The sequence below is a fragment of the Argiope bruennichi genome, chromosome 10 (genome assembly GCF_947563725.1).
Source record: "Argiope bruennichi chromosome 10, qqArgBrue1.1, whole genome shotgun sequence".
Taxonomy (NCBI): domain Eukaryota; kingdom Metazoa; phylum Arthropoda; class Arachnida; order Araneae; family Araneidae; genus Argiope; species Argiope bruennichi.
This window is the reverse complement of record NC_079160.1, coordinates 107871982-107944070: the sequence shown is the minus strand read 5'-3', so window position 1 is coordinate 107944070 and position 72089 is coordinate 107871982. Positions and strand designations below refer to the sequence as shown.

The window sequence follows — 72089 nt, the reverse complement described above, 5'->3', positions numbered from 1 at the left end:
CGACAACTATATACAGCACAGAAGACGACAACTATATACAGCACAAAGACGACAACTATATACAGCACAGAAGACGATTATCTTCAGCTGAGACGTGCAGCAACAACAGCAGCATATAACAAGACAGACAGACAGCACGCACAGCTTAGTTCAGCACTAGCTTCACTCCGTCGCTGCTCCGCTTATCTCTGGAAGGCCAGTTTTTTTACTGTCGATTCCGACTACTCTCCGATCTGGTTCACGACTCACTTCACCACTGGTTCACAACTACGACGACTCCACTGGTACACAGCTACTCTCTCTGGAAGACTCGTTCTTCCCCGTCGATCCCGACGACTCTCGACTACTACTTAATTCACCTCCGGTTCACCACTCGACTCACCACTGCCCGGCAGCTGCGGGTGCTTCCTTTTATAGGTATCAGGAGGCGGGGCTAGAAGCCTTTCAACCAATCAGGAACGTTCGAGGCGTATCTTCGTTCCTACTGGACGGAACGGGAAAATTCTCGATGTTTCGGGTATAATCTATTTTGGCGCCAAAGTCACCAAATGGTCGCCAAGTTTGTCGCCAAGCTCTGGGACCTCCTACGGAACCAGCTATGCTGGGAAGCCGCATCACAGGTTCGTAACAATATTATTAATTTTTATTGAGCATGTTGAAACCTTCAACGGATTGAACATTTTGGAGTTCACCGGATTTTGGATTCTTAATTTTTTTTATGTATATTTCTTATGACCTAAAGTCTTAAATCGTGGATCATTATTCAATACTCGAAATGCTTTCTTCATACCCAAACAATATGGGTAGGTTATTTAATATTAGAAATCATTCTTTAGTAAAAAATGAATCTGATAGTAAAAGTTCTAGAATTTCCCTGAATAGCACTCAAGGTATTCAGCTTAAATTGACTTTTGATCAGCTATTATATCTTACGATAGCAATTATTACTTTCTCGTATGCAAAATATAGAGAAAACATAGTAACCGTTAGAAAATTCGAATTCGATATTTTGACAAATCTGCACGTTTTAGATTTCCCTGAGTTCAAAAAACACATTTTTGGGAAATGGCCGTCTGTCTGTCTGTGACAAAAATAGCTCACAAACGATTTGAGCTAGACAGCTGAAATTTGGTTTATGGTCTTTACAGAAAATTTCCAGATTACTTCCAAATTTTGAGTAAAATCTGTTCAGAGGAAATCTGTCTGTTCAGTTGTTCCAATATAAATTAACACGATAATTACAAAACGAAGAGAGCTAAATAGATAAAATTCGGTATGCAGATATAACATCCATACTGTAGACAACTTTCAAATTTTGAGCCAAATCCAACCAAGACTGTCTGTCAGTCTGTACTTTCAGAAACTAGTAAATGCATTAATTCAAAAACGCGATGATTTAAATATATGAAATTTGGTATGAGAATTTGTGATTAAAAGTGAAGCTTTATTTCAAATATTTGTTTCAATCGGTTAAGAAAAATGTATCTAAACGCAAATTCGATTTTGGATATTATTAAAACATGCTTGTGGTTAAGCGTTAAAGAACTCACTAAGTATCACATGATAGATTCAGTAAAAAGGCTAAATTCAGGCCAAAATTATTTTGTAACTATTGTACAATAGTGCCATGTAAGGCGTTCTACAGCATGACAAATTTATTAAAGACTATGCGAGAAAGTTTTGGGGAGACAACTCCAGTAACAGAGGTATAAAAACTATTTTCATCAAAACCCAATACGAATTTTCGATTATTTCTACAATGGATTTTAATGTATTCTGAAAATTCATCCGCTTCTCAACTTGAACTTAATCATCTAAAATATTTTGAAACGAAATTCATTAGAATTATCAAGCAGAAATATATACTTTTGCAGTGATAATTTTGCCACAGCATTAAATATTTTTACAAAATATAAAATTCTTCCATAAAATTAAAGAGCTTTATGTAGGATTGCTTCTGTTAGATGGAAACATTTTTTATTGATATGCAGAGTGGATATATATAAAGTGATATTACTCAGAATAATCCATGAAAAGAACTCTGCACGTAGATTTAAAAGAGATATTTCATTGAAACTTGGCATACACACTTTATTGATTAAGGCAAAAAGAAATCAGTAATAAAAGATCAATAATAATTCAAATGTTAATGACCAAAATAACAATAAAAAATCGAGTTTCATCGATCAAGTTGCTTCATTAGATCTGTAATTATAGTTTAGTCATCAATTGGGAATTTCGTTTTTGCACAATTATCTTTGAAATGATCCTTCTATCACATATTTTATTTATCTGATTTCCTATTCCAACATTCAGGTTCATGCTGAGTCATTTTAAGCACATATAGATATCATGCAGAGAAAAGATGCCGATTAGATTGATTAGAATGTTACTTTAATCTCTTGAATAATTTCCTGTATTTTCCATGTTGACAAGATATTTCACATGGCTTAATCATAGATCAGCAATGACCCTATTTCTTATAACTTGTCCCGGAGAAAACAATTCTATTTCGTTTGAGCCTGACTCAAGCTCGAGACAATGCAATTTAATGGTGCAGATAAAAAATATCTTCAATTCGCCTGTCGTTTATATTTATGAAATCGGTTGAAAGAAAACAAAACTAAACCAGCAGGATTATTCTCACTTCGACTTTCTCGTAAACTAACACTAGATGGCGCGCTTTGTATTTAATTTAGTTATATAGTGAAGACAATATTGAGTAGTTATTCTGGAATTTTCTTTGTTCGATTCTGCCCATCATTTGTTAGATATATTGGGTATATAAATAAGGCTTCGATTTTTTTTTTAAGTTTTAAAGTATGTATACTTATTTTTAATATAAATTATTGATAGATTTATTCAAAATATCCCCCCCCCAAAAAAACGACAACATTTAACTATTTTTCAGCTAAAAAAGAATTCCTCGAAGGAAAAATCCTGGTTGTTTAGATGTAGTGCAATTACCAAGTCAGTTTTTGAATCAGCGTGGGAACTGAATCTCTTTTCAGAAAGAGCAATCTGCATGCAGCGAAACAAGTAGTAGTGTGAAGGAGTAACATCTGGTGAAAATGGCGGGGGATCAACACATCCCAGTGAAGTGATTTTAAAATTTCTTTCATTGGTCTCAGAATATGTGAAAGAGTATTGTCGTACTGGGAAACAATCTTGTCGTATATTTCCCCGTATTGTAGACGTTTCTTCTTCAACATTTCTTTCAAATTGATCAACTGAATCTGAATCCATTAAAGATCCGTCGTCTATGCGGACCTACTTTACGTCACATCTGACGTCGTGAGTGAAACATCTTTCCATTGGTGTGGTGTAGAAGCCTAGAGAAGTGATGGGGGAGATTGCCATCTCAGTTGTCATCCTCGCCATCTGACCTGGGTTCAAAATCCCGAGATTCACCCCAAAAGAACTCTAGTATTCTTTCCAAACGGAGAGATAATATAATTCAACAAAAGCTAAATTATTCGATTCGCTAAGTATTTAATATCAACAACATAACGGTAAATTAAATCGTTTGGTAGGGTAGGAAATCGAATTGATCAGATTGTTTTGGCTAATTTACAAAAATATGACAGTTTTCAGCACCAACTTCTAATAATATTTAAAAATTTATTTTTATACTACCATTAAATTTAATGTGTGTGTGTGTGTGTGTGTGTGTGTGTGTAAAACTTGGATTGAAGAAGCTGTCGTTGAGTCTTTTTTAACACTTTTGATCCTTTAAAATTCTATGAATAAAATCCAATTTTTAGCTTTTATCAATATTTCTTTGCTCAAAGCCATGACGGAAATAGAACGGCAAGTGCAGGAGAAAGAATGAAAACGGGAGCTTGAAAATAACTGCCATCTTACATAGTTTTAGAAAGAATTTGCAAACTTCAGCGTTTTAATTTCATGGAAAAATTAAAATTCTGCGCGAATTTAATATCTATCGTGTAGGTATCTTTCAAAGTTTGAGCCTAATTCCAATGAGGAGTTTATCGGTCAGTCTGTACTTTCAAAAGCATGTAAATGCTATAACTCAAAAACACAATGACTTAAATAAATCAAATTTGGTATCAAATTTTGTGACTGCAGTTGTTATTCTGTATGAAATTTTGGTTCAGTCGTTCAAAAAAAAAAAAAAAAAAAAAAAAAAATCAATTTTCGGGTACCGCTAATGACTAAATGCCAGAAATAAATTGTCAAAAATTGCCAAAGATCGTATGATATATTGAGTAAACATGCTAAGTTCTCGCCAAAGATCAACATTTCGTAACTATTTTTGCCAGTTCCATACGAAGTATTCGCAGGCTTACCCAGGGTTCAAAATTTTTTACTGGCAGAGGGAGTTAATAACTTTGTTACAGAGTATGAGAGAAAGATTTTAGGACACCACTCCTGCTAATTTACATATAATAATATGAAAGTGTACTCCTGAATAACGTTTTAGAAAAGTATCCACGTACTTTTTTTCGAAAAGTTTGAGTTCTGTGCAAAATAACGGTCAATGAAATATCATTTTTCTTTTTTAAATATGCCGATAGAACGAAATCGAACTATCGGTAGGACTAAGAAAAATGAAGAACTCAATTTTCTACATTCCGAGTTGGAGTTGATCTGATTGCAGCTCTATCACCTCTGAAGACATCATTCAGGAGCATGCGCAGTGGTTTTTCATGAGCTACTCGCAAACCAGCCTCTCTCTTACTAGCTGATTCATTTCCTGAATTGTTTTCAAATCTTTATTGCTTTTATTTTCTGTTGTTAATAATCGTACTCATGGAGTAAACCACAGGAAGTAATCTCCCTGAAACTTTCTTGCATTCTCTTTAATGAAAATCTCATCCCTTCTTCCTTTCATGAAATTAGGAATTGGATGAAACCAAAAATACTTTGCATGACATTGAGGAGCGAATTTTGGCTTTAATTTAGGAGTTTTACGAATGTATCGCCAAAATGTGTATTTTGAAGGCCTTTTTTTACCAGCCGATGACATCAAAATTTGGCACAAAATTATAATTATAGTCACAAGACATAATATCGAATTCCATTTATTTAAGTCGTTTGCGTTTATCAATTATTGCGTTTATATTCATGACAAAGTACGTACTGATAGAGGACAATCATTTGACGGATTTAGTTCAAAATTTCCCAAATATCCAAATTTTTTATATCAGACATGTATACCAACTTTTATTGGCATAGCTCTTTGCGTTTTATTGTTTACTGGCCGCCTTCAGCGACCAACCGGTTCGCCAATCTTAATGCACGTTAAAATTTTAATAATTAAATATTTTATGGAACTCCCATTTTAATTGCTTCTTCATTAAAATATTTTAAAACCTTAAATTTTGATAGTCATATAATTCACTCACAATATTATAAAGGCCTTCATTCATAACGTAATCTGTATCTCTCTAATTTTCTGATAGCCCCCGTAGGATTTATGCTTTAAATTAAAGTGGAAATGATTAAACTGCAATTAATATAATAATATTTTTTTTTACTGAAACGAAGCATTTTTTTTAAATATGAGTACTGAAATCAGAGTCGCTGAGTATTTAAACCTTATGGGCACTAAAGAATATTTTTCTTAATTTATATAATATCTCAAGAAGTTTTCAACAAAATTTTCTCAGATTCATCATGAACAGATCGATTCATTAACAATGTTTTAAATGCATCAAACACTAAAAAAAAATAAACAGAATCGTTTGAAATAATCTGTCGAAAACATATTAAGCCTTCAAAACCAAGTCCGTATCCGTTGAAAATAGTTGTCAACAATCAGAACGTAATGCGCATGCGTGAATTTTCAACGCCAATTATGGTAACGCAAATGCGTGAATTTTTCTACGCCAGTTGGGGTAACGCTATGCAGATTAGAAATTTTTAATTTCCTTTATTCTGTTTTATTTACATTCAAAAATACTTCGGAAGGAATCTGAAAGATCGATTCATTAACAATGTTTAATTTTAAATGCATCAAACATTAAGAAAATAAACAGAATCCTTTGAAATAATTCGCCAAAAATTTCTTAAGCGTGTCCTCTTTAGCGTGGGAAAAAAAAACACTGAAGCCTTTCTCATTTGGCGGTGGGGAAGATGAAAAACATTTTTTGGTGGGAAATTAAGTTTTTAATGAATAATTAAAATTCTAATTAAAAATTCAGAAAAGGGACCCCAAGTGCACATTCCTGACCTCCAAGGTATGCATGTGCCAAATTTGGTAGCTGTAGTTCGAACGGTCTGGCCTGCAGAGCGCCAACACACACACACACGCACACACATTGAGTTTTATATAAGTATAGATTGAGCTCTCTTTAACGGCTATGCAGATAGACTTCCTATTTCATTCAAAATTTGATAGCAATCTATAAATTTGGTCGAAGTCGGTGGTACCAAATTTTATTCGTTTTCGAACTAGTGTGCTCATAGACAGACAGACATAATGCTAAAAACGTGTTTTTCGGACTTAGGGAGGTCTGAAATAAAGATTCATCAAAATTATGAGTTCAAATTTGTTGACTGTCTCAGTACTTCCTCTGGGCCCCGGTGGCCTGGTGGTAAGGTGTCGGCTTCAGAACTAGAGGGTTTCAGATTCGAGACCCGATTCCACAGAAGAACCGTCGCGTAAGCGGGTCTGGTGCACGCTGAAACCGTCCGGGCCAAATATCCTCCCGCTGGTGTGGTGTGGCGTGGAGAGGGGGGTGACAGTTCAGGTGTCGTCCTCGTCATCTGACCGCGGTTCAAAAGTACGAGGTCTGTACTTTTGAACCGCGACCTAATGTACTAATAGACCTAATGTTGCTTTAAAACGGGACGTTAATATATAACTAAACTTGAGACATAAGTCCCCTGGCAAAAATTTTCAACTTTTGATCATTTTTTAAAAATTTAATTAAAAATAATTGACATGTTGCCATTTTGCTTGAATAACTTCGTAGCATATTTCACCCAAGGACCCATTTTACACCACTTAAAATAGCGATGCCATTTTTATTTACGTATAACTAACTGTAAAAGATCTTTTAACAATAATTTTCAAAATTATAATTATCAGACTTATACTCAAGCACAATAATATTATAATTAATGATATTAAATATATTTTTGTTTATGTACGTGCCTCCGCTATTGAGATCTTTTGAGTTTTTAACTTGCCAAACTCAAGATAAAGCATTGCTATAAAAAATTGTTACATATTAAATTTAGTATCAGTTTCAATTTTTACAGTGAAATGACATTTACAAAATGGTCTCGTCAAGTTACCAGCTTCAAATCTTTCTCGTAAATACATTTTAACTAAGCAAAGACGGAAAATCAAATTCCTTCATAATTATTCAGAAGTATTAAGTCATATGTGTATATGTCTGTGCGTGCATTTAGGAATTTTTTTTACTTAACTCATTGAAAAAAATAGGCGTAGAGCAGCAGTTTCTCAGTGGTAACTTCCAAAAAGTCATTATATAAATTTTGTTTCTGTACGGTCCCAAAATTTAAAATTTCATCACTTAGAAATATTAGTTATATACTTTCCTTTCTTATTTTGTATGAATTTTTAAAACAATTAAAAAAAAAAAGACCCAAAGCAATACTTTTCAATGTCGATATGAAAGTCAACCCATTTTCAATTTAAATCGCATGAAACTTATCTATGAAGCATTAAAAAACTAACTTTATTTGGTGAATATTGATTTAAAAATGAACTAACCAATTCATAGCAGTAGTACGCTGTTTATATTTATTACAAATTTTTTCGATTATTTCTGAAATATAAATCGTAGTTTGCTTTCTTTTCTTATAATAAATGACAGCTCATTTCCTTTATTTTCCAATTTATTACTTAGTTCAAATATTTTTATTCAACATCTAAAATGAAAGATTGTAACTTTCACTAATTAATTTTTAATTCTCTTTGTACTGAAATCAGTTTTAAAAATTAGCTTTTTTCATTACTTTCGGTATTTCTACATTTCAGCTTCTTTCTTAAACTTATGATTTACCTAAGATAATTTTTTTCTAGAAATGAAGCTACTCAATTAAGTAATCAAGGTATAAATATTTTAAACTCGCTAGTAAACATGTATAATTACAATAAAAAAACCTCATATCTTCAACAGATTCATTCTGAAATATATATTAATAATCAACGAATATACCAATACGAAGAATTAACCTCTTTAAATACATAATATTCGATATATTTTTATTCTGTTAATGTATCAAAATTTAATTCAAATCTATAATAATAATAAAGATAAATGTGTGTATATATATCTGTTTAAGTATGTTGGTGCTCTATAGCCCAACTTTTTTTATCTAAAGCAAAGCTTGATACTTATTTACTTTATAGCTTGAGAATGTGCAGCTCAAAGAGATTTTATTAAAAATGTTAATTAGAATTTCGATTAATTAAAAACCTAGCAAAATGTTGCTGTTTTCAGTGTTAACGGGATATCTTATAATAAATTAAATAAGAATTCATCCAGAATTAATTAAATTAATTTGAAGGATTTTCATTAAATAGCTCATCAAATATTACATTTTGAAATATTTTAGGAGCTTTAATAAAAAAAAGAATGTAAATTTTATAAATCATTAATTGCAGAGCATTGACATCTTTTCATTCGGTTAATATATCAAAATTCAGTTAAAATTTTAGAACACAATTCTAATGTATTTTTTCTTCATTTCTAATTTTTTTTAAATTTTAAAGTTATTTATTTCATTTCTTTATTTATTATAATAACAAATGCTCTCAGCTTACAAAATTGGAATAATTTGCAAGTTTTAAAGGTGGTTACTACAAAGTAGCTAATGCTATTAATTTTTTGGATGAATCATGTGGCTGTTAGATTGATGTGTGATTAATAGAGGTAATGCGGGAAACCTATAAAATAAGGAAACAAATACGCATGTATGTGGTTGAAGCCGAAATTTTATTTTTTGAATGAACCAGCTATTGCAAATTTTGACTATTGTAAGAAAAAACTTATTAATCAAAACAGGGAATATATGTGCAGAATCCATCTTTTAATGTTCTATGAAACAAGTTCCAGAGATGCCGTCGCCAAGTCAGAAGATACTGAGAAGTAAGATTCAGTCTTGTATGTTCTTACAGAGCCACTAGATGTTCAACTAGAAGCCAGTGCCAGAGCCGTGCGCTACAATTTACGATATCAGTTCATTCAAAAAGTACTGATATCAGATGCTGGTCTTGGATATTTATTCCATCTTCAAATTAGATGTCCATAGTCAAAGTCCGGGATACTTCACTGAGGGAGAAGTCAAAATCGGGTAGGCCTTAAAGAGCAAGCCTAAATGTCATAGTCCTTGGTGCCTTCATAAGGCTTCATATAGTCACAATTAGAAAAATATCTTCACAATATCAGAAGAAATTATTTATCTTCATATAAAAAGAAAGTCCGCAGTGATAAAAAGTATATGTACAAAAAAATAATAAAAATAGAGTCCGCAGTGGTAATATATATACAACAAAATAATAAAAATAAACTTTATGTACAATATTTACACGAGTATTTACAAAATACTCAAGAAAAGACGAGGAGATATCTAAGTAGATTAACTTAAGGATATTTCATTGCTTCTTTTTTTCGGTATAGAGGAATTCTCAATATTCGGAGAATTCTTGATAAAACTATTGCACGAAGTGAGCAGAAATTATTGCATTTTATACCAAGATATTTTTCGGTGATTTTAATTGTAACTTCTCTTTGTAATGGAGTTTCAAATATATAAATGTGACAAAACGTTTATCTTGTGCGTGCCTTTCAGCTGAATAGAGGAAGAAAATGCAGAGGATTTCTAGCTATTTGTACAAAAGGCTGTTTTGTTTCAGTTCATTTGGAACATAAATCACAAGTATGGCACAGGTATTTGGCGGAAAATCATAACTGTTTCATTATCAGTGTTCAAACTAAGTGAGCAATTTGTTTACAAAACGCTTGACAAGAAGCAGTATACGTTCATGAACTTTCATTTCATCTCCGCTGATAAACAAATCAGTCGTTTGAGTGGACGCATCCTTCACAATTTCAATTTCCGCTTGCAAAGCTACATCTTGATGCCTTTTGCGTTTAGAGTCCAAATGGTTCAAAATCATGAAGAAAACCACATATGGGAAAATATTGAAACAGTGCCAAAAGTTAAAATTGCAGAATATTTCAAACAAACTCCACAACCAGGAGAGCAAAAGGCAAACAGTAACTACTATCTCTTTCGTCATTTTGAACTGCAGTTTCTAAAATCAAAAGTACTTTGAAAAATCAAACGTCGATTTTCAATCGAAGCAAAGCTCACCGTATCTCAAGAAAAACAAGCAAAGAATGAGTTCAACACATTATTATTCACACTGTTACACCTTTGCAATATTGTTACAACAGTTATTTATTATTTAGCTTTTGTTACATTTTAATGAAATACATAAACAGTATTCAATTATTACACATTGTTGTTCAAAGTAACAATTAAGGTCTGTCTTTAAGATCGTAAGAATTATTGAGATTGTAATATTATTATGACAGTTTTTTTATGCAAGTAAATTATAAAAAATATTTCTTTTTAAAAATTAAAACTTTTTGTGCTTTTTTTAAAAATAAATATATATAGTAAATCTTACAGAATGATTTTTATCTTTCTTAAACAAAATGCTTTCTTTCCGAACTTTTTGCACTTGGAATATCTGATTCTTCAGAAATAAAGATTTTCGAAGCTCTAGCTTTATGCGAAACAGTTTCTGGTGAGAAGCATGATATACAATGCAAATAAATCCTTGATATATAAAAAATAAATAAATGAACTTTAAATCTGTAGCAAAGCTTACATTCTCGATTTCATAACGTTTTACATTAAGTTTTCGCAACTTACTAGTCTGCTTAAACGGTCAACTCTTCGCCAATCATGTTAATAACAATAATTAATCCACTTATGTCAACTGACTTTAACAGCCTACTTTATCAGACCAAAAAATGTATTATTTTCTTAGTAAACATAAACTATTCTGATTAGTTAACAAATTCTTTAAAAGATATCTATATTTCCCTTTAATAAGTCTATACATGTCAAAGAATCTATATAAGAATATTATACTATAAAATCACCGGGAAAATATTTCGGTCTCTTACGCTTTTTAGCTCTTCTTTAATGTCATGGACTGACGTATCTCGTTGCTTCTTGCATGTACATAGATCATGCCTCCCGGGATGGAATAAATAGAAGTTTAAAATATTGAAAAGTTTCCTCTTCTCTCTTTGTCACGAAACTGTTTTAAAAATATGTTTATATATATAATATAATATAATATGACCATTTTAACGAGGGAAGTAAGATCTAAAAAGGAGTTTCGCTTAACGCGCGATATTTCGCAAAACTACAAGCAAGGAGACACCATGATGCCACTTACTGGTCAATTACCTTGTATAAAAAGAATCATTATATCTATATGGAAAAGTTTTTGATGGAAAGTATTGTCCAACGTGATTCCGAAAGACTAGAGCAAGTGCCTATAGAACCTGAATCGACGAGATTTCGTCTATGATAAAGGATTTGGGGCTAGAGGTGTATAACTACGACATACAAGAGCTGATAGAAAAACATAACGAGAACTATCGAAGAAGAGTTCATGAAGCTGCACTCATGAAGCTGCATTCTGTGTTATAGAGAAATATTGCAGAGGAGATTTAGTCAAGAAAGGAAGAAATAATAGAATAATAGAGGCAACAGCAGCTCAACAACTTTCCATTGAAATAAGAGAGATGCTGAAAGCATGGAAAATTATTGCATCGCATGTTGAGAAATAACACCTTGATAAGGTAGTAGCTATGCGTACTACAAATTCTTTTAATTGTAATACTCTGTATCATTTTCATTAAATTTTAAAATGTATCCAAAGACATGCATTAGGCAATTTTCTTGTAAAAAAAGCTAGTATTGTAAATAATAAATTATGTTATTATAAATTTGTTTGTATATTTTTTTCAGAATGGAATGCATTACCATATTTTATATGGATCTCCATGGAAAAAACTGCTTGACTTAACAAATGTTCGTACTATGAGTAATAAAATTTATTACTAATACAAGTTGTGACAGAAAAAGAGCAGCGTTCTGCTCATTGTTTCGTCAGGGTGTAACGGACCTCCATTGTCGCAGCTGTTTCTGATTATAACTGTACAGGACACACAGTATTCATAAATTGTTCTTGGGATATGCTTAATGTTTTTTTTAAGTGTACCACAGAGAAGATTTCGAAATGGGTGATAAACGAAAAATAGTTGTAATGACTATGGAGGAGAAAGTATGCTCTATACGACGATTAGACTCTGGTTTAACAGCAAAAAAATATAACTACGTAGTTAGGAGTTGCCAGTGCTGAATTGGAGAAAAAAATCGGGCAGAAATCGAAAAGTGGTGCGTTGCACAAGCTAGTGAAAGTGAAATAAAAGTAAGAAAAATCCTTCACATTCTAGTTGACTGGAGATGAATGGAGGGCTTTGGCTTCAGAACCGGAGGGTTTCAGATGCGAGACCCGATACCACAAAAGAACCGTCGTGTAAGCGGGTCTGGTGCACGCTGAAACCGTCCGGACAAAACATCCTCCCGCTGGTGTGGTGTGACGTGGAGAGGGAGGTGCCAGCTCAGGTGTCGTCCTCGTCATCTGACCGCGGTTCAAAATGACGAGGTCCGTCCCAAAATAGCCCTAGTGTTGCTTTGAAATGGGACGTTAATATAACTAAAACTAAAGACTAAAACAGTACTTTACTATATTTCGTATACGAGGAAATAAAAAGTAAACAAAGAGCTTTGAACTCTTCGGCTGAAAAAACAAATAAACTAGATGAGAAAACGAAACAGTTTCAGTTTTAAAAAATAATTTTAGGGAGTTTTGCAAATTTATGGAAGAATCGTCCCTGGTTTATAAATCGAAATTTACTTCATATACTAATATATTTAATATGTTTTATTTTTAAATATACATTTTCATATTGGTTTTTTATCCTCTATACAAACTAACGCTTTCAGCTTGACAAATATTATAGAATCTGCAAATTTTGAAGTTGATTGATTGCTACTATTTAATCAGTTCTATTAATATGATGGACGAAATAACTGATTGCAAAAATAGAGAGTTTTAAATATTTTCCATGCCTCTAGGTTTTATTTAGGGTCGGATTACAGATGTCTGCTTTAATTTTAAGACATGAAAGTAGATTATGCTTCCCGGAGATTTATAAAGAATTCATTTGTGTGCGTAATTCATATCACTTTTTGAATAAATTGGTTAAAAACTCACCAAGGAGTGAACCTACAACTGCCTTCCTCTGATTCATGTTCTTTAGCTATGCTGTGATATAATAATAAACCTACAAGAAATTTATGAACTTTTAGATAGTTCTCTTTTGACATCTAATGAATTATTATTAATATTATTTTGTTATTATTATTCGGCAAAATTTTTTGCAAGGAAAGTACTGAAACTATCGCTCTTAAAAGTAACCTACAATGATTTATTTTGTTACTTCAATTTTTAATAATATTTGTTATTTAAAAGCTGCTTTTACAGTTATAAATTTAAGAATGTTTGGATTTGAAAGTTTGGAGGGGGGGGGGGGAGATGATTCCGAAACTTGCATTGGTATACAGAACAGAACGCCATCTCATACTCCCCGTATCCGTAACCATTCTGGTCAGTGAACGGTTTAATGGGTAAGTTACGGAATTTTATTAAATACCAAAATATTTTTAAAGGAAAAAACAAAACAAAAATAACTATGTACAGAATTTGTATATATATATATATATATATATATATATATATATATAAGAAATGATAACAAAATGAAACCATCTACAAGAACTTTCTACTTTGAAACATTATAGAAAAATTATCTGGAATAATAATATGCAGAAAGATATTGAGCATGAAAAAAAAAATACATGAATTCTGTGTTCACTGTTATCATGACATCGTGGATGAAGATGCAGTTATAAAAATCGAATAACCAAATTACTTTTTATTCGATTTTTATAACTGCATCCTTTTTTCATACATAATATCTTTCTGCATATTATTATTCCAGATAATTTGGTTATTAGATTTTCATAACTGCATCCTCATCTACGATGTCATGATAAGAGTGAACACAGAATTCATGTATTTTTTTTTTTCATGCACAATATCTTTCTGCATATTATTATTCCAGATAATTTGTTTATTAGATTTTTATAACTGCATCCTCATCTACGATGTCATGATAACAAGTGAACACAGAATTCATGTATTTTTTTTTCATGCACAATATTTTTCTGCATATTATTATTCCAGATAATTTGTTTATTAGATTTTTATAACTGCATCCTCATCTACGATGTCATGATAACAAGTGAACACAGAATTCATGTATTTTTTTTTCATGCACAATATCTTTCTGCATATTATTATTCCGGATAATTTGTTTATTAGATTTTTATAACTGCATCCTCATCTACGATGTCATGATAACAAGTGAACACAGAATTCATGTATTTTTTTCATACATAATATTTATCTGCATGTTATTATTCCAGATAATTTTTCTATAACGCTTCAGAGTAGAAAATCCTTGTACACGGTTTCATTTTGTTATAATTTCTTATATATATACATACAAATTCTGTACATAGTTATTTTTGTTTGCAGGACTTAACTTGGGCATATTAAAGACTATTCTGTTTTTGTATATGATGTAATACATTGCCTTGATAAGGTATTGTTTGTATATCATTGCTTTGTTCATATGATCAGTTTAATAATAAACATTGAAAATCAATAAAAATATTATCAGTCATCGGCTGCTGAATAAATTAAGTCCAGTTACAAAAATGATCTTGAAAACAAAAATAAATAAATAAAATATTCGTCTGGTTCCTGACTTCCCATAATATTTGTATGACCTATTCAGGGTTCGCGACCCTTCTGTAGGAGCATCTGACTTCTGAAGAGATAAAAATAGAATTAAAAAAAAGGGTGACAGAACTTCATTTCCAACAACTCATACTTCAGGACGAAATATTTATTACGGGCAACACGGCATGTGGTGCTTTACTAAATTATTCGAACACCTATTTTGCCTCAATATTCCACATACCCTCATTGCGTTCTATTATTTATCGCCGTGCAAAAACGCACATTCTAGGAAACAGGAAATGCTTATGAACTAGTTTATTGGGAAAATAAATCAACCCCACATTCGAGATGCTTTGCTATAACCACTGAAAAACGCCGCCGAATTCGAAAACCTAAAACAAATCGCGTTCCACACTTTTGGCGAGAGCTTGGCACCAACCGGAAAGACGCCAATACCGGATTCCAGCAACCCTGCAAGCCGGCTGGCAAAAGAGACAGCATCGGATTTGAGCGTTCGGACAGCATTCTCTAAACCTGCTACGAATTCATCAGTTTTGTGTACTTGTCATAGACTCGCTACAGGATAGACCGGCTCTGTGTTGTTACTCTGCTAAAACGGTGAGTGAACTTCTGTTGTCTAGTTTTTTTGGAATTTTACATCTCGTGTTGTGATCGTCTGCTTTGTGGAACCCCCTCGGATGTCACCCCTCCGCGAATGGCATCACCCCCGTCTGACTAAAAACTAAAGAGGACGCCATTGCGTGGGGTGGATTTTCCCGACGCTCCTCAATGAAATCGTTTGGTTGTAGTCCCTCAATCGTCTGCCCTTTTTAACTAAGAGGAGGCTTTCTAAATAATAATTTATCATTGACAGTTGTAATAGTCAAGTGATAAATACTATTTGTGTTCATATAATTTATATAATACGTTTTACAATGTTTTTTTTTTCATTAAAATTTAATCATATATTTTACATTATAGTAAGTATGACTTGTATCAATTATAGGTGTTGCCCACATTATAAGATTATGATGGTGTTTACTACATTAGTGATGATTATTAAGCCATATGTTGGTTCATTCAATTGTCATAACGCTTTAAAGATTAGACATTTTATTCCTTAGTTAGTTTTGAAAAATTCAAGAACACTTTACTATTTAAATGGCAAACATTGAGAAATTAGTTTCCCAATTTATGGTTATTAATCTATTGTAGATTAGAACAAAGTTTTGTCACTTGAATTGATTATATGTTCTGTAAGCATGAAGACTAAACCTTCTGGTTCAATCTTTAGTTTGCATTTCCGGTAAAATTGGTGTTGATTAAGTCGACCATTTAAATTATATCTTAATAACTTTTATTAAAACCATTTATAAGATTCAAGTCTTAAATTGTTTAACATTTGAAAATTTTAAAGAGAATTTCTGATTTTAAAAAGATTCATATTTTCATATGAAAGATGTTTCTCATTAAAAATAACAAGTAAATTTTAAAAAAACTCAAAATTTGTTGAGAAAAATTTACCATTTACGCCTCCTTTCAATGTAATTCACAATTTTCTCAAGTATAGAGACGAACTGCAGCGATATATGTATCTAAAATTTGTTTAAATATTTTCTTATTACTGGGAATTTAATTCTTAACTAGAATTATGTTCTTAACGCCATATTTAATCGAAAAATTCGCTTTCGTCGAAAATTTGTAACCCCTTTCAGTTGCAGAATTTTCTACCTGGCATTTAATGGAAATGTCACTCAAAGGTTTTTCGTAAAATGGAATTCAGCGTCCAGTTAAGAAGATTATAGATGGATTAAAGATGTTTCCTGTCATTCAGGATTGCCGAAATCGTGTTCTTGTTGCTAAATTATCATAATTTGTATTGAATTCATTACAAAATTTATAGGATTAGGTTTGTTGTTGAAATAATATATAGTGTTTTATAGGATTAAAAAATAATTCATTCAATCCGGATCCGGATCCTGGAAAGATAAAGTAGGTCTTTAACTTTCAGAAACATCTAGGAAAGAAATTTTTCCGGCCGCATTTTGATAGAAAAAATTGTAAAAACGATTTTAAATTAACGAGGAAAAAAAGATTAATTATAAATTGTTTGAATTGAATTGAATTTAAAATATGTATTACAAAAACATGGTTTTATTATACTCGCCTATTTTTACTTATTAATATTCAAACAGGTTTATTAATGTTCATTTTTATTAATTTATTAATACATTATTTATACATTTAATACTTCTTATATTTTTGTACATAATTGTTTGTGAATTGGGAAGAAAGAATTTTAAAAGATTTTGGGTTTCAATCCACATTGTCTTATTTTAAAAAAAGATGGTGAAAATTTATTTTACTAAAAGTTGAAATACATCGATGCATTATAAATGAATATTTATTTTAAGATTTATGTTTCGCTAATTGCTAATAATCGAATTAAGAAGATGTCGTTACTTTTTAAGTGATGAAATCGTTTTGAGAAACTTATTAATCTTTTAGAAAATTATTTTCATGAGAAGGAAGATATTATAAATTCTTATTTCATACAAAATAAAGATTTATGAACTTTTTCCATTTCCGACCACTTCATCCTGTTTCTATGAGCCCCCCCCCCTTTTTTTTTGGTGGTGGTGGGGTGATAAAAAATAAAACAAGTCTAATAAATATAAATTAATTCAAAAGAATTAAATAGTATATTTTAATGAAATTTTTTGAGTCAACATTATTTTCTAAGCTACTTTTACAGAAAAATATTCAAGGATCTGAAAGATTGAATATCTGCTACCCCATTAGGGACCAGGTTGCAGCTTCCCAGACGTAGGAGGTGCCAACCTTTCTCTTTTTAGGGTAAAACCCGTGTGTAATTTCGATCTTATCAGTCATAGTTAGGTGACTGATTTCCAGGTGTATTCATTCACTCTTTACTCTGCGCACTGGTCTGTGTCCGTCCTCCTAACTACTCACGCGGTGAAAGTTGTTGCCAGTTGGAGATTCAAAAGTTGTCTTAAAATATTGAAGCGGTCAACTTAATCTAGTTTTGATTGAAACATTTGCAGGTAAACTTCTGAGTTTTAGTTATATCCCCCCCCTTTTTTTTTCTTTTATTTATTTAAATAATAAATAAAATAATATTCTTTTATTTATTATATTATTTTATTTATCTGTTAATGTTCTGTTACATAAATAAGGAATTAAACCCCATAAATTGAAGTGAATTAAACCCCATAAATGAATTTTTTATGTAATCATTTATCATTATCATTTTATGTAAATTCTACCAAGTTTATCCTTTAAATATTTGCCGTTGGAAGTTATTTACTATAGCTCAGTTGTAAAATTGGTTGATTTATTTTTTTAATTGAGCCAGAATATATTAGAAAGCAAGTTACTTTAAAGATTTATTTTCATTAGATTTTAATATGCACTCTGATATGTTCTAATGTGTTCTATTCCGATGTTCGTTTATTATTCTTTTTGACATGTATTGAAATGATGAATCACCACGGAAGGAAAACGCCATGATTTTCTAAAAATCTAGAAATTTTCAACAGTTAATATTCCAAACTTCATGAATTTTAACAATTCTTTTGTATTTAGGATATGTAAGAATGCTGTTTGTATTTGTTAAACGCTATATATTGCTGGATGATTTTTTTAAAATTATATACCACCGCCTTCAATATCCAGTTTTGGATTCGAGCCTGCAATTTATATTTTAATTCAAAATGTCAAACCATCATTCTGTGTTCGATGTTTAATCGAGGTATGAATGACTGAATCTAAGCAATTCCTCATCTTTATTAACACATTCATTTTAGCAATAAGCCGGGTTCAGTTATTGGAATTTAAACAAAGTTTTTAAAAGTACAGTTATCAAAATAGCACGCATAGTTTACTTTTATATCTATTTGGAGTTTAAATTCAAATTTCGCATGAGTAAATATACATTTGTGATGTCATCATCTGTATCTTGATACATTTCAGATCTTTGTTGATAACTAACATACCGTGAATGTTAATTCAGCTGTCACAGCAAATCATGGTATTTTTATTTATTTTGCGACACCTTTTATGAAAATATTTCAATTGTTGCCTATTCTGTTACTTTTCGATTAAAGCCACCGACTTCAAAATTATTTCTTGTCGAAGAATGGGTCGTTTTCTATGAAATTTATTCAACAAAAATTCCAGTTTTTGACAACCGATTTATTATTGTTAATAAAACAATGGCGTATAGAACAGAACGAGAGAGTTTTGATATCTGGTGACATACTTGAGAACGACTGAACAAATGAAGAAAAATAAATATTTGTGAAATTAATAATTTCAGAAAATTAAAATGTTATTTGATTGAAAGCATAAAGAGAAAAAAAATTAACTAATTCAATCAACTTAATTTTTTTATTATTCCTTATCGTTATATTTTTATGTGAATAAATAAAACAACATTTTTTAAATTAGAATTACCGATTATATTCAACGATGTAGTGAGGCATACAACTAACTCAATGTACTTCATTTGTAACAATTTCTGTATTAATTGCTAGCTGTGAAAATTATTTCCGCAACTGGAAAGTTTTTTTTTATACACACACGAGCAGCATTGGTATTAGCCCGCCTAAGTGATCTCGTATTTCTCAGTATCGATAAGATATTTAATAAAACTAATTCAGTGAATTAATTTATAAATTTGTAGAATAAATGCAAAACGACATTTTACCGAATTTATATCATTAAAATTATCTATCCCATTTATAGTTAAAATAAATCTATTTGCAATCCTTAAGGGATTTTAATTTTTGTATTTCCACGGAATACAATCGTTATATTTAAACAAAATTATAAAATTCTTACATAACTTGTTTCCTGTTAGCTGATTGGTGAGACTAAAATAAATAAAAATGTCCTTTACTCTCTTTAACCTTTCCTAGAATTGCCCCTGCGAAAATTCCAGCGCCAACAACTGGCCCGTCGTTCATGTTGGTTTCGAGTGCTGTTGCAAACAATGAAATAATTAGACGATGACGGCGACGAGATGATCGTCTGTTGTTTCACCCAGCGTTGACAGACCGTCCGTCTGTTGTCCCAACTGGGGTCAACTGTTTGACATCCGAGCGTGTGTTTAATCTGGTTCGCTTCCTTCAGCGGAAGCAGGACAGCTGGCGATGGTTAATCACTGTTCGAGTGACCTTGGCGATGATCGCGGACCTTAAAACGAATTCGTTTCGCCTGGTTTTTCTTTTCTCTCAGTCTCTCGGCTCTTTTTTGTAATGCAGAGATATTTCTCAGATTAAAAAAAGCGCCCGCATCCTTTTATGGAATGATTCATTTTGGGGTGATCTTTATCTTTGAATTCCATGCTGGCTTGCTTTTAAAAAAAGTTAATGGAAGTAAAGTATATTAGGGTATATTATGAATGGGGTGCTGCATTTTTGCTTTAAAGAATTTTTATCTATTTTTTTTATTTGTATGGGGTTAAATATGTTATTTTACTTGCAGTTAATTGTATAGACAGCTAAAATATGTAAGGAGACAGTGGACTTTGAAATAAGCGAAAATGGACGAAAACATAAAATTTTATTTTTATCGTTTCCAAAATATATGTTTATATTCAACTAAAATAGTATTTTAAAATGTGTTGTTTAATAAAATAAATATTGAATGAAGTGTTAAGAGGGGGGGAAAGTACGTCTTACTGCCTTTTCTCAACATATTGTAATTAGATTTAAATATCTTTAAAATGTTCCAGGCGTCTAATTTTTTGAAGAAATTAAATGAAATTGAATAATAAATGTTTTCAATTATTTATTAATTAATGTTTTGAAGAACATTGAAAGGAAATGAGATATGCATTTTATGTTTCGAGGTTTTTTTTTTTTTAATATTTATTGCTACTTAAGTCAAATTTAATTCAGGGAAACATAAAATTCCTATGAAAATTCAGTAAGTGTGCATAAAAACATTTCTAAAAAATTAGCATTTAATTGGAATTACAAAATCGTACGTAGTTTTGTTTCAAATAAATTTACATTGGGTAATGCGAAAAAAATTAAAAATTAAATCGCCCGGAATATTTTAAAATTTTTAAAAATTATATCTTTTAAATTTTAAAAAAATAATATATTTCGTTTAAAAATGTTTTTAAAGAAATTTGGCTTATTTATATTTTAATACAGATGCTTAAAAAATTTCATAACCCTAACTGAATTATTCCCAAAAGTGTCTAATAAGTCCACTGTCTCTTTAATTAATGAATACTGCCCATTTTTTTTTTTAATTCATGCTAAACATTGTTTAAGTATCTGAAAAAAAACTTTCTTTTTATAACATAATTATGTGTGTCGCTTATGTTGATCTTTTATTTTGATTGTAAAAACCATTATATAATCTTGGATTAACATAAACTTATGTTTAAATTTTTCTATAAATATACCTTTGCGATTTATTTTTATCACTTTTTATACTTATGATTGCTCATGGAGGTTTCAAAACATAAATAAGTCACTGGTTTAGATAGCAAAACTATAAAAGTTAGAAAGCTTATATTTAGAAAATACCCTTTTGGAATTGTCAGTAAGATTTTCAAGGTCATGACAGAATAGAATTCTGGAGTTAGGTAGATATATTTATCAGAATTTCCTTATTTGGCTCTTACTTTTCGAGGAAGCAATCCCAAAAGATTCAAGAATTTATCAACAAAACCAGATTCTTCATATTTCAGGTTCAGCTGACCTCAAGTCTTGAATCTATTTCGATTGCCTTCGGAGAAAAATAACAGTGATGTTAGAAACAGATAAAAATGAATCATATCTTAAATATTTCGAACTTCCTTGACTTTCAAATCTGGAAAAGGGTATTTTCGAAAGATAAGATTTAGCTTTTTGTAGTTCTGCGACGTAAACCAGTTATTTAATCACGTCAAGAAAGGAGGTAGCTCTCAGACTTTTGCTACCTTTTTTCCATTCCTTAATTCTATATTTATATTAATTTTCCATCTTCAAAAAGATTAAGAATTAATCGTACCGTTATAATTTGGAAGATTAAAATTTTCAAAATTATTCTTTTAAACCTAAATAGCTATGATGCGCTACACGCGCGAATTTTTCGATATTGAAAAAGCAAAAATTAAATAAATCAATCCTTTATAGAAAGGTACAAGTAACACAATTCCATTTAATTTTTCCATTCCCTATAAATAATCTAAATATTATTTTTATTAATTTTAGTCAAATAAAATAAATAAAACTGCTACGTTTCATGATTTTAGAGCTTTATGCGCTTGTGTAAACTGGTTAAATTAATTTTTAATCTTTCCCATAAATTTTATTAATGATACATTGCTGTTCCAAATTATGACGTGGAGTTGCTCATGATTACTTTGTCACGCTGCGAAACTCCGAAACATCATGATGTTGCTGTTGTGTTTCTGAATTTCCTTCGTATACTGAAATACCTGACTGCTAAATATGAAAAAAAAAAAAATTACTGAATTCTGGATGCTCGAACTTTTATTGAAATATCCAAGATAATATTTGATAGATTGGTTATTTGTTATTCGTAACTTAAGATTTTTATTAAGTTTCGCAACTCTATACAAAATCATGTTTCACTTCTCGCACCGGCAATTATTTCACCTATTCTCTGTGACAGCCCAAATTGAATGTTGAAACTGCTCATTGCCACTTCTCTTATTAAAGTATGTCTTTTTAACATCGAAAAGATGGATATCTGTTAAATTTTGAATAAAATCCATTAAAATGAAGCCTGCCTGTCGATTAGAATAAGAACTCAAAAGCACCATCTTGATACCAAGGTTTTATATCGGTACCAAATGTTGAACCCATTCATTTAAAAGCAAGAGATCAAAATACATATTCGATTTCCTTCACGTTATATTATATAATGACACGAAAGCCGAGAGGAGAGAGACCGAATCTTCAAAGAATAAAAGCATAATCAAGGAAAAATAAATGGCGAATTCTTGGCGCGCTTCTGTATTGGCGAGGCCCATATATTCTAAAGATGGGAGAGAATACTCCGTCTGTGTATCGAACGGATTCTTTGTCAATGGAGAAAGGATGTTAATGAACCTGAGTAGAAGGTGAAGGGCGCTTCTTCTCCGCCCCTGCGGAAGGGGGTCTTCGCCCCGCTCGATCGATAAGTGCAACGAACTGTTTCTGCGCCCCAAGGTCGGCGTTTCTCTCTCCCTGTCTCCCTCCCTTATACGTGCAGAATTGAGCCGGTTGCTTTTTTTCTTCTCCCTCTTAAAGAAGAGATTTACGGATTATATGTGTAAGAACTTTTGTTCCTCTTCAATTGGAAAATACGAGAGAGACTTGTTTGAATTTTTAATTAGGATTTTGCATAAATTGTTGGAGTTATAAGATTAGCCTGTAAATATTTGACTTTCACTTGTCTTTAATACCTGAAAAATGCGTAAATAATGACTTCGTTTATAGATAAACATTATTTTGCTTTCCAAAAGTGTTGTATTGAATGTTCTGGAGAACTTAAATTTCTAATACAAAGTTTAAAAAAAAATCGTTTGGCCATTTTTTCGAATTGCATTTAAATCTAAAATATTTTTTATATGTGAGATTCTGACTTCCGTTGCCTTGCGCTGTTTGCAATGAAATGGTTTATAAGTTCAATTTATCATTATATTTATTAAAGTTTGCTTATGAAAAAATTAAGTCACTAAAGAAATCTTGTTTTGGAAATTGGAAGGGTATTCTCTAAGCTTTTATTTAAGGTCCTCTAGTATAAATCCGTAAACATCTTAATCCGTTATAGCAGATTTAATTTTTACAGATATTTTTTTATGGAAAAACTGAACGGCTGTAGATGTCATGTGCTGTCTTTACTATATTCTGTACTTTAACAATAGTATTAGAACTGCCTCCTCTATCCTCAATTAACTATCCTCTATTAGAACTGCAGCCTCACACAAATAATAGGGCTATAAAAAAATCGAACTTGAAATACTGACGCATTTCTGATTTTTAAACATACCTGAGTTCGAAAAACACAGTATTGGCATTTTATCTGTCTGTGACAAACATAACTTGCTTTGAACTAAACGAATGAAATTTGGCGTACAGTCAATTTTGTACACCAAATTTATAGATTTCTATCAAAATTTGAAAAAAATCTGTTCAGAGGAAGTCTGCCAATCCGGCTGTTCGAATATAACGTTAATTGCAAAACGAAGAAAGTTAAATACATGAAAATCGATAATTAGATTTAATATCTATAATGTAAGCACCTATCAAACTTTGAGCCAAATCTAACAAGGGATTGACCGTCTGTCTATCAGTATTTTCAGAAACATATAAACGTGATAACTTCAATATATCAAATTGGTACAAAATTTTTTGACTACAAGTGTAGCTTTGTGTCATATTTGTTTCGATCGCTTTGGAAAAATGTGTCTAAAAACACAAAATCGATATTCGGAGGCTATTTACCCTATACCGGGATTAATCGCCAAAAAACTCGCCAAGGATGACTGGATCTATCCAGTAAAAATGCATAATTCATGTCAAAGGTTAAAATTTCATAACAACTGAACGCCAGTGCCATGCAAGGTGTTCTCTGGGACAAAACCTTTATTAGTATGCGATAATGTTTTGGAGGTATAACTTCCGCTAGCTTTATTGGTTGTTTATGAATTTCGACTTCGATATTTATTGCCTCGACAGAAACACGAGTGTTTTTATTGAATATTCATTTTCTTTTGTCACAGAATACTCTTTTAAAGTATAAATTGTTGGTTTAAAATGTTATTCAGATGAACATTTTAGGAATTTTTTTTTATCATCATTTATTACATGTAAAAAGGATCAAGACTGCGGATCATTTATTGCATCTTATTTGATATTTATTTTTAAGCAAGCATTATCGAGCTGACTCGGCGGAAATGTGTGTTTGGGATAAATTTTGTGATAATTTTATCTGCTGAGATTCCAGTTCAATATTCATACAATTTTCATGTGATAAAACTACAAGAAGTTTATATCGCTATGCCTAAAATGCAACAAATTTCAAATGTGGTTTTGAAATTAAAAATTATGCTGTTTATTGGTAAAGTAGTTTTCTTTTCTTTGAAAAGTGTATATCCTTTGATAAATATTTTGCTGCATTGCTAATTTCTGAACTGGCAAACCGCCATTGAAACCTCGATACAAAATCTCAGAGCACTTAAAGAAGCAAGATATATAATAGGAATTATTCGCTAAAATGTAATTAATAATTCAGGCTGAATATCCTCTAGAAGCAAATTTTCAATTTGAAGTAGTGATATATAATATAAAACACCATACGAATACCACCTTTTCTCGCATAAAGACATTACTACCCATTTCCACAAGAAATTGTGGACATTGGGTAAGACAGAGAAAAACTTGCATGTTATTGGCGTACAACAGTTATTAAATATTAATCTTTCGTGAATGTAGCATTTTTACTGAATCTATCATCTGATCTTTGGAGAGTTTTTTGGCGATTAATTCCAGGCATCTGGTTAATAGTATCTGTAAATCGAATTTGTGTTTCAGACGCGTTTTTACCAACTGCTTGAAAGCAAAATTTGACGCAATTACAATTATAGTCACAAAATCGCAGTCTGAATGATATCTATTCAGATCCAAGAGTATAAACCTTAAATGCTAAACCTGTGTATCAAATTTTATCTTACTTAGGTCTCCATGTTTTGTAGTGGATGAGTTCACTTGTACAAGAACAGCCAGCCAAACAAATCCATGAATAGATTTTCGTTCAAATTTGATCGAATCTACATATTTAGTCATAATTCCACAGACCGAATTTAATCCGTCTAGCTCAACGCGATTTTGAATTATCTGTGACAACAACTCATGAACGAGCTGATAGACTTAATGCCAAAAATGTGTTTTTCGAACTCGTTGAGATTGAAGTAAAGAGATTCGTCACAATCTCGAGTTCGAATTTTTTTAATGATTACAATAATTTCTTTGTACTTCGTACATGAAAAAGTAAAAAGGTAAAAACTAAGGGAAATTTTATTCAGAATAAAGATGAATCCACAACTTTTTCTCAAAGCTTGCTAAACTTTCTGACTTATGCTGGATGTTAGGCTATTTTTAGTAAAAAGTTTCGAACGAAAATCGTGACTTGTTTATTTTGATCTGGATTGTGGCATCTTGAAATTTTTTTCCTTTCGTGACCTCGTTTGCAAAGAAGTTTTTTTCTGAATCCAAGGCTGCTAGCACTTGGGAAATTAAGTAAATGGAATATTGATTGATGAAAACTGAATTTAATTTAGTTTACAAATCAGTCTTTTCATTTTCTATTCCTTTCTTGTCTGGTTTTGAAGATTCTTAATAGAAGCTCATGCTTGCCTAACTTTCGATGAATTTGAAATTCATTTGCATGACCCACCTAGAGTTGGAAAGTGGATTATTAAGGCATTTATTTATAAATTTTCCTACTAAATTTCAACATTTCTCTTAAACAAGTTCTTAAATTTTTGTTATTCGCATCGAAAATGCAGTTCCGTCAAATTAGGAAAAATGTCTTTGTATATGCAAATTTACGTATATTTTAGGGTGGGTGGGGGTGAAGTGATTTTCTTGTTGCTTTCTGCAATTCTAAATTCAACCTAAAATCCTAAAAAAATTCCTAATCCCATCTAAATTTTAAAAATATTCGGAATCCGTATTTGAATGGAAAATATTTTCAACATCCTAAGTATACGTATGAATAAGAAAATAATATTGTTAAATAAGGTATTAAAAACCAGAATTTTTTTTAAAAAATGCAAATCTAGTATTTTTATCAACCTGGTTTTCTGAATTCTTTTTTAAATTTTGCGTCACTGTATTTCATTGTCAGTGTTTCTACGACCCCGAAGTTAATATACAGTTCTTTCAAGTAGTTCAAACTAGCTAAATACCCCATAGTTTGAGGGGGGGGAAGAAAAAAAAACATTTAAAACTTTTCCACTTGAGTCCTCTTTTAAATAGGAAGAACGTGTGTGTGTCCTGTTTCGTCTGTAAAGTTTTATCGAGACCTTAAAATTTGCAAATTCAGTAATTAACTTTAATTAGCCACTTGCGCTTGAAAGATGTGCCATCCACGTCGAAACGCTTTTGTCACAAAATCGCAAACAATTTTGTCACAAACGCTTTTGTCACAAATCGCATGTTGTGTACTTCGACAGGCAATTACCACAGAAGTAAAAATGATGTTCGCGATTCTTCTACTGAAATTGTATGCCGAAACACAGTTTATTGGAATACAGATTTGAGATCAAAAATAAATTCATTTAGAAAATATGAATCTTTCTGATTTCTATAGGGTATTAGATATTTTCTGTGGCTTGGCTGTGAATGACAGTGGCTTATTTTGGTGTGTACACCTGTGAATTTCTTGCCACCGCAAATGGTTAGGAGTAAAATGAAAAGAAATGAATTTAAAAGTTATTATCGAGTATAACCTGGTATTAGTGTAATGTTTTATCTAATCCTGAGGATTTTCTTGAATGTTTTTTAATTGCAAATATCAAGTGCAAAATTTCCGCGATTCCGACATATAACTGAACACGACACCGCAGTTTTAGAATGTTTGGATTTAAAAACACTCAAAATATGAATACGGTATTATAGCATAGGTTAAAAATTTACCCTAAATCCCGGATATTTCCAAGGCGCAGTAAATTAACCCTTTGCACTAGGAAAAGTAATTCGATGCATAATTATTCACCTAATACAAAGACTTGTTTATTGCTTCGAAAAATAAATATATATAATTGTTTGAAATTTAATTCTCCCGTTTAATTAATTTGCATCTTCTTAATACTCTGCAGGTATTTTTAACAATCAAAATTAAATAAATAAAACCTCAATGATGCACCGTCTTGAAAGGCGAGCGTGAGCGTGACCTCCGAGAGATGAGTCACTTTATCAGTGCAAACGGTTAAAATCTGCAACCCTTGTCTCTAGAGAAAAGAAATGGGTAGATGATTAAGAGGAAAGGATACTCACCCAATTATTATGGATTCATAGTAATTATCGAAAGGCAAATGAAAAGATAAACTTCTTAATTCCATATTCTTCAATACAGGTTACAAATATTGCAGGACATAGAACAAAAAGATGATGTAAGTATTGAACCTAATAGCATGGGATCTCGACTCGCAGGCCTAGAAAATGAAACCATCGCTAACTAAATAACAATAGCTATCGTGTTGGATATGGAACTTTAACCCTGGTTTCCAGGCTATCTTATATTTTAGATTAAAATACATTGGGGAGAAAATGGCAAATGGCAGGAACCTCTGCCCCTAGAGACAAGAGGGGGTGGGTACGGAATGAAGGGCGAAGGAGCGTGGCACGCACTCTCTAATGATGAGCTCTTTTTAATTAAAATAATTAATGATTGTTCAGTCATTATTTATTCTCAACACTTACACAAGTACGCATATTAAGCACTTGCTGCAAAAATAAAATAACGTTGGTTGAATGTTCCATCGCTGAATTATTGTACGATAGAGAGAACACATGAGTAAATAAATAACACTGGAAAGTGAATTTTAATTGCCTTTTTTCATGTAATGGAAAGTTCATAATTTTAATTCTTAATATCTTCACCAATTCGACAGACACAGCGTATATTTTTACTTTCTTGCATACGAAGTATAAAAAGTTTTGTAATCGTTAAAAACTTTGAACTCAAGATTTTGCTATATCTCCATTTTTAGACCTCTTTGAATTCAAGAAACACATTTTTGGAAAATGTCTGTGACAAAGATAGCTCAAAAATGCTTTCAACTTGACAGATAAAATTTGATATACGGTATGTACACAAAATGTGTAGATTTCTATCGGATTTTGAGTGAACTCAGTTCAGAAGAAGTCTGTCTGCCCGGCTGTTTGAATGTAAGTTTATACAATAATTATAAAAAAAGAGCTAGATTGATAAAATTCAGTGCACATATTCAACATCTACAGTGCACATGCTTTTGAGATTTTTAGCCACATCCAATGAGGGGTTGACCGTCTATCTGTCTGTACATTCAGAAACATGTGAACAGGATAACTCAAAAACGTAATGACTTTAATATCTCAAATTCGGTTTGAAAATTTGTGACTATAAGTGCAGTTTTGTGTCAAATTTTTTGCTTCAATCTGTTGGGGAAAAAATGGTCTAAAACGCAAATTCTATTTTCGGACATTATTAATCGCATGCCAGGGATAATTCGCCCAAATAATAATTAAAAAAAAAACTCACCGAAGACCACACGATAAATTCAGTGGAAGTACTTAATTCATCCAAATGATTAATATTTCATTACTATAGTACTTCAATGCTTTGCAAAGCTTCCACTGAGATAACACTTTTGTTCGAGAATAAGCGAGATTTAGGAGCCTTCTGGTTCTATTTGGATGTTTTAGTCGATATCCTATATCCTTTGAGTTATTTTGATAATTACTTTGTTTCGCTGTCAGTGGCACTGTAAACCTGTATCAATAAATTCAACATAGTCACTTTACTATAGGTACATATTACTTCCCTGACTATACGATACGCCGTTTTGAATGTAAAGGATTTAAAAGGATTTTGCCAATCACCCTGTATAATATAATCGTAGTTAAATGGATTGCTATAGACAGGGCCCGACTTAGCCTAATTGGGCCCCGGGGCAAAAACTTCTTTGGAGGCCCCTCCTCTGCTTCACTATTTCAGTAATGAAAAACGTTCATTAAAGAAGGAAACGTAAAGTAAGCTTTCTATTCTATTTGGGGCCCCTCTGATGTGGGGGCCCGGAGCAACTGCCCCGTATGCCCCTGCTTTAGTCAGGCCCTGGCTATAGAATTTTTAAATTAATTGCAATCATTAAGTAAAAGTCATAGCTCCGTTTGTTAAACTTACTGGATTAAAAGGAAACTTAAGTCATGGCCATTGGTGGGAAACGCGCTGGTAAGAAATGAAGCAGTGAATATGTGAAAGAGCAAGTTTGTGAAGTTAAGTTTGCGTAAGCGACTCTCCGTTTTTTGGTTATGGTATTGAAATTAAAACTATAGGGTTACTTGGCCAACAATTTAGGGCAGTTAGGATTACCTTTATTACATATTGAGACTTGAGAAGTTCCTTGCAACTTAGAAATTAGTATTTTTACTGTCTCATTTACGTATAGTATAGAAAAAGTATAGTAATTGTCAAAAAATTCGAACTCGAGATTTAGGCAAATCTCCACGTTTTAGACCTTCCTAAGTTCAAAAGTCACATTTCTGGAAAATGTCCATCCATCTGTCTGTGATTAAGATTACTAAAACACGCTTTGAGTTAGACGGTTGAAATTTGGTATACGGTCTTTACACCAAATTTGCAGATTTTTATCAAATTTTGAGTAAAATATGTTCAGAGGAAGTTCATCTATCCGAATTCTGTTCGAATATAAATTAATACGATAACTATAGTTACTAAAAGAGTTAGATAAGAATTCGGTACATAAATTTAACACCTATAAGGCTGAGATGTATCAAAGTTTGAGTCAAATCCGACAAGGGGTTGACCGTCTGTCGGTCTGTACTTTCAGAAAAACGTAAACGCAATAATTCAAAAACCCAGTGACTTAAATATATCAAATTTGGTACGTGTTTTTGTGACTACAAGTGTAGTCTTGTGTCAAATTTTCGTTTCAATAGGTTGGTGAAAACGCGTCTGAAATATAAATTCGATTTTCGAATACTATTAACCTCATGCCAGAGATTAATCACTGAAAAAAAACTCACCAAGGATGGCACGATAGATTCAGTAAAAATGCTGTATTCATGCCATAGGTTAATTTTTCGTAACTGTTGTACGCCAGTACCATGCAAGGCTTTCTCTGGGATAACACCTTTGTAACAAAGTATGCGAGAAAGTTTTGGAGAAACCACTCTCGCTGGTTCAAATATACTTCTACTAATGTGTAGCATTCATTCTGCTATCCTTTCATCTGATATCTACCGATTATTGCGAGTCTTACTGCATGTGATACTTCTTGGAGCAGGGATCCATAATTTTAGAAGCCTTGATCCCAGGGTTAATATTCATTATTTTAAACATTATCTATTGTGGCAAGAAGACGGGGGAAAAGCGGAAACTTTTTCTGTCATTTCATACGGTGAATCGGTTCCAATTTCTGAACCGCTTATCCTTGATCGATTTCTTTTTTAAAAATCCTCTCGTGCTACATAATCTGCCATTGTTGGCGAGTCTCCGAGAACTCGTTCTCCCATTCCTGTGGATCTTTTTCCACGAAGTTTCGTGCACCAGATCCTCGGAGCGTGGAAATTAATTACATTAGTCGACTTCTACTGTTTCAGTGCGACAGAAAAAAAGGTGAAAAAGCTTTTCTTTTTTCGCTTTCCCATTTGTGTTCGGTGTCAGGCCGATGATGCCCCGGGTCATCCTCCTCATTTTTCACTTGAGCAGTTTCCATTACGCCAGGAAATGTATCCCCCCCCCACCACCACACTTTGAGAGTGAGGGAGACAGACATGGTGTTTCTGCATCGATTTAGGTGGAAGCGAATGACTTTTTGGGGGGTTTGGTGATTGAAAGGAAAGAGTTTGTTCTAGTTAGTTGCGGTACTAGCCTATATCTTCAGACACTTAAAAAAATTATTTATAGTTTCTCGTATTGAAATGTCAAAAGGAAAGCAATAAGAAAAACCTCAAAAATTATTTTTTGTGAAAATTTTGATGGATTTTCAGGTTTTTGTACCTTTTATGAGCTTGAAAATTAATAATTTTTGGGATATCATTCTATCCATTTGAACAATTTAACTCAAAAATCCAACGAGCTAGAGGGATAAAATTTAGTATGAAATCGTTGCACTAGAATTTCAAATTTCCTTTAAGCTTCAGACGAAATCATTTTTAGAATATCAGTCTATCCATCTGAACACATTGGCTCAAAAATCCAACGAGCTAGAGGGATAAAATTTAGTATGAAATCGTTTCACTAGAATTTCAAATTTCCTTTAAGCTTCAGACGAAATCATTTTTAGAATATCAGTCTATCCATCTGAACACATTGGCTCAAAAATCCAACGAGCTAGAGGGATAAAATTTAGTATGAAATCGTTGCACTAGAATTTCAAATTTCCTTTAAGCTTCAGACGAAACCATTTTTAGAATATCAGTCTATCCATCTGAACACATTGGCTCAAAAATCAAACGAGCTAGAGGGATAAAATTTAGTATGAAATCGTTTCACTAGAATTTCAAATTTCCTTTAAGCTTCAGACGAAATCATTTTTAGAATATCAGTCTATCCATCTGAACACATTGGCTCAAAAATCCAACGAGCTAGAGGGATAAAATTTAGTATGAAATCGTTGCACTATAATTTTAAATTTCCTTTAAGCTTCAGACGAAATTCTTCCGAAAGAAAGGTCCATCTGTCCATGTGCATATATACACAAGGTAACTAAAACACACAAGGACTTTTTAGATGGTGTAGTTGGCCATATATTTTCTTTTCTAGAATTCTACATTAAACTTTGGGCTAAATTTGGTTTTTCATTAACTATCTTTTTATTTTGTCTATTCGTGTGATTATTAAAAATTGCAGCGACTTAAATGGGTCAATTTTCGCATTTGTCAATCTGTATCTATTTTTGAGCAAAAACCTTTAATCAGTAATTATCAATTTTTTCCTTCTAACTCTCCAAACTATAAAACGTAAAATAATCCTTATATATGTGGTTTTGACATCAACCTTTTTATCTCTGTATTAAATTTTGGACCAAATCGATCAAATGAAATACTATTTGTATACTTGATTCACTATACCACACTACGGATCTAAGCTCAGAACGATCCAAAATGTCTAATTATTTTAAAAAGTCGATGGGAAACTGATTATTTAAAAACTTCAAAAGTTCAAGTTGACAGCACTACGAAAACAACGGATTATGACACTACATTGACAGTTAAATAGTTTTAAATTTAATGTTAATATATCTAAAATAAATGTTTGATGTATTTGAACAGAATTTGACTTTAAACACCATTTGAGGATGATCTACGTATTAGTACGATATTTAAAATGAAATGTTTTACGTCATGAAAATATTTTCTCTTAAGCCTGGAAACTCGTCGAAACAAATTTGTATGGTGCCATTCACCTGCAGTATTGTCACTCTGATTTATTAATGCATTGTTGACTTGAGTTGCCAGTTGCTGTAATTCGAATCAGCTGCTCTGCTATATGATTGTCTTCATCTGTGCATTGATTGAAATCTTTTCAGTGAGTGCATCGCTGAGTTTAAGTACAGTTGATTCCTGTTCATTTCTGTATCATATATTCAAGAGGACTCTGTGCCAATAAACTTAGATAAACTAAATCAGTCACTGATATACTTGCCTTTTTCAGTGCATCAAAAACTTTTGAGAGTATCGTGTAGTCCCATTTAATTTATATTCATTTCTATATCGCATGTTCAAGAAGACCCTGTGCCAATAATTTTCAAGTTTGTCAGCTTTCCAGGCATTTGAGGTCGTTGTCCTGTTGTGTTTATACCAATTCTTTGGTCTTCCGTTGAATTCAAATTTAAAGGATTTCTATAGCTCTTAATAGAGCTAGCCAAGGGTTTTGATCAGACAACTTGAGTTTTTCTGAATTAAATTCGTATGCTTGTCGAAGAAGTGCATTTCAAAAAAGTGTTGAATTAGAAAGCGAAAATTCCCCTTTGTTTAAAATAATTTAGAATGTCTTATTTTAACACATTGTAAGAAATTCAGTGCGGTAATCAATGTAATTTATATGGGCCCGTTCGTCACCGGTGACCCCCCCCCCCACCGAAGTCAAAATGTTAATTTTTATGTAGTGTTATAAATTAATAAAAATGCGAATTGTACCCATTTTATCTAATAATGAAAATTACATTTTAGTCCGAAATAAAAGTTCAAGAAAGAAGATATTTGTATGTTTAATGTGATGAACTGGTTATTTTTAATAATAGCTAAAAATGATAAATCTATTAATCATTTTGACTGGTTATTATTAACATTAACCGATTAATGAAAGACAAGATCATAAATACTTCAGAAGATTTGTTACTATTAGTTTTGCTTAATTATTTAAAAAAATGAAATGAAAGAAAAAGAATTTTTAAAATTTATTAATATTGTTCGATATTATCGAATATTTCAAGAGATTTCATAATTATTTTAAATCTTTTCCTTTATATCTGAAGCCTAAAACAGTGGTTTATTGTATTTTGAATCAAGATTTCATAGTACGTCGTTCTAATTAGCATACCATTTTAGAGCTGTTTCCTGGTAAACTTTCTAGGAAGATTTTACTGTTCATCGTTCTTTAAATTAACTATTTCTAACTATTAAATATTAGATGCTGTTTGAAAAAGAAGGGAGCAATTTATGAAAGTATATTTTGATAGGATTCGCAGGTGGGAAAAGGCAAGAAATTATTGCTTGATATGAAGTGAACTCAGCGGTGTTAAGAACCTGGCTGTTATTGGAACTGCGGGGAGATTCATTAACAGGTGTTCCAAACGGTGTGGAACTGCAGGAGTCCCGACGTCGAGTACTCCCTGACGGTTCCAAATTTAGTATTCTTACCTTGTATATGGTCTGAAATTTGTTTTGATTCTTAAATGCTTACCTCCCAGATATAGGAAGAAAGTGAAAGTGATTCACGCGCTACAGGATGCTCATTAAACAGTTTAGTGAAAGCAGACACTAAAGAATTTAACCAAAAGAAAAAGAAAACCCCGGTGTTAGTTAGAAAGTGAAAAGTGGTGCGATTCAGAGTCATATTTGGCAAGGAATCTCCCGATTTGGTGAATTTTAGTGCCAATTTATTTATGCCGAATATCTCGGAATTGATGGTCTGAATTTGAGAGGATGATAAAGCGTACCACATTTAGTAATATCTTGCAAAGAACACGTGGTCACAAATGGCTCCGGAATCAGCAATCGGGCGCCGCCTTGTTATTTCTTTAAATATCAAGTATAGAGGAAGTATTTTAATCGTCAGAAAATTCGAATTCTAGATTTTGACGAATCCCGACGATTTAGATTTTTCTGAATTCGAAAAGTGCGTTTTTGCAAAATGGCCGTCTGTGACGAAGGTGACCTAAAACTCGCGTTCAACTAGATGAATGAAATTTGGTATACGGTCTTTACACCAAATTCGTAGACTTCTATCAAATTTTGAGAAAAATACCCTCAGAAGGAAGTCTATCTGTCTGGCTCTTCGAATGTAAGTTAAAACGATGATTATAAAAAGAAGAGAGCTAAATGCATGAAATTCGGTACTCAAACATCAATAGCGTAGACATCCGTTATAGTTTGAGCCAAATTCAACAAGGAATTTATCCTCTGTCTATCTATACTTTCAGAAACATGTAAACGCGATAAATCAAAAACGTAAAAACTTAAATATATTAAATTTGGTATGTGATTTTGTGACTATAGATGTTAGTTCCTTATTAAATTTTTGTTTCTCGGTTGGTAACACATCTAAAACCCAAAATACGATTTCCGGATATGTTTAACCGCATGATGGGGTTTAATCGCCTAATAACTCGCCAACAATGGCACGATAGATTCAGTAAAAATTCTAAATTTAAGCCAAAGATTAATATTTCGTAATTATTGTACGCCATGCCATGCAAAATATTCTCTGGGATAACACCTTTATTTGAGAGTATTTGAAAAAATTTGGGGGTAATTATTATTTGTAATTCCGCTAATTATTATTTGTAATCACAAATAAGTAGAATGTACCGCCATTCTAAACACTATTTCTCAAATTGCATCTGATAATAAGATTATATCTGCGATCGACTCTTGGCGTCGTTGCCACCACTAAACTTTTGCCAGATATTGCTCGATTAGATTATGCTCTTTCTGTATTTGATCAGCTTTAAATGTTATGAAATTCAAACATTTATCAAAACATTCAATCACGTAAATCTGCCAACGTTAAAATTAGGATTTAAAAAATCTTTCCTTTAGGCATCAATTTCAAAATAGAAATTTTTATTTTCTCTTTTATTTCGTAGTGTATACGCTTTTTATTTAGTATGCGTTATAATTTGTTTTCTTTTATTCAATTCAATTTATATTTTTCGGTTTTATCAAATAAATTTTTTTTAAACAAAATATGCATTCCGTATTAATATTTAACATCCTAAAGAATCAATTTGGGCGAACAAGTTGATCGCCAAAGACGACTAGTTCCAAAAACAAATGTGTTTTTCAAACTCGAAGAAGTCTGAAATATGGAGATTCGTCAAAAGTTCAATTCAAATTTTTTGACGTTAACAATGCTTCTTGTATATCACAGGAACGAATAAGTAAAACTTCTGTAATTCTATATTTAACACTGGAATAAACGATGCTAAATATATACCTAGTTTTACCACACCCATCAAATTGACGAGTTTTTGATCATCACGGCTTTTATTGTAACTTTTGGCTTAGTTTATGTGAATAAAAGAATATAATTTAACAAAAACAATTTTTAATATAATAATTATTACTTAGAAAACTCTAGAAAAATAGATTGTATTTGCATTTATAAGATATCCAATTAGAGCTTTTCGTTCTAAACTGAAGCATAATCGGAATAAAATAGATCCCATTATAACGGCTGCCGAATATTTTGGATCAATCAATGTAATTTTGTATAAAGAATGCAGTTCAAAATTTTCCAGGAAATGTCGGAAAGAGATATATAAATGAATTTAAATACATACTGATGTCCAACAATGCATAGTTGATCCATAAAATATTATAAACTTTGAAATCGCTAAAGCCGTCATTTTGACGGGTCGTGGTATAAATATGTATAGGCTGTACTGATAATGGAAGTGAAAATGGCTGAGTGGAAATTGAATACGAATATGCAATTATTCTTATATTTCATTAAAGTCGTCGTAAAGTTCTAGAACAATACATAAATTTTATCAAAGTTTTAAGCATGAAATTTGAAAACTGTCAAAATGACGGTCTTGGTAGTTTTAGTGTGAGATACTGCATTTCTACGAAGAGGTTCAAGTTTCCTGGTTATTTTGAAAGAAAAAAAAATCTCGCGCGAAATATTTTACTGTCAAATGTTATTGGTTGATTCCTTTTAATCCTTATAAGTTTACAGAGCAGCTGGCTTTTCACTTTAGATTCACGCTCCATGTACGGTCAGCTGCAAAATATCGGTCAAAGCATACATTAAAATGTTTCTCTAATCCATTAGTGTAAGAATGCAGCTCGTTTTCTAAAGTGGTTCTCGTCCGATTCGCCATAAAAAGCTGGCTCTGGGTGAACGTCTCACCCATCAGTAATGAATGCAAAGTATGTTGTTCCAGGCTGCATGTTATCGCTAGATTTTATTTATTTTTCTTTGCTGTTATTGTTCCAGCCGGGTTTCGTTACATGTTCCTGTTACAATAATGAACGACGTTGTGTTGGTGTTTCATATTTGAAGCCATGCAAAAAAAAGGAAGGGATTAGTGTTTCTGTTTTGTGGCAATACTGATGAATTAATGATGAGCTTGAGGTTTCGCGTTTAGAAAGAAATGTAGATTATGACATGTTTTTGAAATGATGCTATTTTTAGTAGTTCAGATGTAATATATTGATAGAATTCTATTTTTAAAAAAAAACTTGTCGTTTTTTATCGTATTGAATGAATAATTGCGTTGTCTGCTAGAGTCGTATGGCGTCCATCAAAAAAGTCAAACAAACTAAATGACCTTTCATGATCTGTAGTTTTAGACTTGAAGAATTTTAATGTACGTTGATGTGTTTTGAATTGTGCATCGAATTTCAAAATTTTTAATTAAAACTTAGCCAATTTGACACATTACTTGGTAAAATTTCCTACGAGCTGATCTTTTATAGTTGTTTCTCTCTTGTATTTAAGAATGTTAATTCAAAACTGGGTGTCTTTGATTAGAAATTAAATAAATTCGTAATTCCGGAATGTTATTTTGTGGAGATTGTTTCATATGTAATATTTAGAAAAGCTTACGAACTTCTGTATTTTATTTCCATTAATAATGTTGATAGATTTCGGAACTACATTCCAGACCATATTTCGTTGAATTTTTTAAACTGTTGGTGAAAAATAAGTAAATTCTATGTTTTTGAAATTTTAAGCTGTTATTTTTGCATTGAATTTGCCGTATTAATCATGGATCGTAATTTCATTTTTCCCCCTTAGTAAAAGTTAATTCTATGCTTGTTAAGGTTTTATGATATTATTTTTTGTGATAAATTTGATGCCTTATTATTCATGGATCACAATTTGCATTTTCCTCATGTGGGGATACCCTAATCATGAGTTATGAGGAGCATTTCACATTTCATCAAACAATGCGTACTAAATTGTAATTTAGTACTTTATTTTCGGTAAATACCGCTTTGTCGTTGTAATCATAAAAACCAGAGGGAGCGGTCTCTCCAAAATTTTCTCGCATACTCTATTAAATTTGCCATGACAGAGAACGCCTTATATGGCATATCCTACGGGATGGTTATGAAATACTAACCTTTGGCGTGAATTTAGCATTTTTATAGAATCTATAGTATCATCCTTGGCGAGTTATTTGGCGGTGAATCCCTGGCATGCCGTTAATAGTATCCAAAGCTTGAATTTGTGTTTTAGACGTATTTTTTCCAACTATTAAAACTAAAACTTGAACACAAAACTGTACTTGTAGTCTCAAATTCCCATACCAAATCTGATATATTTAAGTCATTTCGTTATTGAATAATCGCGTTTACTTTTTCTGAAAGTATTGAATTTGGCACAAAATGAGACTGGTATCTACATTATAAACGTTAGATCTGTATGCCGAATCTTATCTGTCTAGCTCTTTTCATTTTGCAGTTATCGTGTTAAATGATATTCGAACAGACGGACTTTCTCCGAACAGATTTTACTCAAAATTTGATAAATATACAAATTTATAAAGACCGTATACCAAATTTCAACCGTCTAGCTCAGATCGTTTTAGCGTTATCTTTGTCACAGATAAACAGACTGGCGGACATTTTCCAAAAAGGTGTTTTTTGAATTTGGGAAGATCTAAAACGAAATTTATCAAATTTTGAGATCGAATTTTATGACGATTAATTTACTTTCTCTATAATTTATATACGAGAAAGTAAAACATAATCGTTTAAAACAATTCTGACAGACTCCAATGCGAATTTGGGAAAACTTCACAATGTGCGATTTGAAATATGAGATCTTTTATTTATAAGACCACACGAGTCGAATTTTGCTGGTGCTTATGATTGATCAAACTAGCATGCATTCATTTAACTAGACCAGGAACTTAAGCTGTACGTTTCAACTAATAATAAAATATGCGTGCGTCATTGCTCCTCTATAGGGTGTACATTCTTCGACCGAAAGCTACCGTTACATAATATACTTTGAAATGTCGGAATGTGCACCTGGAGCGATTATTTATTTTTGAAATTTCTTTCTATACTTTGGGACTCAAAACGATTTCGAGTGGTGCGAGAAAATCGATAGGGAGAACTCACTCTGATTTTAACAAGGGTTCTTGTAAGTACAGAATATGACAATAAGCGATATTCTATTCAAAACCAGAATAAATCTGGGATGACGTTCACTTGAAGAGAACCTATTTATTTAGAGGGGAAAAAGCATTCGGCAATAATTCGGAAAATCGATTACAAGGGAAAAATAGCATAGATATAGGTGCAAATAACTATACCTTATTGGACTTTCAACTTATTTCTAGTAATTCTTTATTGACCCAGCGGTGGCCATATAATATTTTCTTACTATTCCATGCACCTCACGTACCACGATCAATTTAACCTGCCTTATTTCCTTCTAATTTAATTTCTCAGCACTAATCCATTTTTTTTCTCTTTGCCGCACCCTGCAATGTGACCCTCATGTTCCAACCCAAAAACGAAACATAATCTTTATATTGAATGGGGTAATCTTTTCCTGGCAATGGCCAGATAGAGTAAGTAAGTAATTCGAGCGACATTGCCCAAAATGGCCCGTTTCCGGTCTTGCCTCAGAAACGGACGTCGGCTTTGCTTCCGCTCTGGGGTTGAACGTTCCGAAATTTTATTCATTCGCATCCATTCAGCCTAATTGCTCTTTGTTTACATTCACCACACCTTTTCGTGGGCAGGTATTATGTCGCGCGAGCCTTTTCGGGGAATTGCGCGCGTGTGCTGCCATTTCGTTTTGTTTCGCTGTGCCATTCTTTTTTGTTTTGTTTTTGGGGTTATGCGTCTCTCGCGGTTCAAGGTAAATTGGAAAATTGGTCGACCACTTTTCCGACGAGTGCTGCTGTACGAAATGGCCTGAACTGATGTTTTCGAACAATGCATACTCTCATGCGCGAGGAGGAATCGAATTGTATTCATGTGTTATGTTGCTGCTGTAGATAATAGGTTCTAAAATAAATCGTTTGCTGATTTTTGAACTTTTCGGATTCGTTTCGACTCATTTTTTTCCCCTTGAATTTTTGCTTTCTTGTATGCTAAGGGAAAATATTGTAGATGTAAAAAATTCGACTTTGAGATTTTGACAATTCTCCATTTTCAGACCTCCCTGGGCTAGTAAAAGGATCTTTTAGTTAGATTCCTATAGTAAGACTGTCTATTGTAATGGTTCTCATGAAACGACTTTGGGAAAATTTCTGCAGATCTTCCCCGACCATAGCCGCTGGAACTAAAACCGCCCTTCATTCAGAAGTTTATATATAATATGCTTAAATCGCTTTGCCAATGTTATAATGTGAACAAGACAACTAGTATAATCTTGTTTGGATTTTGATCGGCTTGGAATATGTAGTTAGAATTGTAAAAACCTCGGATGAGTTCGTAAATGGCCCATCTAGCTCAAAGGGGCTGTAAATGGTGGGGTGTTGTAATTTTCATTTCGGTAAAACTTTCTTAATATCGAAGATAAAAAAAATTAATTAGCCAAATTAGCGCCTCATTAAGATGAACAACTTTTGTATTTAAAGTTTTTCGATGACTGCAATATATCAGAAGTTAGCGTCTGAAAAATGATTTTCAAGACCTAATTAATTTAATTGTTTCTGACTTCAACATTTACGTTGCCAAATAGTAAATTATATGTAAAGGAATCGAACTTTGTCTTGCGGCTTGCCGAGAGGAATTTTTTTAAAATTATATCTGTCTCTGTCTGTAAACACTGTACTTCAAAAAGCAAGCAAAACAACGATGAAATTTGCTATATAGTTTCTACACCAAATTTGTAGAATTCTGTTAAAATTTGGTCGAAATACGTCGAATTGAAGTCTATCCGTAGAAACGTGAACGTAACTCAAAGATGCAAAGATCTGTATGTATGAAATTTATCATTCGAATTGCAAGAATCTTAGATTAAATTTGTTAAAGGACGGAACACTTATCTATGTATTTGCGTATTATGTGATCACGATAGCTCAAAAACAGAATGACTTTTTTAAATAAAATTTGATATGATGTCTTGTGGTCGAAATTGTAGATCTACACCAAATTTTGGCTAATTTCCAAAATTGTAGTTATGCCAATTTCCCAACGAAATCCAGTCGTTGGGGAGGCTGGGTTTCAAAATGGATTCTCAGTTTTCTTCATTGTATTAAGAAGCACAAAATGCATCACACTTCGTCAATACAAACAAAGCCAATAAATAAGGAGGTGGGCTAAATTTGCTGTGATTTTCAAATGTTTGCCACCTCTTTCCTTACACAGCCCTACCTCCGCTATGGGGGACCGTGGTGGCAAGGTCTTGGCTTCGGAACCAGAGGGTTTTAATTTCGAGACCCGATTCCACCGAAGAATCGTCGTGTAAGTGGGCCTGGTGCACGTTAAATACGTCGAGGCCAAACGTCCTCCCGCTGGTGTAGTGTGGAAGTTTGGAGAGGGGTTGCCAGCTCAGGTGTCTTCCTCATTATCTGATCTTGGTTCAAAATTACGTCCGATCCGTAATAGTCCTAGTGTTGCTTTAAAACGGGACGATAATATAACTAAAGCTAAAACCACCCCTGCTATGTTGCCGATGAATGGAAAGAAGGATAGGTGAACTAAAAATGTACTAAATTGTTTTAAAATATAATAAAGTCGATGTGAGCGAACTCGCATGATTTTAATTTGAAATCATATTGGAGTCTGTATCTATATGCCAGTTGCCCTAGAATTCATGTCCCAAATATTAAGGGTTAATAGAAAACACTGATTCTTATAATATTTTGCATAGAAGATTGGCCGCAATTTCATGCAATTTTGTTATTATATGCAAACGCAGAAGTGGTATCTTCGGGATTCTAGAGCATCCTGTATGTCTGTGATTGTAACTAATAGAGAAGATTATATCTGATTTCCTATGCTTGGTTGCGTTTGCTATCGTGCGCTCTATGCAGAATATTGTTGGATTATTATCAAGTTTCTTTTTGGCATTGAGTTATATATTCTGTGAGATCCTGTGCGAAAAATTTATTTATTTTTAGATCAAATAAAAGAAAGTAACTGAAGCGAAAAGGAAAAAAATAGGAAATAAAAACACGTACTTTAGTTATTTCAAAGATTTGGTTAGAATATCTGGGTTAATATTTTCTGTATTATCTTATGATCTAAATTCTACTATAAAATATGATTCGACTTAAATTTCTTATTATGTCCTCGAAGCTAGAATTTCGTCCTCGAAATTTTGGCGCCTCATTATTTCATGGAATTTTTTAATCTAATCTTAATTATTCTTTCATTACTAAATAAATATAAGCACAGAAGATCTTTTAATTATCTTAAAGGTATGAAAACGGAAAGCTTAAATCGAGACTCAAATTATATCACACAGACATAAAAACAAACATTTTCTCTAAATTTTCAAATGATTTATTAACCCTTTCTAGGGCCATGGGAAGTATGCTTCCCACCAAATTTATCAATCTTTGTATGAAATTATGTAGGTTGGCATAAGTTCTGACAAACCTTTTTAGAAAGACAGAAACATAGATGCTTCAGTTCTTTATCTCACACAAAATGATGGGTCTTGATTTGTTACTTAATTATTAATTAACCAAATCAATTAAATTAAATTTATCTAATAAATTAAACGAATCCCTTATCTTATTCTAATTTCAAACCTAAAAATATTTTAACATAATGACTAGAAAAAAATGGCCCTTTAAAGGGTTAAATAAGTCAATCATTGTTAAATAAGGATTTTTCTTAATGAAAAACACGAAAACGCTGATTATAGATTTAGGTAGTTAATAACGTAGAGGAAAAAAAATTTGGATAAGAAATATATCGTAAATGAATATTCGCCAGATATAGGCACATTTGGCTTGCGCCAAGAGTTCCTGAAGTGAAGAATTTTTAAAATATCTACTATAGTTTTATAAACGTTTTTGTATACGGTGATGAATCTAAAGTTTTTTGAACTTTGTCTCGTTAAATATTGTGAAGAAAACGATTTTATATTTACTATTGAATAAATATCCAATTAATTTATCTAAGAAAGAATAAATTTTTTTTCATGCAACAAAACCTTAACTTCTATCAATAATATTTATAATCGTGTATTTAAGATGAGACTGGTGAATTCATAGCGTCTTAACTATCAATAAGCATTATTTAATATAACCCTTATTATTAGTAAAAATGCATTAATTAATCAGAATATTATTGACTAATTAATACTTAAATTATTCGGAACAATTAATTAAGTATTAAATTAATATTTGGAAACATAAGAATAAGTGAAATATGTGCGACTTATTATTAATTCAAACGTAGGTGACTAATTAGTTCAAACGTAGGTGACTAATTAGTTCAAACGTAGGTGTGACTTATTATTAGTTCAAACACAGGTGTGACTTATTATTAATTCAAACACAGGTGTGACTTATTATTAATTCAAACGCAGGTGTGACTTATTATTAAATCAATCATATGTGTGATACTTTCTGAGGCCTACCAAGAAATTCAATTCCAGAAATCCACTACAAGCTTAATCTGTCTTTGCGTATGAGTACATTTCAGGAAATGTATGACTGAAAGATATTCTAGACCTATTCCATTATGAAATAGAAACAAAAATGATTTTTTTTTTAACAAGTTAACAAAATAAAATGCTGATTTTTAAAAACTCTATTTATATATTTAACCTCTTCCATTTGGCAAAATTTTGTCTTGACCTTTTGCAGAAATTCCCCGAGGTTTTGTAACAAAAAATAAAATAAAATAAAGCTGTAAATATATATTACTCTTGCGCGGGATATGCAAACTAAATAGAATGTTACTAAATTGCAAGGAAGTTTTTTTTTTTTTTTTTTTTTTATCGCTCAACTTCTTTTTTATACATAATACGACTGGAGTGTTGACATTAATAATTTATTTTTTAATGAAGAGCTTCCCAACCACTTCACGACTCACCTTACAGATTAAAGCGACTTTTAGGGAGAAAAGGGATGCTTTGAACGCGCCGGGAATGTTGAAAATGCCCTCAAGTTAGCATAGCGTCACGTCCTATGACCTTACCCGGGGTCGACAAAATAGCGAGAGATACTAGATCAGGTTTTCCGATATCATGCGTTTCCTCCGATACCTTGGAATTCTAATTAAATCGATCGTGTCTAGTTATTTCTGTAATAAGAGCAAGCTATTATGATGTTCACTTTTTTTCCGGTTATTATATCTCATTAAACTATGAATGTTTCTATATATATATATATATATATATATATTTGTGTTAGATCTTAGAAATATGTATTTCAAATTTATGTCATAAAATATTTTTAAAATACTCGAGAATTTTTATGTTTGGCCGTAGCTTACGATATTTTTCTTTTTGAGATAATTTTTAGTTATTTCAGTAAATCCTTTTCGATTTCAAGTATTACTTGGTTATGAAATGAAAACCAGCTAGAGTTGTCTCCCCAAAACTGTCTTGCATTCTCTCTAATAAAGGTGTTATCTCAGAGAACACCTTGCATAGCATTGGTATTCAGTAGTTACGAAATATTAACTTTTAGGGTGTATTTAGCATTTTTACTGAATCTATCATGTCATCCTTGGAGAGTTTTTTGACGATTTATCCCCGCTATGCGGTTATTCGTATTGTGTTTCAGATGCATTTTCCCCATTCGATTGAAACTAAGCGATGATACAAAACTACACTTGTAGTCACAAAATCACATATCAAATTTGATTTGATACGCAATTTGGGGTATAATAAAAAAAAAAAAAAAATACGATTAGAAATAACCAGGGGTGTTTGTGCTCCGGGGAAACCCCGGAATTCCGGGGATTTTGAACTTCGATACCCGGAAATTCCGGGGATCGTCGTTCAAAAGGAAGTAGGAATAATAATGAATTATTTATTTTGATCTGGGTAATTTTGTTTGCTTTGAAAGCAGAAAACGCAAGGTCAGTGTGTGTGGTGAAAACTTTTCCTTTCTTTCTCCAAATGCAGTGATAATGCGTGAAAAGGGGGAAAAAACTTCTTTTTTGTTCTTTCCTTATTGCGAGTTATGACTCATTCCCCCGGTTCTCGGACATTCTCTTCTGGATTCTTTTCGGCAAGTAAGCGCGGCAGAAAAAAAAGGGAGAGACTTCGTTCGACCAGATGTGCGATCATGTGACCTGGGTTCAAAGGTCTTAATTTTGCAAAATTAATGGTTATTAATTTTGCAAAAAAAGTAATTTATTGAACTTTTATAATTAGGTCATTCAATACTTCATAATTGTAATTTTTCATTTCTCCCCCCCCCCCCTTCTCGAAACTCCAAAATGTCGGTAGTAAGTCAGTAAAAGTTTCAGGGGATTTTTTGGGGTCCCACAAACACCCCTGAATAACTCGACGTTTACGTACGCGTGAGGGGGGGAGGGGGACCAAAAAGTATCTAATGGGAGGAAATCAAGGTCAAAGACTGTAGAATTTCGGAAATGTGCTCATTTTTCCGCAACTCAATGAGGTAAAATCGTCGAAAAGTGGCAGTCTTGGGTTACTGAAACAAACAATATCCCAATTTAAATGAATTATCCCAATTCGTGCTCATAACTTCCCCAATTCTTATAAAGTTTTGAGCTTTCATACACAATACAGATTGGTGAAATCGGTACATTAAATATTTTATTCATGATGAGATGAGACTGGGGAATTTTGTTGATTTTTCGCTCTTAATCTACGGATATAGACATCAAAGTATCTCAGAAAACCGCAAGAGAGGGGAAACAGGGGAAAGTGTGCCTTGTCTGCAGACGGACAGGTCGTAGGAACGCGACTTTAGGGGCTTTTGGCGTTCAGGGTGGGAATTCCGTCTTGTACACATTTATGGCGCTATGAGACGAGTTCTTTGGTTTTGCCAGTTATTTTACATATATAGATACTGTTCATTCTCAGAATCGGAAACCCTCCGCGCTTTTGCACATACGTCAAGAAATGTTTATTTCGCCAAATAAATAAATAAATAAAAAATAAGAGAAAATTGAAAATAGATGTTTACATTAAGGAATAGGATGAATCCAGATAATTCGTGGAATCAGGAGGCGTAATAACTGCTCATTTTACTATGTACCATCCCTTAGCGAAGTAAAATCGCCGAAACGTGATTTTACTTTTCATTCTATATACAATATACGGAGAAAAAAATAATGTAATCGATGAAATATTGTCCACATGATTTTTGTTGAATATTCATATATATTTTTGTACCCTCTCCCGGACTTTTCTCCGAAGAAAAAGAAAACTTAATGGAATAGTTATTGTATTTAAACATGGAACTCCAAAACAGATAACGATAAAGGAATGTTACCCTGCAGGTAATCTTCATTTCAAAATTGTTAAAATATATTTAATTAGCCGCCTTTGGCGACCAACTTGTTTGCCCAGGTTTTATGAATTTTTAATTATCCTTATGTAATAATTAAGTCATAGCGATTACCTTAATAGAGACGGTTAAGCCTATTTTAATATTTGCTAAATTTTCTGTTTGGCGCTTATTTCTTTTACAACTTATATGGATTTAACGGAATACCAAACCTTTACAAAGCATTTTTATTAACATTTTGCCACTCCATTACATTTTATAATCACGCACAGCTGCAAAAATCTTCAATGAAGCATTTTAAAAATTTCATATAGTGAATTGTTTAGTCTCACTGTTGCCATCTAACAATAAGAAATAACAGCAATTTCTATGCCACATATGCTAGTGTTGTAAAGTATGATATGATTTGCGCATGTCACTTGTACTCGACAAAATTCATACATTTAGAAATGTTATATTTTTGACCGAATATCGAATCTGCGGTCCTGCATTTCAGCCTTAAAGATCATGTGATATGCGGTTTATTCAAAGCAAGTTAAAGAAATGTTTTTAAAAGCAAACTTTTATTAGTGTATTAGAGAGCAGAATTTTTTATTAGTTATTTTTCACGCTTTATATCCTTTAGATCTATTGTTTTTCTTATGTACCAAGTTGCGTCACCTGAGTGAGTCAGAACATTATAATTCAATTAATAGTTGACACGTAAGTTCTGAAAATGTTCAGATAGTGTATTGTCACTGAGAATATACAAGTGTGGAAAAATTTATACCTGGAAGCGGGTAGAAAACTACATTTTATTAGCAAGAAGTAATTTAAACGGAAATGTTTAAAAAATGCTTCTTATTCTTCTTAATTTTTAACTTTTACATAAAGTAATTCTTGCTATGTGCTGGAATTATTTTTTAAAATTTTTATTTTGAGTTCTTCAGTGCAGTAATCTGTTGATTGCGGCGTTTTTAAAATGCATTATTCTAACCATGAACTTTCTTGTAAAATTCACTGTTATTTTTGCTAAATGGATTTAAACTTCATTGCGAGTCATTATTTCCAAATTAAATGCTTGCGCGTCTCATTAAATCTTCGTGCGAAATTGTGGTTATTAATTTAAAATGCTAATGGTCTGATTATTACCACCATATAATTTAATTTTTTAAAAAAATCCTTGCTTTTATTACCTCGGCGGAGATTCATTTGGAAAGGTGATATTTTCGCTCATTATAGAAAAACGCATGCAACCTTTCTGTTCCACGTCAGTGACGTCTTGATGATACAATTCTATATCATTATATACTTCGCGCAGAAAAATTTTACGTGAATAGTTAAACCGAAGATTGTTTTTCCGGTTCACAGCTTCAAGAGACTCTTGGTTTTTGAACTAAATTCTTTTTGGTTGGGAAAAATAAAGAGGAAAATATATAAATCAGGATTTATTTTTTAAGGGTAGGGTAATTCATCATAACATTATTAAAAATTATTATTATTACTGTTATATAAACATTAAAACATGAAATAAAACAAGCAGAAGTGATCTTCCAAAACTTTCTTACATACTCTCTAATAAAAGTGTTATTCTAGAGAATGCTTTGCGTAGTATTTTTTTTAAAATTAATAATAAGTCAATCCTTATGCACCACAAACTACAGCACAAGACTTACAGAAGTAAGTAGAAACAACTACATACATTGATAAAAACAGATAAAAATAAGGATAAAATGCAACAGGAAAAAAATAAACAACAAGACTAATTAAAAATTTAAGCAGCAAGGGCAATAAATTTAAAGAATGAGAAAAAGGCCATTTTGTGGTCGATGAAAACATGAAGCGGAGGTGGAAACTTAATATTAGAGGCATCGAAATCCACAATAAAATCCCTTCTCCCTTCAGTAAGTTTGGAGCAGTCAAAAAGCAAATGTTCGACATTTTGAACTCCGCCCACGCTGCAAGAGCACAGATCAGTGTCCGATAATCCAAATTTCTTGAGATAGTAATTGAAATTACCGTGGTCAGTAAGAAATTTTGTTAAGTGAAAATCGCTGAAGAAATGCTTGTTATTTGACCTTCGATAAATTGTGGGGGAAAATATTTTAGTTAAAGAGGCAGTTGACGAATTCTGGTACAGCTCGTTCCATAAGAGAATGATCTTTTTGCGATTCTCATTGCGAATGTGAGATTTGGGGATTTCGGCTAAATATTATCCTTTGGCGTGAATTTAGCATTCATATTGAACCTATCGTGTCATCTTTGACGATTAATCTTTGGCATCTGCTTAATAGTATCCGAAAATCGAATTTGTGTTTTAGACGCCGTTTTCCTAACCGATTGACACAAAAATTTGACCCAAAACTACACTTCCTAACCGATTGAGACAAAAATTTAACCCATAACTACACTTATAGTCGAAAAATCCCATCCAAATTTGAGATATTTGTCATTGCCTTTTTGAGTTATCACCTTTACAGACCGACCGTTAGACGAAAAACTCCCTTGTTGGATTTGATTCAAGATTTGATGTCTGCACTATAGATATTAAATCTGTGAACTGAATTTTATACTTCTAGTTCTCCCCATTTTGTAGTTATTGTGTTAACTTATATTTGAACAGCTGGGCAGACATACCTCCTCTGAACTTAGTTTGCTCAAAATTTGATAGAAATCAACAAATATGGTTTAGAAACCGTATTTCATCCATCTAACTCGAAGTGTTTTTATGTTATTTTTGTCACAGACAGGTGTATATTTTCCAAAAATGTATTTTCCGAATTCAGCGAGATCAAAAATACTTTCTCTATATTACGTATACTGGAAAGTAATGTTGGATGTTAAATAAAAATTTAATTTAAAAATCATTCATTCAAATATTTTGAGATGTTTTAATATGATTTCTTGTTATTTTCTTCATGTCCTGAAGAATCCGTTTCTCGATGTCGATGCGGTGGCTTGGTGGTAAATTTCGATTTCAGAGCCAGAGGGCTCCTGATTCTGGAACCGATTCAACAGAAGGATCTTCGTACAATCGTGTCTAGTGCACATTAAATCTGTTGGGACTAAATGTCCTCCCAATGGTGTGGTGCGGGAGTTTGGAGGGGGAGGGGGGTGACAGCTGAAGAGTCGCTTTCGCCATCTGATCGAGGTTGAAAATCACGAGGTCCGTCCCAAAATAGCCATAGTGTTACTTTAAAACGGGACATTAATATTACACTAAACCAAACTTTTTCTTGATGGCCTTATTGAGAGTCGAGTTTCATGATTTGAGGTTTGCGAATTCGATCATAATTCCACTGAAGATTCGTTGTGTTGACGGATTTGATGCGCGTTAAATATATCGGGGGTCAAACCTCATCCCATGGGTATGGTGGAGAAATTAGAAAAAGAGCAATTTAGATGTGACCTAAAGCGTGATTGAAAAGTGCGAAGTTTGTCTCAAGAGGCTTAATGTAATGTCATAATGGGTTCAAACTAAATTGAAAGAAAACGCTGGTTTTTTTTACTGTAGCTAAGTGGTTTTATTTGATCGCCATTGGGGTTAAATACGCAAATTAAGAAACAGTGCTTTCGATAGCATGCTGTCATGTGACAGAAAACCCAGCTGGTAGTCATTTTGATTATGATTGCACTTCTGTCATAATCTTCTCAACTAATTAGCAATTATTGCGGGCGATTGTTTTTATTGAAATTAAGACCTTTTAAATGATGGATAACAGATAAATAACTGCCTTTCGTCAATTTTTGTTTTAGTTTGTTCCACTTAAACATCTCTGAAGTTTAAAAACTTAAGTGTAATACAGAAAGAAAAAAAAATGAAAAGGATAGATGATATTATGCTTGCGATAAATTTACAAATTTATTCTTTTACTTATTCGCTTATGATGACATAGTTGGTACTTGTATAAAGTTTAAAAAAATTATTGATGCTGGAAATTAGAATGAAATTTATTAGCAGAAATTAAAGGACATAAAAAGTATAAACACACTGAGACAACTTAAGTTTAATTTAGATTATTATATGAAGGGGGGGGGGTTAAAGCGCTTCAGTAGACTTTTAGCAGCATTTGAGCTTCGAGCCCGGCAAATCACGAATTCGAAATCCGGATACGACCTACGATTTTCCGTGCTATGAGCACAATGCATTTTAATTTGCCATCAGATCAAACATCCTGACTTTGATATGATTTGGAAAACAGGGTGCAAGCTTGGAAGCTTTCTGCGTCGTCTCGCATATGATCAGATTTGCAAAGATAGTCATCTTATAGCTGCAAAACGAGTCATTAATTTAACTAAATGAAATGAATTTACAAGGTTGTCGCATCTAACCAGAAAATGAACGAAACTTTTGCGTCATAACGTTAAATGCAAACCAAATAACCATTTTTTATTAGTTTACAATTTTTTTTGTTGAGTTGTGAGTTCAATATTTGTTAGTAATTTATTTAATGTGTCTTTGTGTAAAGTTAATTTTATCTATCAATAATTAATATTCACTTATTTTTGTTCAATTTGTGATTTGTCTTATAAAATGTGTTACCACTTAATTTTTTTCTTTGTTAATGAATGTCATGATCGTGAAAGATTAAAATTATATAATTGCAGCAGATGTTTTGTTTCGTGAAGAAATGTAACTGAGAAAGATGTTTCAGATCGATAAAAATCTTAATTATATTTAATCAATAATATTTTTTTATTGATCAATAATATTTTAACTAACTTTTTGTAGTAGTAGTAGTAGTTAGTCAGAATCCTCGAAAAGGCGATGACCATAAGGTCTTGGCCAGAGAACCTGGAGTTTCCAGGTACGAAGTTTAATGGGATACACTATTTTAAAACAAGAATACGTACCAAATTTCATTTATCTAGCTATCCTTGGTTTTGAACTTTCACATTCATATTATAAGATTAAATAGATTGTAAATCAGTGATTTTTATTTCAAGCGCAATAAACGTTGTCTTGTTTTCTTTTTTATTATCCATTCTTTTTATACTCTTTGATTTGATTTGCTTCATGTTTTGTACAAATGGGATTGAATCGATTTTCTGCCTCTCTTCCTGATCTAAATTTTTGAAATTTTGTACTCTTTTTTAATTTTTGACTATTTTAATATTTTTCAGAATGTTATTAGTTAATCAATCAATCAATTAAAAATTCATTCCATAGTAATGACACTATTTGATAGGTAATTCAAGAAAAACATTTATTTCAAGATTCTATAATATTTTAACAAAATTGTAAATTAAATACTAAAAAGTAGAAATTAAAAAAAATATATTTTGTTTTTAAAAAAATTTATAATTCTAACAACATTATTTTTAACATGCAGTAGTGAAATTTAATGTTTATTGGTTTCTTAAGTGAATAAAAAAGAGCAGCATCCGATTCATAATCAAATTAAAGAAAAAAATGCTTGGCATGTATTTATGCATCGCCAAGAAAAGCGATAACAAGGCAATGATGGCAAACATTCCATGGGAAAAGATCTCATTTTGAATAAACATCTAAAGTTACAGAAATAACATTCAGTTCCGTTACTTTGAAAATTAGCACGTGAAAACTTGATTTGTGGTAAGAACAATATTTAAAATAGTGTTTTCTACTTAGAAATAATAATTATTTATAGCTTAGTACCATTTTAAGTATGAGGGAAAAAATTCCTTTCAACTTCGTGTTATTATTAATGTAACGGCCGAAAGATTCTCAGTAGTTCTTTCATTTATTTCATTTGTTTCTTTAAGTATTTTCAAAATATTATTAAATCATAGCAACTGTAAAAATGAAAAATGTTCATAATTATTTTGTATAGACAAGTTAAAATTGGAATATCTCTATTGAAAACGCATTGCATCGGAAATAGGAGTAGTATGCCGGAAGTTCAAGTATTTTCTAAATAACCAGAATTGAAAACTCATCCATTAGCATTAGAAGAGAAAACTGAAGGTAGAAACAACAAATTATAAAGCCACACGAAATGCTGAGATAGAAAACTGTTCTTCTTTGTGATACTTTTCCCGACCAAAAGCTGCTTTTTTTCTTTATTTCCCCAAATACTAAAGAGCTGTGTATATGAATAGGTTGCCACCCAGGGATTTCAACATCGCATCAACCACACACATGCCTTTTGTTATTTTTTTTTTCCTTCGGAATGCCAGAGAAATCCATTACTGCACAATGGACTAACACGAGTGACGTCATCAGGAAGGGTCTTGTGCGGGGAGGTAGACAACTTGCTCACCGAAGTACACATCCCCCAGTGAGTAATCGGTCGGATTTCTCCGTCGATACCCTTCGGTCGACACGCACAGGATACAGGGTCGAACGTGATTCCTTTTCACCGAGCTAGCCTCAAAAAGGACATGTTATTTATTAAGATAATATTCGATATGAAGTTTAATTCAAATTGGTCTTGTGTGAGATAGTATGTGGTTAAATTGTTTTGTGCAGAAATAAGAAAGTAACTCTATAAGTAAAATCGCATTAGTCTAGTAAAGCATTTGTACTAATGACTTATCTAGTACTACTCGTCTTTGGCGACCAACTGGTTCGACGGGAACATTGGCTGTGTTTAATTTCAGTTAAATCTTATATGCATAGCTTACTGTTCATGGTTTCTTCAAGAAAACATTTTAAAGCAGGAACTGTAACAAATATTGTAACGTGTTAATTTAATGGCCTGCTGTGATTGTTTTGTATAAGAATCACCCTCATAGTCGTGTTCCATGACATCAATGTATTATTGAAATTGTAATTGCCTAGATAATATCTATTTCGCGAAAATGCAACCTCAGTTGTTGTTTTTAAATTTTATTTCTTACTAGCTGGTACCAAACGCGTTGCTGCCACAGAAGAAATAATTTTGGAAATATCGTTTGAAATATATCAGCCAATAGACATATTTCAAATTTAAGGTGCAAAAAAATATTTGATTTAATTTTGAAACACGCAAAGAAGTTGAAAAATAATCATTTTTTAAAAAAATATTTTATATTTAAAAATCTTTTTAAATGTTTATTTAGATAGAATTTTTTAAAAATTATTTCGGTAGTTTTTTTTAAATATCCTTTTTCATAATTAAATTTTGCGTCAATTATTTTAATAGTGGCGTTTTTAATTATTTACGAGAAATTTACTAAAATCTATATTTTAAATTAAATTTAATGTTTAGTACTTAAAGCCACAAAAATAGTCTAAAGCATAATATGAAATCTTTAATTATGGTTTGATCGGAAGCCGATACCGATTATAATTTTTTATCGATATTTTGTGATTATTCGATAATGATATTTGTAACTAGTACTCGATAAAAAAAATTTGCATTGAATCTCGCCATATCAGTATCCTTATTTTCGGACTGTAGTTCGAAATATGCCTGTAGTTTGTCTACAGAATAAAACAATTTTCATATTGTCTACAAAAAACATTAATTTGCTAACTAGAAATTGCATGAAACACATCAAATGCTTTGAATTAGTACTTTCTTTCATCTATACATTTGCATCGGATCGCATAGTCTATTTTGAGACTATTTTATTTCAATCCATATGCAAACTTTTGTTAATGTCATCGAAATTGTCATTTTAATCAATTGCTAGTAATTGTAGCTAAAGCTTTAATATCTAAAATCCTGTAATTAGGTATCAGATTTAGATTCGTCATTATATACTAGTGGTACACATCCCATCCTCCATTTTTAAACCGATTAATACTTCTAATAAAGGCCGAAATATGTCCAAAAACGGCTGTTTCACCTCAAAATTAGTACAATTCATTGCAATCATAACCTCATTCGAGTACAGTGAAACCAAGCTATCGTACTCGAATGAGGTTACGTCATCCTTTAGTTTAAAAAGAATTAATTATTAAACTAAAAAAGTGTAAAATTAATATATATTTTTTTTTAATTTGTAAAAATTGTTTTATCTTAACATTTTGTAAAGATAATATGGAAATATATAAAAACTGTGTTATGGTCCATTTAAAATCTTTGGAAAAGGGATATAACATTACAAAATTACTTCTTTTCAAACGGCAACATGAGCTGGTATGGTAATTCTTATTGCTCTTCAGTTGCGATTTCAGAATAACGTAACATTTGCTAATAGATAATTATGCTCTTTCCTTCCAGAAACGATGTCTTTGTCAAACGGCACAACAGACGGCAATGGGCTGAAATGGACCGTGGGCCTTCTCAACAGCAAATACAAGTACTTGACGGCCGAGACTTTCGGTTGTAAAGTGAACGCAAACGGTGTCGCATTGAAAAAGAAACAGCTGTGGACCTTGGAACCTTACGTCGGGGCAGAATCCGAAGAAGAAACCGTGTGCTTGAAGAGTCACCTTGGCAAGTACCTGGCTGTCGACCAATTCGGCAATGTCACCTGCGATTCCGAAGATTTGGACGGTCATGCTAGGTTCAGGGTTGTGGTCAATGACAGTGGCAAGTGGTCTCTCATGAATGTCACCAGAGGATACTTCCTCGGTGCCAGCGATGACAAGTTGATTTGCTCTGCAAAAGCTCCTGGTGAGGCTGAATACTGGACGGTGCACCTTGCTGCTCGACCACAGGTAAGACCAATCCGTGTTTTTTCCATTCTAAACTGGCAGTTTGTAAGTAACTGTCCGTCTTTGGTGACCACCTTCAACTGCACTAAATGGAAATGCGGTTTTAAATTGTTCGTGCACAGTAAACAAAGAGCATTCTGATTGGTCAACTATGCATTCAGGAATGAAATCTCTCTAATTGTTGAGGCTGGGGGTGGGGATTCTTTCGAAAGTGTAGGAGGAATATAATCTGTTAACGTGTTTAAAGGTGAGTTTCACTTAACCAGCTATAATCCATCCAAGTAATATCACGCATGCGCAAAAGGAAGATTGCACATGTTTTCTAGGGACAGACGTCCATTAACGTCTAGGGGTCATGAATTTTCAAATGAATTAAAGAATTGACGAAAGGGTTGGGTGATGGATTCTACAGTTTTGTCAATTATTTCATATTTGGATAAACGAATTCTTATTTTAAAACGATACCGTGGACTAATTTGCTTTTCTTAGTGTTATTTATTGAGTTTCATATTATACATAAAATATTCGTAGTAGGTCTTGTTAAATTACGCATGAGAATATGTCGATTTTTCTTTCCACTCGCAGCTAGGAATTTGTTTTAGTCAAAATTTCTCTAATATCACAGTACTGAATTGTAGCGAGAAAATTATATTTAAAGTTGATGCAATGGAGCTTTTTGCTATTTACTTATGTCATAAATGACGATTGGATTATCTTTTGATTAATTTGCAAGGCACCTAAGCAAATAATTCTCGGGGCAGTTCATGCAATCGTGGAGCAACTCGAAGCATAGTTGAAAACATTCGTTCTGAATGATCTTCGTACCTTTTGAGTTCAATTTATAATGAAAAAGAGAAAACCCAAATCTGTTCAATCTATCAAATTCTAATTTATTCCAATCTATCTGTTAAAGAATATAATTTTTATTACTGGTTTTATTATCGAGTGATTTTATGATTTAAAATTTGTTTTCCTGGTTATTAAATTTCCATTAATTGAATCTTCGATTTGTTTCGTTTTTTAGTAATTTTATGATTGAAGAAAGTTCAAAATAGATCCGTTTTCTAGTAGATAGTAGATGCTTAGATAGCCAAACCTAATATTTGGATCAGTTGGAAAAATATTCTTAGATATGATAGAAAAATTTTATACTGTTCCATATTAAATAATAACGACGCTAATAAAGATCGTTAGATACTAAACTGATAAAATTATCTATCTTTGAAGGAATAATTAAGAAATCATCTTTATTTGGATATTGTAACAATAAATTAGTTTATCTGCTTGTAACAGAAAAATATTTTTATTCAAAATTAATTTTTATAAATTTTTCAAATCAAAATGAAATTATTTCTCCGTAACTCATTTTCAATGTTTCACAATTCCTCATTTACCAATCAAAAAGTTTAAGAAAACAAACTCTGAATTTTCCAAATACACGGTCAAAGAATTACATTTTATGAATGAAAAGACTTGACTACAGTAACGCAGAAACGTGAAATTCTGTTGTAAACAGTTTTCAATACTCTGCGGCCTCCTGTTACAGAAACGGACATCCTTTCAGGATATCCTGTGTCTCTGTGGAAAAGATCCAGAAGATAGAAATGTATCAAAATGGGGTTGAATAGGTGAACGTGCTTATTTTTCGATACATTTCACAATGTTTTTTCCTTATTTACGGGAGGTGCTCAATGATAGTTAAAACGTAACTGGATGTGGGATAAATAGATGTTTCGTAGTATCGGTAATACGTATTAGAGTTGGAAATTCAGTTGTAGTAACCGTATAATTACTACTGATGCATCATGAATTCACTTGCTTCATCATTTCGAGTCCTGTGATGTAGTCACCAGTATTGTATAAAACTAATATAATAAGTCATAGAATATATGAAGTACTGCTAGTTTTGTTGGTTTAGATAAACTTGCTTACCGCCTTAAGAGCTTCTGGAACAGCTCGTTAGCGCCCAATTATTTCGCTGTTTTGCGACTGTCTTCCTGCTCCCCGTCTATTATTATGATTTAATTCTGAAGAGGACTTAAAGAAACCATTTCGTGACATTTTATATGTGTTAAGCCGCATTCCGCCGACCTGTGGTCTTACGGATTTGGTCATAAATCTGCCAACTGACCCATTGTATGTGGACATCGGTCCAGAGTTTCCCCAAATTGTTGGTGAAATAAACAGACATCAAAGAACCCCAGAAAACCACAAGAGAGGGGAAAATAAGGCGGGCACAGGTCGCCGGAACGAATCTTTATTGAGATTGAACTATAACAAATTATCAAAATAATTGGTATTGAAATATTATATTCTTTGACTTGCACATCATGGGATATAATTTTTACATAATGCTAGTGATGAATAACATCAAAAGATGAATACTTTAAATTAGTACCTATATTATATATCGATTATAATTTTTTGGTTCCGCTATTAAATTTCCAACCTTTGTAGTCTCCTTTGTTTTTTTTTTTTCCAGTCAATGTTTCAAATATTTAGGCCAAGTTATTTCAATTAGTGCAATAGGATATGATTTTTTAAATCTAATTAATTATATTTAAAATTAAATTTTCGTATAACAAAGCACCAAAGATTCTTGTTTTGCAATATGATTTATTTCATACCTTAGCGACATGGATAAATTTTCTGTGATAATGGAGCATTGGCCGATGGATCAAAATGTTTATATGCATGTTAAATGGAGAATAACGATCTTGGTAAAAACATGTCAGGTGGTGGTTACCGCTTTTTGTTATCAATTAAATTCTTGAATTCGAACCTGGAGCCATAAGGATCCTGCACAATCCTGCTTTTTAGGAAAATGCAGGATTGTGGCTCCATTATAAGTTGATCAGAACTTCTGCTTTGAGACGAATCTGAATTATAAAACAAATATGAAAGGTATTTACTTGAAGAATATAGTATAATATAAAGATTAAGAAGAAAAGATTTATTTTTTTCTTTGGATAAATTTGCGTAATAAGGCATTTCTGTTCCATACATATTTAGCATTTTAGATCCTTTCTGTTAACATATTTCATCCCATACCTGAAGTCAAACTATTTAATCGCAAATTATTGTTTCCCGATTACAGAATTAGTCTTAAGTACTCATGCATTTATTCAATTTTCAGTTTTTAAAAATAAAGGTGTGCATTCATATTCACATAACATTCGTAAAATGATTTATTTTTGGAATATGTTACACATCTTGTAAAAAAATTTGAATGCAACGCATTTATTTTTTACTATGTCTGTTATATGAAGTGCCATTTGTTTGGTGCAACAGGGGAATCCCCACCCCGTTCCAACACTGACTACAAATGGTAAAAGCTTCTTTCTATACAAACATTTGGAGAAAAAATTTGAGCATAATACAGAAAGAAATTTAAAATCTTGTTTGCGTTCGATTGATGCATCCTGTATGGTATTCGGTTATCTAAGTCTTTCGAAATTGTCTTCATGTCATTAGATGTGTCGTAAACCCTGTTTTAACGCCTCTTTTGTGTGCAACGATGAACAAAGTGAAGATATGTATAGAGAATGCTACACATGGTAACGAAATGAGCAGCCATAATGCTGTCTTTATAACCAAGGAAAACTGCATAGGATAATTATTATAGGAATGCAAACAAAATTTTAAATTTCTTCTGTGTTGTATTTGCATTTTGTTTACGATGACCACTTTTTACTCCTGAAACTGTTATACAATTACCAGTAACTCGAGAATAGCTGAATTATAGTGAATATTAACTTTCTCTCAACAATCTACAGGTGAATCTCCGTTCTGTGGGCAGACGTCGCTACGCTCGCCTGTCGGCTGAACAGGATGAAATCCTAGTGGACGCCAACACCCCATGGGGTGAGGACACCCTCTTCACCTTGGAGTTCCGCGATGGCCGCTATGCCGTGCATGCTTGCAATGGTCGCTACTTGAAGGCGGATGGCAAACTTACAGAACAATGCGAATGCCTGTTTGGCCTCGAATTCCATGGGGGTTACCTGGCTTTGAGAGACCCACAGGGGCGCTACATCAGCTCCATCGGCAGCAAGGCAGTGCTGAGGACGCGCTCGCAGACGGTCACAAAGGACGAGCTCTTCTCATTGGAAGATTCTGTGCCTCAGGCCGCTTTCGCAGGCTTCAACGGGAAATACGTTTCCGTCAAACAAGGTAAGATACCACCACAGAAGACGGAAATTTTCGTAAATTCAATTTCTTACAAAATGTACCACTACTTTATGACTGATTTTTATTTGGATGAGAACGGGTTTTCTTTCCATATCATATAGGATCTCTAAAAGTTCATGGGGGGATGGAAATGCAGGTAAAAAAATCCGGTTATTGTTCTTACAATAAACCCATAACTGGATTAAAGCTCATATGGGTCCTTGGAAGTGCAAATCCTTTTCTTTTCTTCTCCAAGACAAACCCATGAAACAAAATATTAATAATATCGGTAAGACAAAGTTTATCATAGAATCGTAACCGGATCAAGACTTGTATATGTTTCCTTCACAGTGAAAATCCTGACCACTTCTTTCTTTTCTCCTCCAAGATCAGGTATTTTTTGTTTGTTTAATTTTTTGTTAAACAGGTACAAAAAGAATACTGCGCCAAACTAAAATAAGAGAACATCTAATTGGGCCATTTGAAAGAAAATTGGTTTCAATAAATCGTGTATGAAATATTAATTTTAAACAAATTTGTGAAGCAATTATAGAATTTCTTTAATACGGTAGTTGATAAAACATATAAACTTTGCGAGGCCTCCGCAAAATTATCGACACTTTTATCAGCCCTTAAGGATTAATCATGTTAAATCTAATATGAAATTTCGAGTTTCTTTTGAAAACAATGCATGTCTAGCCGCTTTGTTAAGCGAATTGTGAAGTCTATCCCAAATTCTACTAGATGGATATGCAAGCGAGTTTGAAAATATGAAGAAACTCCCGAGAATATATACCCTGAAATTTAAATAAATAACTCAGTGATAATATTTCACTTTGAATATGCTTGAGTGTACGTTTCTCGCATATCAAAGAAACCTTTTGACAAGCTGGAAGGCAAAGATAGATTTCTTATCATTTAAACTTAATATTTTCAAATTCCTTTCAATCTTTGGCAAAAACAATTAAATATTGTACATTGTAACTGATGTCGAATAGTTCGTCATTTATTGCAAAATAAATATTTAGTATGGTGTATATTGCCACATTTAAATAAAGAATTATAATCACATACATTCAAAAGAATTAACTCGCGCGCAACTTCTACAATTTTCTAAAGCTGACCATTTTTGCAGAATACGCCAATAAATAGGTCTGACACCTTATTTTTATTTAATCAGATTTTTTCAAGCTATTAAACTTTAATCCAAATGCATTTCAACAATTAAAAATTAAGGGGAGGGGGGAAGTAAGCATACGATTTTTTTTTCTTTCATTTTGTAGTTGTGATAGTACAAATCATGTGAAAAATAATCTGTTGAAAATCTTTTCTCAGTCCTTAACTTCTAAAAAATTGCAGCTAACAAAAAACTTTTAATACAATTTTTTTCTTTTCTGATTGGATTAATGTATCTAGTGACCACTATAATGAATAGAAACGATATTTTGTGCTACCACGTGATTTGCGAGGCGTTCATGATAATTTGCATTTAATAATTTTTCATATATAAATTAATCTTTTTAATCTGCTTTTTTAAAATATTGTTTTATATTAATAAAAATTACAGCAAAAGAAACGAAAAATAGTGTTAGAATACACACTCTTATTTTGCATTATCGAAGCAAAGTCGTCGCAACGACTTTATTTCATATGGAAATTTCAAACTAATTTACAATCTTCTATTCCCAGTTCGAATACCTCATTATGTTTTAAATTAATTTTTAATAGATTGGAAATTTAGAATACAGTTTTATAAAAGATTTCTTGAAGGTGTGCGTCTTTTTTGTGCTAATATTTTGTCTACGCATTGCGATTTTGTATTTTTCTTGACGTGTATTAATGTTTCAATATTTTAAGAAAATAGCTCGAGTTCTTTTCGGAGTGAGTAATAAAAAAAAATAATAATTGGAATAGCTGTCCTAAAAAGTGTAATGCCGGAATTTCATGTGACGTTACGACCACAAAATAAACTTAAATGTATATGCTATTTAACGGATAATTACTCGTTGTCTGAGACTGCGCTATGATTTCGTCTTTTGCTTACTACCAGATTTGCAATTGATTATAAAAATTGCGCCGAATTGCATTCCAAATTCATTCATTCGAAGTTAAACGAATTGAATGAATTTATTCAAGTTAGTAGTTGCTAAATTTCTTACATTCTGTTTTTATTTTATTAAAAAAAATGACGCAGGCATATGAAACAGAACTATCAATAAAACTGCGCCAAATACATTTCACGCAGGATTTGTTGCAAAAAATTTAAATCGACTGAAAGTTAATAAAAGAGTTTCCTATGTGGCAACAACGCAGACGATATTCTGTGAAACGAACTATAATTTTTTGTTTGAAACATCACACTGTCCGCTTTCAAACGCTATCTTTGCGAATTCCCGGAAGATAAAATGACTATTCTAGAAATCTGTACGAAGAACAAAAGATTGTCTCTTTGTGTTATTCATTGCGTATTCACTTAGAACATCTGTTACGGCCGGAAGTGACGAGAGGGAAACGGGAGAAAATGTAACCAAATGTGTTGCGGGCTTCAAATGAAGAACAATAATTTTACTTAAGTACAAAAGTACCTATACAGGAATGGGAAAATTAAATGATTGGCTAATTATTTTGTAAAGCAGTCTTATTCAGAATATTAGGTATGTCATTAAAAAAATAGGTGTGGGTAATATAATATTTTTGGACACAAAGCAAACACTGCTACAAGAAATATGTATAAATATATTGAATTTATGCATGGTTAATCAATTTTTTTGCATGAAAGGCTAATCAATTAGTAATAAAACAGTGACTCCTTTTATGATCCAAGCTTATAATGACCTAAGTTAGAAAAAAAAAAAAAATGAATTTGAATTTGTGGATTTTATTCGGTCTTTTTCCTTCTTTCAAAATGTTTTGGAATGAAATTTTTAAATGTGTGTCTTATTCGAAATTGATTAAATAAATTTGGGCAGGATGTCTTAAAAATTACAAAACACATTTTATTTCTGTACATTATTAATTAGTAAAATTTCAAAATTATTTTCAAAGTATCAATTGTGTATATTCAAAATTTTCGTGATGTTCATTTACAAAAATAAGAACAATTATTTATTTATTTACAATTTATATTTTGTGCGTTTTTTGTGATTTGTCATTATAATCTTTAAAAACGAAGTTATTCTAAACAACTCTTTATTTATCATAAAAATTTTTCTCAAGTTTTATATAGTTGTACATACAATTCTCTGTAAGTTTTAACCTTTTTAAATATAAAAATTATGAAATTTTAATCCAGTTGAAAGCTTATTAAGATATTTAATTACTAATGTCATCAATTAAATATGAGTGACACATTTTTCAAATCGTCAAAATATTAGTTTCAGAATTACTGTATAACATTCTATTATCACTAATCTCAGAAATACAAATGGCAAATTTGTAAAGAAGTGGTTAAAAAAATTAAACATTGTAGTGTTTCATTATCACATTTGTGGGCTATTAGAAACAATAAGACTTCTAAAGGAAAAATAATAAATAAAGCAAAAGAGAGAAACTTAGTAATATTTAGAATCATTCTAAAAGAATTTAAGTTCTTATTGAAATTTCATTAAATAAAAGCCAAAATTTTATTTCTGATTTTGTAATTTTCGAGGTGATTTTTTTAATATTTGCAGAAATTTTTCTTTTAACCTTATAATATATGCTTTTTGCAATTTTCTATACTGCTGTAAGTTTCCGAGCAAAGGAGTCACAAATAATTCAGGCTGGAATCATCATTTTACTTTTATTTCCTTTTTTTTTTTTTATTTTGTGCAATTTAAACTTATGCTTGAAGTTTAGCGATTCAACTAAATTAGAAATATTGTAATAAAACATTTTTTGGTTGAAATTTTGATTTTTGACATGAAAATTCTTCTATTCATTTTTTAATGCATTCACTATCTTTTGATTAACTATATTTTTGAATATTAGATAAAGGTTACTTTTTTACTATTTTTTTCATAGAATAAATTGTAGTACTTTTCTGTTATCTTAACAAAATCCACTGTGTGTCATAATCGGCATCTTTATTTAATCAAATGTGTGACTCCATCATTTGTGGAATCAACTCTTGGCATATTTGAGCATTTTAGCTCTTATCAGTAAAAGAAAAATCAGTTTGCCCCAATATTTGAGCTTGGAAACAATTACTGTTAAACTGATAAGAATAGTACCATTTATTTGATTTTTAATGACAAAATAATAAAATTTGATTATTGATTAAATTTACTTGTGCTTTTCTGTTTCATAGAAAACATTTATTACTAAATATATTCTTTCCACAGGTGTTGATGTAACAGCCAACCAAGATGAAATTTCTGATCATGAAACATTCCAACTTGAATACAATGAGAAAACCAAGAACTGGCACATTCGAACCATGCAAGACAAATACTGGTCTTTGGACAGCAGTGGTGGAATACAAGCCAATGCTTCTAAAGGGTATGTGATTTTTCTACCTTCTGCATTATATGCTCTATACCCAATGCTTTGCTTCCACTTGTTTGTATATAAAACACTAACATATACAACACAGAAAATTACTTTTATTGCTTATTGTCGAATGATAACTGTTAATTGTTGACAAATCATCATATAAATTTCAAACCATTTCATTGAATGTTTTTACAGCTGCATTGAATTCTATACATGGCTTAGTTAATTAAGGGAGTTATAAAATATTATTAGAAATTTGCTGTTTCATTTGAGTCATTTAAACAAAGGAAAGCAAATATGAAAGACATCCAGAAATAAACTTCAAAAAAGAAATTTAATCAATGCAAAAATAGGCTTACTCATCATTAGATGGATAATCATTAAGACTTGTCTAAGATATTAATACTGATATCTTTTAAAGCAATTATCTTACAAAATGGTCTTTGTATTATCTTAAACTTAAAAAAAAATTACTTTTTTATTGATAAGAATTTCATTTATGTACAATTTCCCTCTCCTTCACTTTAATATTTTTTTTCAATTTTATACATAATTTCTAATTATAAAAATGATTTTAAATGTTATGATGGAATTTAAACTTATCCAACAAAACATTCAATTGTGTGTTTTTCCTATCTTTAAATCCATAGTAGGATTTTTCACTTCTGCTTTTAACTTGTAATGTATGCACTTTTTAATTTGCAGTAAACCGATTCAGGTTTTTCAGTCATATCATATAAAAAAGTGAAATTTTTAAAGTGCATTCCATATTAATCATTTGGTAACTTAAAAAGTCAATAATGCAGCCAAAGGCACCTAATATATATTTATATAAGAAAAAACATGATATATAGAATTTACAATTTTTTAATTCTTATATTTAACTTCTTAAAAAGTTTTAGAATCCTTAAACCTAATTTGAATAATATTTTTTCATAAAGTTTGTAAAATTTATTAACCTTCTAAAGGTTTCACGCATTTTTCAAAGTAATATCTGGTTGTCTTCAAGATTATTGTGCACAGATTTTAACATGCAGTGACTAGTGAAGCAAATTTGGTTTGCATGTATTTTATGTAGGTCATATATTGTTTGTTGAATGTTTCAGGCATATTTTAATCTGTTTCTTGTACCAATGAATTTGAAACTGATACATTGCTAAAATCAGTTGGTTTGAAATATTCGTATCAGTATTTTTGAACCATGTGAAAAAAATACTTATAAAAAGTAGATTATTATTATGTTCTTGAGCTAATGTTTAAATAAATGCTATACTTTATTTGCCAGTTATTTAAAATATATTTGCTAATGTGTCTCGTATTTTGAAAGATATCTCTTCCTTCAATTTTTAATTTATATTATCTGACACTACCCTTTTTTATCAATCGCTTTTCTTTTCATTTTTTTATCAAAATGCAATCGGATAATAATTAAAGATATTCTGTTCAATAATTATGATGTAAAATGTTTGAAAATACAAGCAGTAGTAAATAAAATGCTAGCAACTACACTTTAATACAATAATAATGTAATATATAGTTTAAAATATGATTCATGTATTGAAGCAAATTTTATTTTTAGTTCTTCAGCTCATTGATTACTATTAATCATCTCTTTACAATTTTAAGATGTTAATATTATGCTCCATTTTTGTTTGTTATTAGTTGTTAACATAAAATAATACTGTAAATGTATTTTAGAAGAAAAAAAATTTTTTTTTTGGTTTTAATGTATGTGTTGCCATGATTTTTTATTTATATGCTGTTTTAAATTTGGAGTTAGCTACAAATTATTGATAGTTTAAAAGGGGGGGGATTTTTTTTGCTTTATGCAATGTGAATAAATAATGATATATCTACTAAAATTGTTCAATATTTGTTACTAATATTGAAATAAGGAGAATTTAAAAGAATAATATTCATTTCTTAATTTTATATACACATAAAATATGCATTCAGAAATAAGAAGTAAATTTGTTTGTATACAATTGTTTATTACTTCAAAATTCAAACATTGCTTTTTTATACCAATCGAAAAGTAATATATATATAGAGAGAGAATATATTTAAATTATTTAAACTTAATTGTTTTTTTAAAATAAAAACTGTGCTAACTTTAAATACAAAAGTAAAGATTTCTGTTAGATTTTATAAGGGGTTGCAATAATAAAACTTGCTTTTTATGTCTGGATATTTTAATTTTTCTACTTCAAAGTTAAAATCACAACTATATTTTATTTTTTTATTTCTTTGAATTAGCTTCTTCATAATAAGTTTTTAAAGATATTACTACATAAATTTGTGCTTTGAGATTTCAGGATAGAATATAATAAAATGAAAATTTCTTGCCCTTATGACATCGACCTTGACATTTATATTGCTGACATAGCAAACATAATTTGCAATGATAGTAATTTTTTAAAAAAGTTCTAATGTTCATGAATTTGGAATCATGCATTACAGCAGTGATATTTCATCGTAAATATATGTATTAAAATGCAAGGTTTTAATTTGTTCATATATTTTGTATAGTAATGTTTTTGTTACTTTTCTAAAGGGGACTAAGAATTTAGTGAATTCCATATTAAATGGTAGTGTATTCTTATTGTTTCAAAAATTATTTATAATATGGTTTGTAATTTAATAATTTTTTAATGTGCCATTATTAGTCTTTATTTTCATTGGAAAAAAATTCAATTTTTATACAAAATTAATAGAAAGTTTTTTCTTCTTTTGTAAACAATTTTGCTAAATAATAATTTATTTATGCAGTTTGTGGCCATTTATAACTTCTGGCATGAAAAATATTTTATTTAAAAGCATTTGGTTACATATTTAAGAATTGTAATTTGTAGTATTACTTGAACCACTAATACTTCATTTTTGACAGTCAATTATGAACATTGTCTTTATTCCATTCACTTATGTTAAAAGGATTAAAAAAGCTTTTTTAAAAGGAAAGGAAAAATACCTTCATTTTTACTGTTATGTATGGTTTTGTATAACAGTAGTCTATTGTTGAGCATTTATAGTTTCATATCTTATTATGCTAGAGTATACATATATATATAATATAATATATGTAACAATTTTCGGAATCCTGTCGGCTCTTTAATATGTAACATTATTTGTTGTGAAGCAGAATGCAGTTTGAAGGCAGTGAAGAGACTCAGTAATTTTTAAAGTTCGATTTATTCTCTCCAAGAGGCAAGCATGATTATTTTTCAAGAAGGCAAGGACATCGCACGTCCGCCACAAAGCGTTGCAAAAGCAGAAGTAGGGAAGAAGGGCGAAAAAAATTATCCCTCATCTTATATAACCTTAGATTTTGATAGGGAAAATATTTCTCCACAGTGCTAATATATTAAGATTCTGATAGGGATTTCTGACGCATGTCAGTCACATGTAAGGGAAACACAGGGATCTTTTAAGAAAGAATGTGCTTACTGGACATTTTTTACCCCTTCACGCCAAGCGTGTGAAAGCAACGCCGTTTAGCCGATTCAGCAGTTTTATAAAGCTTCTCTTGAATTAATTAAGTAGAGAAAGTGGAATTGGATCATGAAATAAGAGAATATTTTAGAATGAAGTTACTATGGGCTAAATTAAGATAAAATCTTGGAAATTAATTAAATTGAAATTAAGAGTTTAAAATATCATTACATATATATATAATATACAGGTTTACTTCATAAATTTTTCTATTGGTGATTAGTTAAAATCAGATTTTAATAATACTACTAATCATGCATATAATTTTTGAATAGCAATTAACACAATTGTGTGTTCTAATGGATTTGTTTAATTACTTCTCTAGGCCATCCAGTGGACTTTTTACTTTAGAATGGCTCCCAGAAGGTAGCATGGCATTCAAAGCTAACAACGGAAAATATGTAGCTGCCAAGAAGAGTGGTCACCTCTATGCTAACAGTGACAAAGTGGAAGACATGGAAAAGTTCTACTTTTATCTCATCAATCGTCACACTCTTGTGCTCAAATGTGACCAGGGATTTGTAGGCTACAAGAGTGCAGCCTCACCAAAACTCGAATGCAATAAAGCCACCTATGAAAATATTTTCGTAGAAAGGAGTGAAAAGGGTCTATGCTTGTTTAAAGGTAATGACTTTTTATTGTCTATTTCTTTTGTTAATAATTGCAAAATAATTTTTACTATCCTTTGCATTGTAGAATGTTTTAAGAGTTTATTTGAAAAATTTTAAAGTACACATTTCTGAATTTGTATTTATATTTATATATTTATGAGAAAATAGAACAGTTGTCAACAAATAGGAAAAAGAGATGGTATTGTTATTTGTACATTATAAGTGTTTTACAATTGTATTTAAAACTTTCTACTCCTCTTAAGAAAGAACTTCTATTTCTTTGAGAATTATTTTCTCCTTTACTCTTCAGTCTAGCATTTTTGTTGTATTTATTTAGTAAAGTAGTTTTATTTTAAAAGATAGCCATAAGTAGGTTTTTTATTTCAAAGAAAGTTTATATATAATTCAATAACACAAATATGATTGTTTTTTGGAGTCAGCAGTAACCTTAAATGTTCATAACACAAACACACCTAAAAAAAATTCAGTTTCCTTAAAATTCTCACTTTTTGACCGAGTTTTCTAGAACTGATGTTTACTTTCATTTTTTCTCACTAATGCAGCATCCAAACTCACTGAGGGAATAAATATAATCAATTCTTATATCAGCTATCTCAAAAAATTGGTCGGTCTTTCTGATATGGATCAGTTTTATTTGTGTATGTATAAAATTTGCTGAAATTAGGCTTTTTTTTTATCTTATTTTTTTTTAACAGATGTCATATATAACCAGAGTGTCATACATTAACAATTTGGAACATTGTACCTACACCCTACATTTATTTATTTCTACTATACTGAAATCAATAAAATAAAATTCTTCAGCTGCTATGTAATTTTAGAATGAAATTCCTAACAAAAATGAGATTTCTCTGGAACAATATAATCAATGTTAAATGTTTCATCAATTTTACCATTAGAGAAAGTTAAAAAAATCATTTTAATATTATAACGTCTATTGACATTTATTACAAATAATTTACAGTTTTAATGCAAAGATAAATTATTCTTAAAGTATTTTTTTTTTTTTCATGACATTTAAAATAAATGCAGCTTTAGAGATATGCTACATGCTGCAACTTATTCTGCATGGTACAAATTTTAAAGTTATTTGTTGTGAAAGTAGTATTAGCTCATTAATTACAAAGGAACTTCCATTTATAAAAAATAAGAGTTCATTGAAAAGTGTTCATATATCCTAATCTCGCTATATATAGTTATTTTATATTATATATAATATAATATTATATCTTACATTTTTATCTTTTTATCATAATTTTTTTTCATTTTGGTTTAATATTTTTTATTTTAAATATCATTTAAAAACAGATTTAAATATATACATATACATGCCTTATCAAATATTGCCTTAAATTTGCTATTAATATATTGTGTCTATCTAAAGTTTCAAGTATTACATAAGAATGAGCAGCACATGTGACAAATTATATTTGCCATGTACATCTGCAATTGTCATCCTATTATTATTTTTTAAATTATTTGGTGAAATACTGTTAGTAGAGAAAGGAAGCAAATCTGATCTTTTAAAGTAATACAAAGATTTCATTTAAGAAAATTCTGAAATATTCATTTGAATAATACAAATATTTCCATACAATAATGAAATTTTTCCTTGAATGTTTTGAACACGAGTTAAGACTTCTATAAGTTGCTAGTCATCACGGTCATTCTATTGTAGTAATATTATAGTATAATTCTTCATAATATAGTATTTATTTTCATAAAAATATATAATTAAAATTAATGAATATAAAAATGTAATTCTGACTTCAGTTTTGTTATTTTTCCCCCCCTTTAGAAATTGCATTTTCACTAGAATTGTGCATGTTAATTAATATGCAAAGTTCATAAAAAAATGCATTCTCTCTTTAATAGATTGTATTAGCATTTTCTTTTCAAAGTTGAATTAAAATAATTTGAATATGTAGGATGGCACTTTCTTAACAGATGTTTATATGAGTGTCAAATTCGGTATATAATAATGTTAATAAAATAAAGTGTTAAATTGAATTTGACATTTAGGGAATGTAAGTTTATTCTAAAATAATATTTCAATTTTTAAAATGTTGATGGGACATGTTGATTTACCAGTTGTTTGATATATCTGACTATTAATGATTACCTCTTTGGGAATTTAAATAATTGTGGAAGTATAGGAAGATTATATTAAACCTATAATTAAATTCAATATTAGCATAAAATAAATTTTTTTGTTAAAATGTGTTTGCATTTTTTTAAAACAAACTTGGTATATCTTTACTTTCAAATGCTAAGTTGTTATGAAACAAGATTTCTTCCAATATATTTTTTAAAAAATTGCTCTTTTTCTTTTAGGTAATAATGGAAAGTATTGGAACACAAATAGCGATGGCACCATATCAGTTGATTCCGAAACTAGCCAAGGATTTTACATTGAGTTACGAGAACCCTCCAAGTTGTGCATCAAAACAAAGGATGGAAACTACCTTGTAGCTGAAAAAAATGGTGTCTTCAAAGTGGGTGGATCTGATCCTACAACTGCCACAACGTGGGAGTATTAACTTCATATTCAAAAACTCGGAAAAAGGAAAAGACTTTTTTGCTCACTCAGTGTTAAATGTATGTGTAGTAGCAATTTTCTCTTTCCAAAGATACATTTACTAACAATACTAGATGCTGGTAAAAAAAGTATGCATTTTTTTTACAGTTAAAATATTTTACCAGCATCTGATTGTTGCAATTTTTTATTTATTTTAAGTTCCTCTTAATATGCATAACTGTAACTGCTGGCAGTAATGTAAGTGCCAATATGGGTGAGTGGATCTATTTTTTTTTTTTTTTTTTTCGAATTTGAAATATTCCATCTTAGTCACATTTCATGAATTATACACATTTGCTGCTTATTCTTTTTATTTTTTGTATTTACCCAAATTGAAAATTTAACAAAATAGGATTTTTTTTCCCCTAGAAATGCATTTTGTACTCATTCCATTTTGGAGATTGTCATCATGACTGATCTTTTTGATCTCTAACCGTGTACTTTCTTATATATGTCATAGCTTTTTTGTGACTTTCTTGTTTTATATATATATACACGCATATAAGTTTACTACATGAAGTCTGTATCTGTCTCTTTATGTTTTTCTACCTTTAAATACAGATTTGACAGTTTGTACATGATTTCTATGAAGTGAGATTTTATACCATTTTGACATAATTCTGAAGTTCTTGTGGCTGATTGGAGGTTGTGAATCATTGTCCACCAATATTTGCCACTCATAATAAAAATTGTGAAATTTGTCTTGCAGTAATGTAAAAAAATGAATGAATAAAAACCACTTTAATAGTCTATTTTCTTTTCTTTTTTTTCTCCCTGACTTATGCCATGTCATAAAAAAAATATATCCAAACATCTTTATTATTTCATCTTGTGCAAATGAAAATTAATAAAGATGCGTTTGAATTTGAGAAAGTAATACTCAAATGGAATTAAACTAAAATTTTTTTTATCATAAGACATTTGAAATCGTATCCATCTATCTTTTTAAGTAAAGGGAGTTGCAAATTTTTTTTTTTATTTGAATTATTTTTGAGAATTTGCTAAATGAAAGCATTTTTTATAGATATGTAGGATGTTTCTAAAATGATGAGACAAATTTTAAGGTAGATCAAGTATACAGAAGCAAGTTAAATCAAGTTTTCATAGGATATGGTACTTTCAAAATTGTCAAAAAAATATTAACTTGGTAATCTGTAACATAAATCACTTCATTCTGGAGAGTGAACTCGGATAAACATGAAGGCAATGAACTAAAGATTAACTCTCTATTTATTATTCTTATCAGAAATACTTTTTAATGGTATTTCTAACTATAGAAATGAAAGAATGAACTCATTTCTATACTCAAGTCTATTTTTGCATTAATATTTTAAAAAATATTTGCTTATTACACTGTTTCTTTATTATTTTTACATACTTTTACTTTCAATATTATTTTATTTTATTTTACTCTTTTATTCAATTTATTTCTGAATTTTAGTTGGCTG

At 31.3% G+C, this 72089-nt stretch overlaps 1 protein-coding gene across 2 annotated transcripts; it reads left to right on the top strand.

Annotated features, from left to right (window-relative positions):
* The first annotated feature begins 15361 nt into the window (after nucleotides 1–15361).
* On the top strand, nucleotides 15362–71393 carry LOC129988994 (protein singed-like). Of its 2 annotated transcripts, none has more exons than XM_056097293.1 (6): nucleotides 15362–15520; nucleotides 54863–55302; nucleotides 59076–59472; nucleotides 63792–63948; nucleotides 67757–68055; nucleotides 70398–71393. In XM_056097293.1, exons 2-6 carry the CDS (start codon nucleotides 54868–54870, stop codon nucleotides 70601–70603), a joined length of 1494 nt encoding a protein of 497 aa, XP_055953268.1. In that variant the 5' UTR covers nucleotides 15362–15520; nucleotides 54863–54867; the 3' UTR covers nucleotides 70604–71393. The 2 variants fall into 2 exon arrangements, with proteins under 2 accessions (XP_055953268.1, XP_055953269.1); XM_056097294.1 differs by lacking the exon at nucleotides 15362–15520 and adding an exon at nucleotides 17835–17967.
* The last annotated feature ends 696 nt before the right edge of the window (nucleotides 71394–72089 follow it).

Coding starts and splice junctions, on each gene's coding strand:
- LOC129988994 (XM_056097293.1), top strand. CDS start 54,868: ATGTCTTTGTCAAACGGCACAACAGACGGCAATGGGCTGAAATGGACC. Junction 55,303..59,075: donor ACCTTGCTGCTCGACCACAG/GTAAGACCAATC, acceptor AACAATCTACAG/GTGAATCTCCGTTCTGTGGG. Junction 68,056..70,397: donor GGGTCTATGCTTGTTTAAAG/GTAATGACTTTT, acceptor TTTTTCTTTTAG/GTAATAATGGAAAGTATTGG.